Consider the following 70,017-nt stretch of genomic DNA (forward strand, 5'->3'; position numbering starts at 1 on the left):
CGGGCGGAGATGGCGGCAGCCGTGGCGAGGACGACCGCGGGCGGGGAAGGCGGCGGGAGCGGCGGCAGGCTGAGAGGGCGGCAGCCGGGGGCGAGGACGACAGCGGGGGGCCGCGGGCTGGGAAGGCGGCGGCGGCTGCACGCTTAAGGGGCGGTGGCGGGCTGAGATGGCGGGGCGGCAGCCGCGGCAAGGACGGCAGTGCCGGCGCGGGCTGCGAGGATGGAAGCGGCGGCCGCGGGTTGAGAAGGGGGCGGCCGGCACAGGCGCGACTCTCCGGCGAGGACAGCGGCGGGCTGGAATCGAGCAAACGAGAGAGATGGTTGAAAAACTTTTTATTATCTTGTGCGAAAATGTGAAAAGACATAAATGCCCTTTTCTAATACTCCGCATAGCCTTCCTGGAGTAACAGGTACGGGAGAATTTGCCTTTTTTCCAGGGGTGGGTTCTTTTTTTGAGAGAGAGAGACTCCTTTGCCTTTTTTTAAAAGCGGAGGGAGACTCCTTTGCCATAGTAGTAAGCAGGAAAATCGGCCTGGCCTAGTCTGCTTCTATGGGCCTTCCATATCCCGGCCCAGTTGGCAGGGACACGTGTGCTTCTCAAAATATTTCCAGTTCCTAACGTCTCTCTTCTCCCCCTTTACCCGTGGTGGCTCCAACGGTCGAATCAAATCGTCCAAATCACAGAAGGAGAGACAGAGATGAGAAGGGGAACGGCGGCGGCCGCGGCGGCCAACGGCAAGAAGAGGAGGTCACGCAAGGCCGCCCCTCCTGCAGCAGCGGCGGCGGCCGTGGCCGGCGACGGTAAAGATGGACCTGACAAAGCCGCCGCCGCCGGCGGGGGCGGGTTCTTCTGCTGCTACCTCCTCCGGTCCCTCTGCCCGCGCCGCAAGGGCCACACCTACATCGGGTATCCATCTCGTCTCTCGCGTCAAAACTGCCATTTTTCTAATTTCTTGCACCTCCACAGCACACCGCGATTGATTGATGGATTGAGCCGTCTGTTATCGCGTGATGCAGGTTCACGGTGAACCCGCGGCGGCGGATCCGGCAGCACAACGGCGAGCTCCGCTGCGGTGCGTGGCGGACCAAGCGCGGCCGCCCCTGGGAAATGGTGTTCTGCATCCACGGCTTCCCCTCCAACGTGGCCGCCCTCCAGGTAACCACCCATCTCCTTCTTGGATCTCATCATCTCGCTTCCAAGATTCGTTCAATTGGATGGATCGTCGTCATAGATAGGTTACGACTGCGCTGGTTCTTGCTAAACGTGCCCGCATCTGTTTCTTGGCGTGCAGTTCGAATGGGCATGGCAGCACCCGACGGAGTCGCTCGCCGTCCGCAAGGCCGCAGCCGGCTTCAAGTCGCTTGGCGGCGTCGGCAACAAGGTCAAGCTCGCCTACACCATGCTCAACCTCCCCTCATGGGAGAAGTAAGCCCCTCTCTCTCAGGCTCTCAGTTTCTTGTATCTGTGCAATCTTGCTGCTCGATCCAGCCATGGGTTATTGGGGATGTGAATGCGTGTTTTGATCTGTGTATGTTCCCAGCTTGAATCTCACGGTGAACTTCTTCACCTCCACGAACACCAAGTTCACTGCCGGCTGCCCAGCGCTGCCGAGCCACATGTCGACTGTTGTCTGCCCCATGGAGGATCTCCCGTGCTACGACGAGGGTTCCTCCGAGGAAGACAAGGAGCTTCCGGAGAATCAAGACATCGATGATGCTCCTGTTGGTGACAGTTCTTCTGGTCATGGTTTGCGGCCAGTGGAACTAGAAACCACACTTGATGCCTGTGAATCAAACTCGCCAATGGAATGGAAAGGAGTTTGTGGAGCAGAAGAAATTGTCGGATCAAGAATTTCAGAATCCTCTGAACCGCAACCAGTGGAAGAAGAAATCAGAATTGCAGGCTGTGATATTGAATACCACCCCATTGATGACTTCGGTTATATGGAATGGAGGGGGATGCACGAGACGTCAGAATTGCATAAATCTGGAACATCACCTCAATGTTCCTGGAGATCACGCCGCGATGATCTTATAGAAAGATCAGTAGATTGTGTGTCAGCACAAGCGTCCCTTGTGCTGAAGTCGGGTTCAGATGATGGTATCCATTTCTTCCATGACATTGATGTGGTAGACTTGGTTACACCAGTGAGCCGGTTAGCTAGAGAATGCAGCAAAGTTGCCAGCATTTGCCCCAAGATCATTGATCTCACAAACTCCCCGATTGTTATTGAGTTGTAATTTTTTTCTAGACTAATCTTGTATTAGCCAAATGATAGGCCTGTTGAGAGTGTACAATAGCGAAATGTATAAAGAACTATGTGTCGAGGCTTGTGAGACACCATGTTCTTAACACAAAATTGTTATCCCATTGTTTTATTTGGAATATAATGTATTGGGGTTGTAGAGTATCCATGAAAATATGCCATGGGTTTAACTGCTCATCACATTGATTGATGATTGCATTAGAATTATTTTTCTTTAACTAGGATCAGACTATGAAACTTTTTTTTCACATCGCATTATTCTTATTAGAGCCATGAAAACTTCGTTAAAATGGTCATGCCACGCCTGAGTACAACTGTTGACCGAAAGTTTGAAGTGCTGACAAGCTTATATAGAGCAGGAGCCATGCTCATTTTTGCAAATTCCAAATGTGACAAAAGTAAGCTTAGAACTGATGCAATTAGGTTTCCTTAATCTCCAGGGCGTGTCCAAAAGTCTTCGATTCTTGCATACTCCATGTCATCTAGGATCAACACTCAAGATATCATACGTAGTGAGTTGTTTCTTAAGTTGTTTGTACGTGAAGGGGTCAATGTTACGATGCTAGAAGGAGGCGTGGGCAGATAGAGGGCAGCCAGTGGGAGACAGAGGTTTCTGCTGAGAATGCCGACGAGTCATCTTATTGATACTCTCTCCGTTCCCTATTAATTGGTACGGATTTAAAGTTGTAGTAGTACCTGCGTAGAGGCAGTGGGCATATGTGGAGAGAGGTGGGAGCTGGAGAAGCTCGTAAAGCCTCTCTTTTGAGCCTTTTTTCTACCAACAGGAAATTTGAATCTTGGTAAAAAAACAGGAAATTTGAATGTGCTATGAAATTATGCCTATTTTAGGCATTTGGAATGGTTTATAGTTTATTTCAACAAACTGGCCCTTGACCCCTTGTTACTTCGGACCGCATAGACCAGCGCCTATACATTGTCTCACTAGCTAAGATTAGAATTTGGTTAGGTCGACTTCGGTCAACAGAATGAGCAGCTCAGAGAAATGTGCCAGGTTCAGAAGCATGCGAATACTTTTTTTTAGCTTTAGTAACTATATGTATAATTTAGTGACAAAATGATAACTCATACGCAAGATGATCCATTACTAAAAGAAAATCGGTTTACATTTGACGGCATAATAGTGACAGGACACACGTGAAGGAAGAAATATTACAGCAACACTGGTCTTACACAAAATCTATGCGTCCTGAAAATACAACAAGAGACCAGCTCACATGCGAGGAGCAGGAGCAGGAGCAGCACCAGCAGCCGGGACAGCACCACCAGGGCGTGGTGCGTGCGCCTTGCCCAGGCGTCGGACAGTCATCCCGGAGAAAATTGAGGGGAAAAGACTATTAGTTCAAGAAATACACCTGAAAAGAAAAATATAGAAACTTCATCTTTTTCTTATGCACAAGAACAATACAGGAACATTACAGCTTCAGCGAATGTATAAACAACAAGAGTGCTTAGGCCAGCATAACTAGAGAAGTGGATAATGGAAATGATCATCACATGTCAAGGACCAGTTCACCACGGAGAATCAACTAGACTAGAAAATCTCAATAAAAGACACAACCATGTCAAGACCACAGTATGTGTGTATATATCAATACTGTGATAAACTGAGCAAGGCGCCTGAGCCAGTAACAAAAAGTCACTTCGGTCTTAGAGATTAGATAAGAAATGTGAAGAAATAGTGAAGAAGCAAATTTTTATATCCAAATGGGCAGGTGCCTGGCACCTAAAGTTGTGGATGATTCCAAACTTACAACAAAATCACTTGGTATAGCCAATTATGATCTGAAATGTCTGCAAGTAAGACCTTATACATTGCCAATAGAAGATTCATTACTAAATTCAATACACCATGCAAAAAATGAGATGCCATTTTAACTTGATAATTACATCAAAGCCATCTGAAGTAATTTTCAGCAAACATAAAAAATGAATGCAATTAGGAAGTGATTACTAAACATGGTATCCGTCATCTCATATAAACCTGCAGTGGATAAACACATGTCATGTTCATCTACACTTTTGTTGACGAACCCATTGTGGCATGAGCATAATGAATGTAATGCCTATATATATGTGGGTTCTCAACAAAAGGTAGAAAGCGACAGAAGAAAAATGTGGGGAATAAAGAAAAATATGAAGTGAAATGCAAACATAAGAAGTTAGTGCAACCATGGAGTCAAAACTAATGACGGATGGCACCATTAAATTGCACACATGTTGATTTACGCTTTCGTTGATAGATCCACAAAGCAAATGCATAAGAAAAGGGCAGATAGTGGAGGAAAATATAAAGTGGAAAGCAGAATTTAACAAACAAGTTCAATGTCGAACTGATCACTAAATATGTCTGAAATGCAATGACACATGTTCATTGCCTGTGAAAGCACAATTAGTACAAAATAGGGTGAAAAGTGCAGGAAAAATATGAAGTGGAAAAATATGCTGGATCCGAAACATAAAGCGTCAGCCCACTCATCTGTGGAACAATGTTCAAAATGTTTCTCTATCCAACGAGCCAGATGCGATTTCTTGGAAGCTTGAACCATCAGGATCTTACTCAGCTGCATCTGCATATTATATCCAATTCCTTGGACGAACCCTCTCCATGGAGGCTGCCCTTATTTGGAAAATTCAAATCCCAGCTAAAGTGAAGTTTTTCTCTTGGACAGTTGCTCTTCAAAGATGTCTCGCTGCAGATCGCCTCATTTTAAAAGGTATCAATGCTAATCCTATATGCCAGATGTGCCGAACCTCGCCGGAGACTGCCACCCACATGTTTGCTACTTGCTCCTTCGCCGCTCAGTTCTGGACGATGCTCCTGCGGAAAGTCAATGTCCACGTTAACTCATGCCTCATCAGTCTTTTCTTCTTCTTTCTGAGTGGTGGTTTGATGAAGCTCAACGATGCACCTCCAATTTGCACCGAGACCGTCTTGGTGTCATGATCATGCTGGGATGGTGGCATATTTGGCTCGAGCGAAACCAGAGGGTGTTTCAATCACAGCATTCTTCCGTTGCCAAGCTCTGTGATCTTGCCTTTGACGAGCCCCTGACCTGGAAGCTTGCTGGTTGCAAGGTGGTTGCCTCCTTTAGATGATTGAGAGTTGTTGGTTTCACAGGGTTCGTCCTCCCGAAGCTCTTTCCTAGGCTGTTTTTTGTTTTCTGTTTTTGTTCTCCTTCTTGGAGTTGTAAATAACTCTTTTGTTCTATCTTAATCAATGAAATGCAACGCTGCTGCTGTTTCGTCAAAAAAAATGAAGTGGAGAAGGCATTGAACTACTGATAGCAAGCAGTTACTATGACTTCAAAATGGTTTTGAAGATACAATGGTTAAAATTAAGGAGTTGTTGCCTGGCCTACAGAATAAACATGATTATCAATGGCAGGCAAAAAATTGGCCTAGCATGTTAACAATCATGATAGACCAAAATGATGTCATGTAACCAATAAAACAATAATTCAATAAAGTAACCAACCAAGTGAACAGCTTGATATCATTTGCGCGCATTATCGATAAATTGACATCAGATAAAACATACGAAGTGGAGAAGGCATTGAACTACTGACAGCAAGCAGTTACTAAAGTAAGGTAGTATCTTCTGGGCCACCCCGACCCGACGCAGACGACGGGTCGGCGGCGGAGCGACACGCCAACACCAGAGTCAAACGATTTCTAGGGTGTTTCGCAACTCTCTTGTCGTGGGTTTTCATGGGCCACTTACTGGACCGAAAGTAAGGTATCTTCTGGGCCACCCTACGAAGCCTTGTCTCCGGCCCGACTCCGAAGAGCTATATAATTACCCCCTTCTCCCAGCCGTCACGAACCCCTGCCCTCCTCGCGAAAACCCTAACGCCGCCGCTCTCCAAGCCCTCAAGGTTGCAGCGCTATACTTATCGTTCTTCTTCTTCCTTGCATCTGCCTCGATTTATCGCTGCTAACATTTCGATTTGTTGCTCCAGGCTCCAGATCCCTTCGTCCCGTTAGTCTCTCTTAGGAGCACACGAGATGGCGTAAGTTTTCCCACCGATTGCTCTGCTCGTTTCCTTATTCTTCACTGGTTTAGTTGATTAGTTTTGAAATATTGTCAGCGCACTTTGAACTTATCTAGGTCGCTGATTGAGCTGTTAACAAGTCCAATCTTTGGATCTTGTATTATCTGTGTAGCGTGGAGATATTATTTTTACATAGATCTCTAGTCGTAATGTGTGCAACAAGTACTATCAGAGTCTTTCCACGACTTGTAGTCAGATAATCTATTGCTATAGTCAGATAGTATTGGAAAATGCGTAAATCTCTCCTATGATGTGTCGTCTTTTCTCCAATTACACCTTATTTTAAATAACTGCTGCTGAACGTTAGTCGTTACATTTAAGTTTTCATGTGACCGCGTATGTTTTAATTGTGTATTTCTTGCTCTCAAGTCCACAACAATAAAATCTTAACGATACTAGGGGATCATTGTAACGTTTTATTGTATACCTCTTATTATATCAAGATGTCTATGCAATCTTGTTTCAGTAACTAAATAGCTTCTAAGAATGAAGGAATTTAGCATCTCAAGTTGTACAAATCACAATTTTTTTACCATGCTCCTTTTTAGATGCTTAGCTATCTGTTCAACTCACTATAATTTCCTATTTTTGCAGTGAGGATGCCCCAGCTGCAGTAGTGCCTGCCCCTGTGGAGGCGCCTACCCCTGTTCTGGGAGAGCCAATGGACTTGATGACTGCTCTGCAGCTTGTGATGAAGAAGTCGAGTGCTCATGATGGGCTTGTGAAGGGTCTCCGTGAGGCTGCCAAGGCCATTGAGAAGCATGCCGCTCATCTATGTGTGCTGGCTGAGGATTGTGACCAGCCTGATTACGTGAAGTTGGTTAAGGCACTATGCTCTGAACACAATGTTCACCTTGTTACAGTGCCTAGTGCTAAAACTCTTGGCGAGTGGGCAGGGGTCAGTTTCAAATGCTCTTACGACTTAATTATACATAATGTTCATGTGTGCTCTGTTTTGTTTTGTGAAAGTATTGCTGTATTGATTGGATTTTGACAAGCTTCATTTATGTTTCTTTGCAGCTTTGCAAGATTGACTCTGAGGGCAAGGCAAGGAAGGTTGTAGGCTGCTCTTGCGTTGTTGTCAAGGTAACTTACCTTGTGGTCTAATAGCGAAAGAATATGCTTCTGTCATATTTGCCTTGTTGTCAAGGTAACAAACTTGTTTGATTTCGCAGGACTATGGTGAAGAATCCGAGGGCCTTAACATCGTGCAGGAGTATGTCAAATCGCACTAGACGAAATGAATGTTTCGCCATCCAGAACTTGTGTTAGGCATTTTGGTCCTGGGTTTAAATTTATGGTTTGTTTGTGGGCTCACTAAGATATCATTACAATTTTCGACTGTGAGCCTAGTAGATGTCAGCTGTTTGGACCTCTGAACCTTTGTTTATCAAGGCAGCTGCTTTTACTGTGTCAATCATCATGAGCTGAGAATCTATTTATCTTTGCATTATCATAAAGGCATTGCTGCTCTGTTGATTGGTTTCATGTTCTGTGACCTGACGTGTTATAATGTGGCGTTTGATGGTGTTCTGCATACAGTCATATTCAGGAGCTGGTGCTTTTGGTTAAGCAGCCGTTGCTCTCGTTTCAAATCAAAATAAATTCACATCTGTATTACTGTACAGTGGCTTTTTTTTAATGGCAAGTAACTATGTGGGCACTTAGTCCTGCATCTAAAAGTGTTACTCCGTACATTCAATGTCTTCTTTGATTAATGGTGTACAGTTTTTAATTAGTTATGGATCTGTTGGCAGCGTCTGCTCCCGCTCATCTTTTCTCGGGCCGATGCCTGTGCAGCCCTTCCGGCAGGAGGCACATTGCCGACTGTTTACCTGGCTTGAATTCGAAGAGCAATCCTATCTGTATCCTTAGGTTGGCGGTGGACAGGTTTTCTTTTCAATGCTTTTCCATAACACGAACATTGTTTGCTAGGTGATTTGAGCATACGTGAATCTTAGATAAATAAAGTCTCATTTCAATTTTGCTCTCAAAATATAGAACTCTAACTTCAGTTTGAAATACGATCATCAATTTGGTCAGACCGATACTGTTGCACAATGATATCCAGCATCCAATTGCTCATATGATGTGCGATCAATGACACAGAAAGTACTTGGATCATATAAGAATTGTTTCTCACCACTTAGATCATACATGTCCATCCTGACTAGAAAGTCTTGAAACAGACGAACTACAAGAGGCATCAGAATTGCAATACTCTTTTCGTCCAATAAAAAATATTTTAAGTTTGTCAAAATTTAAATGTATCTAGATATGACTTGGTGTATAAATGCATTCAAATTTAGTCGAAACATTTTTTGTTGGACGGAGGAAGTAGAAAATTCGACCAACATTTTTCCTTTTACCGCTCTGCTTCCTACCTTGGCTCGATGGAGATGATGTCATCGTTGGTCTACAATTTACTCTCATCTGCATACATGCCAACAATTCCAACTTTGTTAAGCACCAAACTTTCATGCACATATGCAGATGCAAAGCTTTATTAATTCTATTACCATTTTGGCCAAGCAATGTTTCTCCCGAGAGTTCGAGACAACACGTGCATGCAGCATTTTTTTTCATCAGTCGTGACAACCTCAACATATTTTTTCCAGAAGTCCTAAACCCTTGAAACTCCTCACGAGAAGCAACAGCAACATTCTCCTCATCCTTATCTTGATGCTGAAAAATACGGCGGTTTCTCTCATTCTACATGCTCCAGAAGGTATAGATGATTAAGCTGTCAAAATCTCGCTTCCTGGTTTCATTGAGCGTTGTCAAACTCCCACCATTCATCAATGGAGGAGGCAGTATTGATTCTGGATGGAGGATCCCTAGACTAGAGCCTAACCAAATCCCAAACCTTCCTAGTGAAATGGCAAGTTCTACAAAGATGGTCAGTGGTTTCAGGGTGTTGAAAGTGATCCGAATGCGTTACCAACTCTGATAGACGTAGCAGGATAGGTTTGGGTTTTGTGTTGGTATACGAGTTGAACTCGTTTTCCTTGTTCTATTAGAACTCATGTTTATTGTCCGTTATATATACCTCATGTAGTCACACCTAAAGACTGTAATATTCTAACATTCTCTCGTTTCTAGTTTAATCTCTATTTTCATAACAAGTGGTATCAGAGTCACCTTGCTGAGATTAAATCTAGGAGACACTTTGGCGACTCCGTGCGAGAGTTCCGTTCCGCCGATTCCGCCGAGCTCCAAGCCGACGGGAATTTTTTCCGTTCCGCTGCCGATCGCCGATTTGAAGACGCGTCCGCCGATTTCGTCTTCTACTCGGTCTCGTATACGCGGCGTCCGACAGAAGCAACCAGACCGAAGCCGAAGCAGTATCAGCAAGCGGAGTAATCAGACTGCACAAGAAGAGCAAGCAGGAGGCCAAAAGCAGTTCGCTCCAAGTTCCAAGGCCTCACAGCGACTTTTACTCTGCACTGCTTCTCACATGGGGCTGCTGATCAACAATTATTTGGTCTAGCAAAATTGCTAAGTGCACATCCGAATCCCACCAGGTGCTATCAATTCAAGTTTTTTTCTCCGCAATTAATTCAATCAAGGATTGTTTCCGGTTTGTAGTACTTTGTGCACACAGTTTAATCTACTCATGGCATCCATGAAGTATGATCTTCCACTGCTGGATCGTGACACAAGGTTTTCCCTATGGCAAGTCAAGATGCGGGTGTTATTGGCGCAAGCCGGTTATGATGATGCACTGGATGGTTTCGGGAAAAAGAAATCTGCTGACTGAACTGATGAGGAGAAGAGAAAGGATCGTAAGGCTATGGCCCAAATTCAACTTTATCTGCACAACAATATTTTGCAAGAAGTCTTGACTGAGAAGACAGCCGCCGCTCTATGGAAGCTGGAAGAGATTTGCATGTCAAAAGATCTCACCAGTAAAATGCATCTGAAGCAAAAGCTATTTCTCCACCGACTGCAAGAAGGAGGTAATGTATCAAATCACATCATTGAGTTTAAGAAGATTATATCTGACCTAGCGGTAATGGAAGTTAAGTATGATGAAGAAGATATGGATTTAATGCTCCTATGTTCACTGCCAAGTTCTTATACTAATTTTAGAGATACCATATTATACAGCCGTGATACTCTCACCCTTAACGAGGTTTATGAAGCTTTGCACTCCAAGGAGAAGATGAAGCATATGGTGTCTCATGTTGGTTCAAGTTCATCCCAGGGTAAGGGATTATCTGTTCGTGGCAGGACAAATGAGAGGAGCTCAAATAATAGAGATAGAGGCAAAAGTTCAAACGGCTACAGAGGCCGGTCAAAATCCAGAGGCAAGTACAATTCTTGCAAATATTGCAAGAAAGATGGGCATGAAATCTCCGAGTGTTACAAGTTGCAGAACAAGGAGAAAATGAATGGCAAATTCAAACAAAAGGATCAACAAGAGGATGATGTCCGAGCCACCGTTGTTAGCAAACAAGATTCTGATGGTGATGTTCTCGTTGTCTTTACTGGTGATTCCAAAATGAGAGATGTTTGGGTTCTTGATACGGCATCTACTTTCCATATGACTCCGCACCCGGGAGTGGTTTGCAACATATGAAGCTATGCCAAATGGTTCTGTGTTGATGGGTGATGACTCGCCGTGCAAGATTGCAGGCATTGGCACCGTTCAAATCAAGATGTTTGATGGCACTATCAGAACTTTATTGGATGTTCGCCACATTCCGAGTTTGAAGAAAAATCTTATCTCTTTGAGTACTCTTGATAATAAAGGGTACAAGTATTCAGGTGGAGATGGGATCGTCAAGGTCACAAAAGGTTCTCTTGTTGTGATGAAAGGTGATATGAAGGCTGCAAATCTTTACCACCTTCGAGGTACGACAATTATTGGTAATGCTACAGTTGTTTCGCCTAAATTATCCGATTCGCATGCTATTTGTCTCTGGCATATGCGTCTTGGTCATATGAGTGAAACTGGAATGATGGAGCCATGCAAAAGAGGCTTACTTGATGGTCAATGCATTGACAAGTTGAAATTTTGTGAACATTGTGTCTTCGGCAAGCAAACTAGGATGAAGTTTGGCACAGGAACTCACTCTACCAAAGACATATTGGAGTACGTTCACTCAGATTTGTGGGGAGAATCCCGCGTTCCTTCACTTGGAGGTGCTGGTTATATGTTGACCATCATTGATGACTACTTGAGAAGAGTTTGGGCATATTTCTTGAAGCACAAATCTGTTTTCAATGCATTTAAGGAGTGGAAGATTATGATTGAAAAACAGACTGGCAAGTATATCAAGAAGCTGCGTACCGATAATGGTTTGGAATTTTGTTCTGGAGAATTTGATGCTTTGTGCAAGTCAGAGGGAATTTTCAGACATTACGCTGTCCTAGGTACCCCTCAACAAAATGGTGTGGCCTCGTCAAGTTCTGGATTATCTAGAAGTTTTTGGGCAGAAGTCGCTTCCACTGCTTGTCACTTAATCAATCGATCACCTAACCTTGCTATTGGAAAGAAAACTCCCATTGAGTTATGGTCTGGTTCTCCAGCGGATTATTCAGATTTAAAAGTATTTGGTTGCCCTGCTTATGCTCATGTTAATAATGGTAAATTGGAGCCTAGAGCCGTCAAGTGTATTTTCCTTGGTTTTAAGCCTGGTGTGAAAGGCAAGCTGTGGAATCCTGAAACTAGAAAGGTAGTGGTTAGCAGAAGTGTTACTTTTGATGAGTCTGCTATGTTACCTGATAAGCCATATACTGATGTTCCTGTTATAAAGCCACACGATACAAGTGTGCAGGTGGAGCATGTTATTGATTCAGGGTCTACAAAAGAAATTGAAGAGGAAAATGTTCAGGAAGCTCCCAATGTTGTGCAGCCACCACAACGGTCCATTGCAGTTGATAGGACTAAAAGAAATATTGTTGACCCAGGAGGTTGATTGAAGAATGCAACGTTGTTGCATATGCTTTGAGCGTGGCGGAAGAAATTGAAGGTAATGCTAAACCTTCAACTTATTCAGAGGCTGTTACTTCTGTTGATTCAAATAAATGGATGACTGCCATGCATGATGAGATGGAATCTCTTGAGAAAAATGGCACTTGGGAGTTAGTCAAGTTGTCAAGTGAGAAGAACCCTATCCGTTGCAAGTGGATTTTCAACATAAAGGAGGGCGTTACCCCGACCGAAGAGGTCAGGTACAAAGCAAGGCTCGTTGCAAAAGGTTACAGCCAAATCCCTGGTATTGATTTTACAGATGTCTTTTCCCCTGTTGTCAAGCACAGTTCTATTCATACTTTACTCAGCATTGTGGCTATGCGTGATTATGAGCTTGAGCAAATGGATGTGAAAACTGCATTCTTACATGGGGAGCTCGAAGAAGACATTTATATGGAGCAACCGGAAGGTTTTGTCATTCCGGGAAAGGAGAATTTTGCTTGCAAGTTAAAGAAATCGCTTTATGGTTTGAAGCAATTACCAAGACAATGGTACAAGAGGTTTGACTCCTTTATGATCTCTCAGGGTTTCAGAAGATCAACTATGATAGTTGTGTTTATTTAAAGACAACTAATAGTTCTCCTATCTACTTGCTCCTATATGTTGATGATATGTTGATTGCTGCAAAAGACAAGACTGATATTGTGAAACTAAAGGCACAGTTAAATAGTGAATTTGAGATGAAGGATCTTGGTGCAGCAAAGAAGATTCTTGGTATGGAGATTTCCAGAGATAGACACTCTGGAAAATTATACCTAAGTCAGAAAGGGTATATCAATAAAGTATTGCATCATTTCAACATGCAGAATTCAAAACCAGTGAGTACTCCTTTAGCTACACATTTCAGACTTTCTTCAGATTCATGTCCACAGTCAGATGATGATATTGAGTACATGTCTAGAGTTCCATATTCCAGCGCAGTTGGTTCACTTATGTATGCCACGGTTTGTTCTCGCCTCGATTTATCTCATGTGTTGAGTGTTGTTAGTAGATACATGGCTAATCCTGATAAAGAATATTGGAAAGCAGTTCAGTGGATTTTCAGATACTTGCGGGGCACTGCAAATGCTTGTTTACAATTTGGAAAATCTAGAGATGGACTTGTTGGTTATGTGGATTCAGATTTTGCTGGTGATTTAGATAAGAGGAGATCTCTTGCCGGTTATGTGTTCACCATTGGAGGATGTGCCGTTAGTTAGAAAGCAAGTCTTCAAGCTACAGTTGCCTTGTCCACTACAGAACCCGAGTATATGGCTATTTCAGAAGCTTGTAAAGAAGTTGTTTGGCTAAGAGGTTTATTTACTGAGCTTTGTGGAAGTACGGCTTGCACTACAATTTTTTGTGATAGTCAAAGTGCTATTTACCTGACAAAGGATCAAATGTTCCATGAGAGAACAAAGCACATTGATGTGAGATATCACTTTATTCGAGGTGTCATTGCTGAAGGTGATGTTAAAGTCAACAAGATTAGTACACATGATAATCCAGCTGATATGATGACAAAGCCAGTTCCTGCCAATAAGTTTGAGATTTGCTCAGGCTTAGTTGGTATTACTCACTAGTCCTATGGACTTTGACGCACAAGGTGTTTATGCTCATTTGTTTGGAGGTGTTTACTTTCTTTGACTACTTGAGGGGATTCGGCTCAAGGTGGAGATTGTTGAAAAGTGATCCGAATCCGTTACCAACTTTGCTAGACGTAGCAGGATAGGTTTGGGCTTTGTGTTGGTATACGAGCTGAACTCGTTTTCCTTGTCCTATTAGGACTCATGTTTATTGCCCGTTATATATACCCCATGTAGTCACACCTAAAGACGCATGTCGTCTCGTGCTTGTAATACTCCAACATAGTGAAGTTGCGCCTTCGTGCGTCCATGGTTTTTTCCGCAAGGGTTTCCACGTTAAAATTATGTCTCTCGTTTCTAGTTTAATCTCTATTTTCGTAACACAGGGGCTTCATTACATAGCACACAAAGGTCCTCATGATCCGAGCCTCTTGCAGCAAGATTATCGGCCGTGAGGATTTTCCGGAGCATCATCCACACAAAGAATTTGCACTTTAACTCCGCACGTGCTTTTCAAATTTTGGAGGCCTCAAAGCCAGGGTAAAAACCCGTGAACTGCGCCTGGTAAGCCGCCGTATAGTCTCCATTGGCCGTCCATTTCCAGGAGATAAAGATGAATGGGATGGTTAGGAGGAACTAGCCAACCAGTTTAATATAGCAGGGGTGAGGAGTCAAACCCAGGTGGGCTAGCTCACCACCCGTGATGCTAGCCAGTAAACCCCAAGGGGTTCCTATAATTATTGCGCTAGATGAAGCATCTCAGGAATATGTGAGTTGGATGTGTTGTGGTGTCAACCATTATCAGAAGAATGACACACCAAATTCAATAGGTGTCGGCTGGGCGTTAAAACGCATCGATCGGCTGCCTGCCGACCTATCGGGTGTATTGAAAACATCAAATCTCATACATCCGATCTTCACAACATAAAACTCTCGCACACATCTTTCTGTACATTTCCGATATCATTGCCACATTGGTCTATACAAAACATCCCAAAAACATGCAACACTTTAGCCATGCACATGTAGCAGAAAACCAAATGCAACAAATCCCCATTCATTTTAGCTGAGCACCTAGAAAAAATATTGCGACATATACAACATAAGAACCAACATTTGCAACAACAGAAAAATACATTTGCACCACCTAAATCACAACACACATAGAATCGTTGGAGCATAATGACCTTGCGTCCGCAACAAATGATTAATATACGAGCGTGCAACATGTGAAAAGAACCTATTTAACATAAAAAAAACTCACAAATTGCATGACAAACTTCTCATCGTCCACGGCTGAGGCACAAGCCTCACTGATTCGAGCTCGTCGACAATGAATCTGTCTCGTCGGAGCCTGGTGAGCCTGAACTCGTTCCTACCGGCTTGCCATCTTCCTTGAGCTTGATGACATGCGGGATAGGTTTGAGCTTCGACTCAAATCCATCGCAACGAGCTTCGCCAAAGAAGTGGTTAGTAGATAGAGAGAAAAGATGGCATAGAAGAATAGTAGGGCGCTAAGACAAAGCAACAAGATCAGCCGGTGGTGGAGGAGCATCAACTGTCGAGTCAAGCGTGGCATTGCTTTTTTTCTCAAGGGAAGAAGAAGATAGAGAAACCCGAGAAGAGTTTTGCGGGAAGATAGTAGAAGTGGTTCCCACAACGACAACAATGGCGGTACGGACCGAAAAATTAAATCATTTACATTAACAAATTGAACTAAAAGTCCAGTCAATTAAGGAGAAAATGTCTAAGCGTTGCACTGACTGGGCAGAGAAATATCTTGACTTTCAAGTGGCAGCAAAGAAGTTTTGATCAAGTCTGTCTTGCAAGCCATCCCCACTTATACCATGAGCGTCTTTAAATTTTCTGCCAATCTTTGTGAGGAGCTGTCCCACATCTCGCGTGACTTCTTGTGGGGCGATGAAACGGACCGCCGAAAAACCCATTGGATGAGTTGGGATCGTCTCATTAAACCCAAATCTCAAGGGGGCATTGGTTTCAGAGACCTGAGATTATTTAATCAAGCACTGCTTGCGAAACAAGCTTGGCGGCTTCTAAATTCCCTGAGTCCCTCTGTGCCCATCCACTCAAATCTAAATACTACCCTAATGGTTTCTTGACAGACACGGCTTTCACCAAGAATTGTCCCCTTGGTGGAAGGGTATTACACATGGTCTTGATCTTCTTAAGAAAGGTATTATATGGCGTATCGGCTCAGGTTCTCAGGTGCAAATTTGGAGAGACAATTGGATCCCTAGAGGCAATCTTAAAGTTTCGGCCCCTCGAAACAATACTCGATTAAGGAGAGTTTCCAATCTAATCCTTCCTCAATCAAATGAATGGAATGAACCTTTGATCAAGAACATCTTTTACTCCTTTGATGCGGATGAAATCCTCAAGATCAGGCTGCCCCCTGCCGGCTCTGAAGATTTGCTGGCTTGGAATCCTGAAAAGAACGGAGCCTTCTCTGTTCGTAGTGCATACCGTCTTGCGTTGTCCCTGGAACATAACCTCTCAGAAAATGGTACGAGTGCTAATCCGGATGGTCATCGCCGCCTTTGGGATCTTATCGGGAAGGCAAATGTCCCTCCTAAAATTAAAGTTTTTGGTTGGAAACTTGCTTCTAATTGTGGCAGTCCAAGTGAATAGATGCCATCGTTCCATGGATATTATTGCTACCTGCCAGATTTGTGGCATGGAAGATGAAGATGAATATTATGCTGTTTTGAGGTGCACCAAAGCAAGGGCCCTGAGAACTGAATTAAAAGAGCACTGGGTGCTGCCCTCCAAAAAAATGCTTTCATACAGCGGCACTGATTGGGTCCTTGTTCTTTTCGACCAACTTAATGAGGACCAGCGTATGAGACTATTGATCTTTGGCAAGGAAGATGCTTCTGTTCATGATTCCACCATTTTCCTTATGAATTATGTTGAGACTTTCACTGGCATCAAAGCTCACTCGGGTCTGCCAATTTCAAAAGGTAAACAACCTACTGTCTACACACCTTCTGCTGCTTCCAATTCTCAGGTTCAGATTATTCGTTGGGAGCCGCCCGATGCATCGACAACTAAACTGAATGTCGATGCTAGCTTCCTCCACGCTGACAAATCTGCGGCGTGGGGTGCTGTCCTTAGATACTCCTCTAGCAAGGTTATTGCTGCTACTTGGGATACCATCGATAATTGCCCGAATGCTGAATCAGCTGAAGCTATTGCCTGTTTTCAAAGTATCCGGACCCTTCGTGACTTCACTGAGCTAGTGAGCTACCGATCATTGTGGAGAGCGACTCTGTAGTGACTGTCCAGGCAATTACCAACACTACTACACCCAGGTCTGCTATTTCTGGTACTATTGCCCACATCAATCAGCTCATCTTATTCGATCCTGGCTAAACTTTCTTCAGGAGCTGTAATGAAGTGGTGAATTGTATCACCCGCTGGTGTGGTAGTGCGTCGAGTGGTGGTGTTATGCGTGACCCAGAGATTGTAATCAAACCTTTGTTTAGTAACACGTAATCACCTTCAGAAAAAAGAAATTGAACTAAAAGATTACAGTAACCCAAGAAGACCCAAGGGTGTAGACTAGATCATTTATTACCCTAAAAATTTGAACTAAACTTACAGGAAGGAATACAATACGGCCGTACTACTCCCCACGGGTTGAAATTTGGAGGGAAAAGTCTCGTTCCGTTTCGCATTGATCGCCAAAGAAGCCGAGAAAAAGGCGGGAACGGATAAGATAGCAAAAGCACCTTCCGTTCTCCCCCCTTCCTTTCGTCTCTTCTCCATGACCGCCGCCGCCGCCACCTTCCTTCCCCTCACCCCAACCCCTGCTCCCCGCACTCGCCTCCCCATCTCTCGTCACCGACCCCCACCCATCTGCGCCAGTGCTGCTGACACGCCGCCCACAGATGCCGAGTCAGACGAGGAAGAGGCCCCGCGCAACGGCCGGAAGGACCGGCGCCGCGTGGTGCGTATTGCGTGGGAGAAGCTCGTCCGGTGGTCTCGCTCCTGGCGCCGCCGCAACCGCAGCGACGTTCTCCAGACCACGCGCAAGGTGATGGACAGATTGCTTTGTTTGAAGTAATCAATGTGGGCTGCAAGCTTTCCCTGCGGGATTTGACCGTCGGAGGGAATTGCAGGTGGTAGTTCTCGGAGGGGGCTCGTTCGGGACGGCGATGGCGGCGCAGGTGGCGGCCAAGAAGGCCGACCTCGAGGTGTCAATGCTGCTCCGGGACGACCTCGTCTGCCGCTCCATCAACCACCACCATGTCAACTGGTTGGTACCCTCTCATTGCTTTCCTTGATATCTCAATGAGGGAAATATTTTGTTCTGCTTGAGTTGTCTCTTGTTGTAGTGCTGGAAGGTTACATTTGTGACTGACATGTCATGGTTCCTTTTGACGATTGAGCAAATTAGTTGCCAACTTGCCATGTGTTTATATATTACCGTTATACTGATACCAATTTCTTCTCTGCATCCACACCTGTATTACTGCTGAAAGTTCAGAGCTGTGCGGTCGTACCAAATAAATTTGATGGGCATGGTTGTCAGTGTATAACATTGAGAATGGATTCAATCGTTCATGTAAATAACATATTTGGCTTGAAATATAACATGATTGATCCTGCACGAATTTGTTATATACTGAGAATTCTTAGGTGACTAGCTAAATGCACGTGCGTTGCTCCGGATTTAAAAATATACATATTAGATGTTTTAGTTTTTTAAAATATTATGCACTTGTATTTTTTCTATTTTTTGTCAAATAAGATTTTTTTTCATAATATTTATTTGAGAAAACAATCATATCAAAAGTATATGTCAAACCAATCAATTATAATCAAAATATCACCATACATATATGTACATATTGAACGAGTGGCAATCAAATGATTTTCTAACAAGTTAGGAAGTAGTTTTGGTAGGATGAATTGACGACCACCAACTTGAATCTTTATAAGTGCAAAGATCCTTCTTATATGCAACAAGTCTGGCAAATTCTGTAAGGAAAATATTACCAACCAAAGTCTGTAAAACTGTAAGTAACTTGCCGTTTCTTTTACTTCACTGCAGCAAATACTTATCACAGTACAGGCTGCCAGAAAATGTTGTTGCAACAACTAGTGCTAGTGATGCTTTAGCAGGAGCTGATTTCTGCTTCCATGCCGTCCCAGTTCAGGTATTTACAGTTCTTTATGGAGCACTCTAGTTTGCAACAGGGATTTATTTTCTTTTGAGTCTGATATTTTTCATGGCAGTTCAGTTCATCCTTTCTTGAAAGTATTTCAACACATGTTGATCCGAAGTTGCCATTCATATCACTTAGCAAAGGTCTGGAACTTAACACCCTTCGGACAATGTCTCAAATCATTCCTCGAGCATTGGGAAATCCTCGCCAACCATTTATTGTCCTGTCAGGGCCTTCTTTTGCAGTGGAAATGATGGACAAACTGCCAACAGGTTAGTTAAGATTATTTATCTTATTGTTATTTTCTTATGAAGATCCTGTTGTGCTTTCTTGTAACACTAAGTTATTTGGATGCTTGTTTATTTTGCTTACTTTTGAGAATGTTTGATTTTCCAGTTTCTGTACTTCTTATCAAGCATTCTGTAATCTGTTTATACATAGCAATTCATAGTTAAACTTAAAATTGCAGCTATGGTGGTGGCATCCAAAGACAAAAAGCTAGCAAGTGCTGTTCAGCAGCTGTTAGCCTCTTCAAATTTGAGGATAAGCACATCAAGGTAATTATGCCGAGTCATGAGGATAAGCACTTGTTTCTCATCTCAGTTCCTTCACTATCATCATTTTTTCACATATTAAATTGTAGGAGCTGCGCGATTTCATTCCGATAGTATATAGATACATATTTTAATTTTTGCAAAGTGAGACACCAGAATGCGACCTTCGGGGGGTCGAACCTTGGTGGGCAGCCAGCATACCTCGCTGGGCTAACCACCCAAGCTGTGCTTGGTTCTCAACATTGGGGCTAACATGGCTGGGGACTTCATTAATCCATTCTTGACCGCGTGAATAACTGCTTGAGCTATTCACGTAGGAAAGAGATGCCACATTAGCGAAGCTATAGTGATCCATTAATCAAATAAGTTAGATCATAAGATCGAATCAAGAATTTCATTATATCCATTTCACCGTGAGAGAGTGAATAGATCTTGTCTTAGTCATTCTCATACTTTTGGAAAGGGGGTTCGTGTCTGCATCCTCAGACACATACAATTGCGCGTAGGTATGTGGTCGAATGATCGATCGAACTGAGCTAGTAGTCTGCCTGACATTGGAATCCGCGCGTTACCTTCCTCATTATATTAGCTTGAAAAAAAAAAATCTCAACAGAGGGCTTTCGAGTCTATGGCTGATGGATGCCTTGGCCCTCCCTCGTCAAGATATGTTATCCAGATCGCCCATATCCTCATCCATCCTCTCCACCAGAGACTGAGGATTGTGAAGCTTGCATATCTGGCCACAACACAATCTCCTTACCTTGAACAGTTGCCATGCCCACTGGAGAACCAAAGGTCACAGAAATAGGCATTGGATCCAGCAACATCTCTCCCATTCATATAGAACGAGGGTAAATTCGACTAACTTGTGCCTGTGTAGCATTGAGAAATTTCTTTCTAAGTGTATTTGGCGAGATGAGTTTGCTTCATGTAGTTCGAGAATGTGCTTTCGTATTTTGAGGAGCAATTTCTTGTCTTTTCTTGCGAATGTGTTCAAGACTTTGTTATGTTTGTAGTCCCATTAAACGGTCTTTTTTCTTCTTCAAATGTAATGATGTGAAGATCCCCTTCATACTCGTTAGTAATGAAGATACTGTGGGTTGGAGGACAGTGTAGCTTTGCTGCAGATTTTCTGGATCCATCCATTAGCTACTACTACTATGCATTTTTGTTGCTAGCATGCAGGAGGACTGCATGTATATTAATTAAGAAGGAAAACTTCAAAGGAATTCAACGATTCTGAGAAAAAAAACAAAGCATGATCCTGAACAGAATAAAGAACCGAAAGAGAACACTCCCAAACAGGGACAGAGCCATGGGTGTGCAAGCAGGGGCCATGTCCCACCCCATAGTAAATTTTCTTGGCTTAAACACCTAAATAACACATGAAATTAAACTCTAATATCTATTGTCTGGCCATGTCACTCTTCCTATGTGGATTTTTTGTTTAGGTTGCCCCTTGTAACTTAAACTTTTCTGGCACTGTCCCTGCTTCCAAACACTGCGACCTAACGTTAGAGCGAGCTGAGATTCTATGAATTGGAGTGAGTTTTTTTAACAGTTGATTCAGCTGCTAGTGCTACAGTAGTAGCTTCAGCAGTTCAGCTGATACGTCTCTCTCTCTCTCTCTCTCTCCCTCTCCCTCTCTCTCTCTGCGCTGGGAGTCCTCTAAGAAACTCTTCTCACAATAAAGCTATCTTAGCTAAATTTACTATGCTGTATTTAGGACTTCAGACACGCAAAATGAGTTATAAGATAAATTAGTAGGGTTATTATGAATTGATTGTATTTTGGTGTTAGTATTACAAAAATAAATAATTCAATGTGACCTGTGATGCTTCAGTGACGTTACAGGTGTAGAAATTGCAGGCGCACTTAAAAATGTTCTTGCAATAGCAGCAGGTATAGTAGAAGGTATGCATCTCGGAAACAACTGTATGGCTGCCCTTGTTGCTCAAGGCTGTTCTGAAATTCGATGGTTGGCGACAAAGGTATGCTTGATTGTATTATTTGTGAATCTGGAACCTACTGGTTTAAAGGAAATTTACGAAATGCACTGTTCTTTTTGTTTCTTAATTGAAAGATGGGGGCGAAGCCAACAACCCTGGCTGGTTTATCTGGCTCAGGTGATATCATGCTTACATGTTTTGTCAATCTTTCACGGAATAGAAACGTGGGACTGCGGCTTGGTTCAGGCGAAAAACTTGATGAAATCTTGAATTCAATGAATCAGGTCTGTAGTATTCCTTCTATCGCATTGAGATATCACCTGTATGATTTAGTAAAGTTGGTATGGTTATCTCTCACTTTAGGTTGCTGAAGGTGTATCAACTGCTGGTGCTGTCATCGCATTGGCTCAGAAGTACAATGTCAAACTTCCAGTCTTGACAGCAGTAGCACGGATAATTGATAATGAATTAACTCCGAAGAGGGCTGTTATGGAGTTGATGAATCTTCCACAGGTCGTCCCAACTTCATGTTTAATGTAGTTCTTTCCCAGTGAACTGTTTTCTATTACAAAAGCACCTTTCAAAATCATTCTCGAAAAAGAATAACATCTTTCAGTACCAATTTAGAATTGTTCTCAAACTCGTCCTGGTGATTTGCACTCTCTGTTTTTGTCAAAACAGGGCATATAAGTTTTGTCCTAACTCCTAAGTCAAACCTTTTGAACTATGACCATGTTTATATTGATAAAAATATCAACATGTACAATACTAAATAAATACACTATGGAAAAATATTTCATGTTGGATCTACTGGTATTTATTTTGTATTGTAGATGATGATATTCTTTTCTATAAACTTGGTCAAGCCTAAAAGAGTTGAACTTAGGACAAAACTTATATGTCCTACATTGACAAAAGGAGGGAATATTTTAATATTGTGCATAATTTTTCAAATCTGGTTCCATATATCATTTCACTGGGTGATCATTGCCATTTTGTAAATAAGACTAAATGAAGTGTCTAGCATATTGTCCAACCATGAGAAGCAGATGTCTTGTGAGATGTCTTCTGTGTTACTCAAGGTTCTTTGTTACTATGGCCCATTAATGAGAGCTTGATAAATATGTTTTGAGCTTAGTAAGATTGGCATTCATGTTTACTAGTATTTAGTTATTTACTTTACATCACTCATCATTTGTTTGAACCATATTCAATACATAGTAGACTAATCCCTGGCTGATTGCTAGCCTTGATATTTTGGAACGATGCTTGTAATATAGTAAACACGATGAAGATTTTCCAGTAATTACACTGGCCATATTGCTGAACTGATTATGTTGGCAACTACTGCTGCATTTCCATCAGTATTACACCCATTACTTGTGAATGACAAACCGTGTAATTTTTGTTTACAGGTTGAGGAAGTCTAACAGGAATCCCAAGGAATGGAGCCACTGTCTCAGTTGCTCTAGCAGACTCAAATGTGTCTACCAAATCTGGTCATCTGTATTTTCGAGGGGAGCTCTCTTCAATCCATCCAGTCATGATGATTGCTTCCAGGGGCATCACTGATTTTGCACTTTGATGAAGAGTTTATGCTTTTCTGTGCGCTTATGTGCAAATGCAGAGTGAAGATATACAATTATACATTATAAGGGCTAGAAATTAAAGGAACAATGTCTCATGTTTCATTATCCAAAACAAGACTATGGCTGTAGGTTTCATAACTGGAGCAAGGAATCCACTGCATTTAGGTTTTATTCTTTTGATAAAAAGTTCCTCTTTGCATTTAGAAGGATATAGTAAAACAATAACTAGACGAGGACATTGTGTTACCTATTGAGCCATGGATGTGCCTCTCTACTCGGTGTGCACAATGTGTCGCAGGTAACTCATGAACCAAATTGTTGATTTGTCATTGTCCCGTTGAGGCTCAGCTGCTGTGATGTGCTTTCACATTCCTAAGGCCCATATGGATTTCCAAATTGCTGTCTTTGTTGTTGTTTGTAAACTGTGTCCCGGTTAGGCTCCTGCATGGAGCCCACTGACAAGATCTTGGCAATGACGAGATGAACAATGGGAGGGTGAGGGATAGACGAGCTCGGAGAGATCGCCAAACGAGTACCCGGGGCGCGTGGGGAAGGATGCGATGCAACATTGCTGGGCGGCAGAACCAGGTTGCCGCCCCTGACTTAGCGAGTCGAGGTGAAGAGCTAGTGGTGGATGGGATGGGGGAGGGGGTGCCTGCCGCAATGGTTTATATTTTCCTTTGAATTTTTTTATGACATGCACCGAAATGACCTAAATTTCGGTAATTTTGGAAACTATTTCGGATTTTAGGGCTTGAAATTTCATCAAACTTAAACAAATTTTATCAAAAAATCGAAGTTGTACAGAAATATAAATTTTGTGTTAACGAGCAAAATTGAAGGCATTTAAAGAGAATACATGCATGATGTAGTGGAGAAAACTATATTGAGTTGTCCAGCAAAATATAAGGCATGTTTTGTTTACCATTTAGAGCGAAACTTGCAAACCCGATAAGGATTAGCCCCCATCTCCATAGTCCTCACTAAATGGCCGGCGACGCTAGCGGGGACCTCCTCTCCTTTCTCCCCGATGATCTCCTCCATGAGATTCTCCTACGACTTGACTCCGTCGAAACCGCAGCACAGACCAGTCTTCTCTCTCGCAACTGGCGCTACTTCTGGGCCCAGATCCCAGATCTGAAATTTCCCCTACCAGGCAACCTTGACCATGTAAGATATGCCCTTACAGCCTATGATTCCACGAATCTCCGTGATCTACACATCACCACCTGCGTTGCATCCCCGGAATTAGTTGAAGCCATCCTCTTCCTTGCGGCGCCCCTCCTCACAGGTGAGCAGTGGCGGCGCCACATGCAGGCTGTGATGTCATCACAGCTTTGCGTAAAGCACCTTCATATTTTCAAATATTGTGTCACAGCTTCTATCCTCACAATTTCTAGGCATGTAAGATACACTGAAATCACAGGTTTTGGGTGCTGGTACTGCCATTGCAGGTGAGATCTTCATAGAAAAGGAGATGTTGTCTGATGATGAGACCGAGGGAGAGGAGGATGAGCTAGAGGGAGAGGAGGATGATCTAGAGGCAGAGGTGGAGGAGGAGTGGGTAGGGAGAGGTGATGCTTTTGAGCTGCCTTGCTTTCACAGGGCCACAAAGATCTATCTCAATCTGTACTTTCTTGGCCTCAAAATGCCAACATCAGGTGTGTTCATAAAGCTTGTTTCTTTGTACCTATACAACATGTGGCTCGATGGTTGTTGCGATCTTGGAGAGTTAGTCTCGTCAGCACGGTGCCCACTGTTGCAAGAACTAGGAATCGATAACATCCATGGGATCACTAATCTCGCCATTCGGTCGAAGTCCCTCCTCCAAATTCAACTTCATAGTCTCGAAGGATTGCAAAAAATCACAATTGTTGCACCGATGCTGGACATTCTAGATGTGCAGTATGACTTTGCTACGAGGCAACTGGTGGCAGACATATCCGCCCCTGCACTTAGGACTCTCTACTGGGATGATATGTTTGATCTGATCTCGGCAAAATTCAATGAGATGGTACACCTCATGAATCTGAGCACCAGCTTTATGGTGTATGGGATACCTGGCTCTTCATATAATTCAGCAGCACTGAAGCTATTGCAATACTCTCTGTCTCGGGACATCTCCATTTTGGAGCTCTTCCTCAACTATCCAGATGTAAGTGCACCTTTTTACTATTGTGGAATTGTTTCTTGTTCAGAAGAAAAAATAAGCGCGACCGTAAGCTAATAGAGTTCTGAATATATGTAGTTATTCGATATAACTCATGTTCTGCCTCGCTAATTGATGTAAACAGGGAAAATAGTATTTATGTTACAGTAGAACTCCAAGCATGATTCATATGTATTTTTATTGAGACAATCAATATTTTTTTTGAACAAACAGTACGAGAGGCTCCTACCGTGGTATATTAATTAATATATTATTTACATATTTACAATCAGGGACATGCCCCTTTTATTACAAAGTGTCTATCAAAACGGTAAAAGAGGGTTTAAGGGATTCAGGCACCCTAAAGCCAAGCAAAACTAAATCTGAGCGAAATTTCTCTAGCCAGAGTTGAAAGGTAGCCCTTTGACCCTCACAAATAAACTTATTCCTGAGCTTCCAAATATTCCAGGCAGCCAGGGAGAAAACTTCAAAGAAAAGAGGGTTGTTGAATCTTCGTTTGATATCTGGCAGGACTTCAAAGAAAAGAGGGTTGCCTGAGACAAGCAATATTGTTCATCATTGAAACAAATTTTCTGGTAGGACTTGAAATATTCGATTTGATAACAAACGATAGTGCAAATCATGGCCAGCCTGATGCATACACCCATTAAATCAATATATTAATTGCCTCTCATGAGGTTCTTTATTTAAAGCCTCATGATTGAGCATATGCTCTATGTGTACAAATTTGAAGTAACTATACACCTTGATAGAAAATGACATTACTATGGCTGCATTTCAGTTGGCACTAACAACTTTTTAAAAAAACTTCACCAAAGCTTAACAAAATGTAAAAAGCTGAAGCCTTCAAGCCTAAATTTGGGCATATACTGTTATCAATAAATTTATTCCGTTTCCCTAGATATATATGCTGTTAAGAGTACAGAAGACGTCTATTGCACAGCCAATGGTGTGGCATATATAGGCTTTCCAGCTGAGATCCATGATAACTATACAAAAAGATTTTTTTTCTGCCCTCTATATGTTAAATATATCACAAACTTGAATTTTAGAGTAAGCTAATGCTCTTTTATTTGATACTCTATATAGTTGTGTCTGATATTTTTTGTTTATTACTTTGTATGCTCCTGCAGATCATGGACAACTGCCAATACTTGATGGAGGCAATAAGCATCCTCCCGGATACTAAGACCTTGTCACTTGGGTTACTAACAAGTGGGCATGTCTTTGGGCCGTGTGTGTTCTATTTGCTCAGCTTGTCGACGGGGATTAGAAACCTTAAGCTGAAATTATGTTGGGACAGTCAGGTAAACACATAGATTAGGACAACCTAGTTTAGTGCTATATAGTACTTTGATTGTGGTACAAGTGATATAGGTAAAGTAGGTGTGTAGTATATATATTGATGATTCCCATGAGGGAACCAGGAGCTAGCAACATATGTTCTGTCACAACAGTGTGAATTGAGTAGATTTTCAAAGTTTGTGCTCCAGAAAATGGATTCGTGTGATTTTATATATATTGTTGTTACATACTTGAGTTTGGTCAGCTTTAACTCGTTGCCACATTCTTGTTTCTTCCTGTTGTGAAATTGACGCTCATAATGTGGAATTGTTTATTCTTGCTTCAGGAACAGACTACTTGCTCGTTAGGTTGCATTTGCTATCAGCCAGAAACTGATGATATATTGCTGAATTCTCTAATGGAAGTGGAAATCATTGGATTTTACGGAACAGAACATGAATTCGCATTTGTGGAACGACTATTAAGATGGGCAGCCAATCTTAATACAATTACTCTTTCTTTTCAATGTGGTATCAACACTGTTACTGAGGAGGTGTGTGAGAAACTACGTCGCCTTTGTCACCCCAAGACTTGCATGAAAATTAACTACTAAGCCAATGGGTACAAGGTGAGGTATGCACCAGTAGGCTAGGGAACTTGGTGGCCAATGGGTATGATAATGGGTGCACTGAAGGTTTTATCTGTCTGTAGCTGTGATACTAGGTATGCACCAGTAGGCTAGGGAACTTGTTTTTTGTGTTCAGCACTTCAGCTACATATGAATGTTAATCCAGACTTTTCTGTTGGAAATATGCCCTAGAGGCAATAATAAATTTGTTATTATCATATTTCATTGTTCTTGATAAATGTTTATTGCCCATGCTATAATTGTATTGATTGGAAACTCAAATACATGTGTGGATAAATAAACAAATACCGTGTCCCTAATACGCCTCTACTAGATTAGCTCGTTGATTAAAGATGGTTAAGGTTTCCTAACCATAGACATGTGTTGTCATTTAATAACGAGGTCATATCATTAGGAGAATGATGTGATGGACAGACCCAAACCTAAACATAGCTTTTGATCGTGTCACTTAAGTTTAAGTTGCTTATGTTTTATTATGTCAAGTATTATTTCTTTAGACCATGAGATCATGCCACTCCCTAGTACCGGAAGAATACTTTGTGGGCATCAACCGTCATCTCGTAACTGGGTGATCATAAAGGTGTTTTTCAAGTATCCCAGAAGGTGCTTGTTGGGTTGTATGGATCAAGACTGGGATTTGTCACTCCTTGTGACGGAGAGATATCTCTGGGCCCTCTCGGTAATATAACATCCTAATGAGCTTGCAAGCATGTGACTAATGTGTTTAGTTGCGGGGGTATTATATTACGGAACGAGTAAAGAGAACTTGCCGGTAACGAGATTAAACTAGGTATCGCGATACCGACGATCAAATCTCGGGCAAGTAATATATCGCGAGACAAAGAGAATTGGATACTGGATTAATTGAATCCTCGACATAGTGGTTCAACCGATGAGATCTTCGTGGAATATGTGGGAACTATTATGGACATCCAGGTCCCGCTATTGGTTATTGATATTTGATCATGTCCACATGTTCTCGAACCCGTAGGGTCACACACTTAACGTTTCATGTTGCTTGGGTTAGATGAGATAAATGATGATGATATCGAATTATGATTCGGAGTCTTGGATGGGATCCTAGACGCAACGAGGAGCTCCGGAATGTTCCGGAGATAAAGATTTATATATGGAAAGTTGTTTTCAGGGTTCTGGAAAGTTTGGAATATTTCCCGGTTTTGACCGGGAAGCTTCTAGAAGGTTCCGGAGGGATCCGGAGGGTTCCACCTTGAGGCCCACCTATCCCTGGGCTAAATGGGCCTGTGAGGGAGCACCCTGGCCTTAATGGGCCGAGGGGCTAGCCCACAGGGCCCATGCGGCCAGGAGGAGAGTCCTGGCCGCGGGAGAGTCCTGGCCGCATGAGAGTCCTGGCCGCCGGAGAGTCCTGGCCGCGGGATAGTCCTGGCCGGCCACGCCTCCTCTACCCCTATATAAATAGAAGGGGGGGCAAGGGAGAGAGACACCCCAAGCTTTCAGTTGGATCTCTCTCCCCTGAGCCCTCCTCTCCTCCTCTTCTCACGCGCACGGCGTAGCCCTGCCCGTGAGAATATTCACCATAGTCACCACGCCGTCGTGCTGCCGGGATCTCGTCTACCTCTCCCTCTCGCTTGCTGGATCGAGGAAGGAGGAGATAACGTGAAGCTGAACGTGTGGATACCAAGGAGGTGCTGTCCGTTCGGCACTGAGATTGATCTCATTGAAAGTTCCACTACACCAACAACGATCTCGTGATCGTAACGCTTAGCGGTCTACGAGGGTATGGTGTTCATGATCCCTCTCGTTACATACATCTAGTATATATATTCTTGGGTTTCTTCCGCACTTCTCGTAGGAAAATTTTTGTTTCCTATGCAACGAACCCAACATTTTCACCTTCTTTTTATATACCGTATACTATTCTTCAAGTGTATCAAGAGATCAATCTTTTCGTCATATGTTGAGGGCATATGTTTTCTTATAATATTTAACAACAGTTAGCATTTTCGTTTCGCTTGTTGACACATATCTTATGGTGGTAGACAGTGATTTTGTTAACTGCACAAATTCTGCGTGAATCTACTACTAAATAGTCAGGCCTTAAGATCAACTTCCATAAAAGTGAGATCTTTTGTTTTGGAAAAGCTAAAGACGAGGAAGCTGGTTATAAGCGGCTTTTTGGGTGTGAGACGGGCTCGTTACCATTTAGATAAGATCAACTTCCATAAAAGCGAGATCTTTTGTTTTGGAAAAGGTAAAGACAAGAAAGCTAGTTATAAGAGGCTATTTTGGGTGTAAGGCGGGTTCGTTGCCGTTCAGAAATCTTGGTATTACTATCCACCATCGAAAGCTGCTTAACAAGGAATGGAAATTGGTTGAGGGTTGCTTGGAGAAGAAGCTGGGGTGTTGGCAGGGTAAGCTGCTCTCTTACGGAGACTGTCTTACCCTTGTTAATTCTGTTCTCACGAGCATACCCATGTTTACATTATCCTTTCTTGAAATTCTCGTCAGCATACATAAGAGATTGAATTTCTACAGATCTCGTTTCTTTGGCAATTTCATGAGCAACAACGCAAATATAGATTGACCAATTTTTCCCTCAAAAAAATATAGATGGACCAAATGAAATATCATTTATCGCCCAAACGATCATGGTGGCTTACTTATTGGGGCAATCCATCTAGAGGTCTGGATGTGGCAAGAGTTGCTAAATAACAAATATCTATACTCTAGCACCCTTTCACAAACTATTGCTAAAACCCCACCAATTGTCATTTCTGAACAAGCCTCATGCGGGTTAAGGAGGATTTTGTTTAGTCGTGGTATGTTCATCCTTGGGGATGGGCCGGACTGCACTTGGTGCGGCACTTAATGATGGTTCAGTTTTTTTATGAACCTGACAGATTGTTTGGAGTCTCTCTTCCTCGGATATTTTTTCTGTGAAATCCTTGTATACAGGTTTCAAGGGAGGACAAACTGTTTTTCAGCATAAGTTTCTCTTGGTGACACCTTTAGGTACTCTATACAAGGACATCATATAAGATGGCACATTACTTAAACAAGAATTAAGTAACACCAATCTACCACCTAGAGATAACTTCTTTCCTTTCCACCCCCTGAGCTTTGTTTCCACCTTATCCTCAGTAGGTTTCCAATCAGAGTTTCTCAGTTTATTATAATGTAAAGGCACCCCTAAGTATCTAAAAGGGACTTGTCCAATCTGACAAGTGAAAATTTCAGCAAAACCAATCTGTCTACTAGTACAAGTACCAAAACAAATATTTCACTCTTATGAAAATTAATCTTAAGGCCTGTAAGGTGTTCAAAGAGACAAATCATAGGTTCCTGGCTCCCTCTATATCAACATTAAACATTAATATAGTATCATCCGTGTATTGAAGCATACATAAAACCCCTCTACCAAATGGGGCACTAGCCCATGAAGTAAACCACTATTTTGTAATCTTCTAACCAAAGTATTTAAAGAATCTACAATGATATTAAATAACATTGGTGAAAAAGGATCTCCTTGGGTTAGACCTTTTTTAGTTTTAAAAAAAGGACCAAGGACATCATTAACCATCACAGCCACCTTACTGCTAGTAACAAAATGTATAATCCAGTCTATGTACTTAGATGGAAAACCTTTCATATCTATACCTATCTAAAAAGTACGGACCCGCTCCCTTCACCACGCGTTTTAGTTGTCTGTCAAACACCCCTTCGTCTCCCCCGCGTCCAGTACCCCTTCATGAAAAAAATCCCCTATGTCCCTCCCTTGCCCCTTCTCTCTCTCTCTCTCTCTCTCTCTCTCTCCCCCTGTCCCTCTCACCTCGCCAGCGCCATCTGCTCGGCCACCTCCTCTAGCCGAGCTTCGCCGCAGTCCGGCCGCGCGCCGCCTTACCTGCTCGGTCTCTGCCGGCGCCTCGCCTTTCTCCTCTGTCGCTCTCTCGGTCTCTCCCCTATCCATCTCAGCTCGCCAGCACCAGCAGCCCGGCCACCTCCTCCAGACGAGCTCCACCAACGTCCGGCCGCGCGCCGCCTCGCCTGCCCGAGCTCTGCCGGTGCCTTCCCTTTTCTCGTATGTCGTTGTTCCTGCTCTGATGTCTTCAGCGGCGCCGCTGCACATACTCCGAAGGAGGCACGCCACTGCTCTGATGTCTCCAAAATCTTGAAGTAAACTGAGTACCTCTGTCAGAAACGATCTCTTTAGGAACTCCATGTAGGCACACAATTCTAGACATGTAGCATTTGGCCAACTGAGCACTTGTATAAGTGGTCTTCATAGGTATGAAATGAGCAACCTTGGTCAAATGATCAACTACTACCCATATCGAATCATAACCAGACCTTGTTCTCGGCAAGCCGGCGATAAAATCCATGCCTACTTTATCCCATTTTCAGTCTGGCACCAGCAATGGTCGTAGTAGTCCAGCTGGTTTCTGATGTTCCACCTTGACTCTGTTACATACATCACACAGAGCAATATAATCTGCGATGTCCCGCTTCAATCCTGTCCACCAAAATCTTTCTTTCAAGTCCATGTACATCTTTGTGTTCTCGGGGTGAATAGAGTATGGTGAGTCGTGAGCCTCTTGAAGTATTAGCTTTCTAATCTCAGGGTTCTGTGGCACACAAATATGTTTCTCCAACCATATGGTTCCTTGGTCATCCTCAATGAATCCTTTCGCTTTTCCGGCAACCATATTATCCCTTATCTCTTTAATTTCTTAGTCGCCTTTCTGGGCTTCTCTAATTCTGTCCACTAAGGTGGGTTGTACTTCCAAGTTGGCTAGATAACCTTCCGAGACTATCTCTAATCTGAGGTCTTTGAATTGCTCACACAATTTAGAGGGTAAATCTCCAGCTGTAAGTCCATTGACATAGCCCTTGCGACTTAAAGCGTCGGCTACTACGTTAGCCTTGCCTGGGTGGTATTGCAGATTCAAATTATAATCCTTGATTAACTCTAACCATCTCCTTTGTCTCAAGTTCAACTCCTTCTGCGTGAATATATATTTCAAGCTCTTGTGATCGGTGAATAATTCACAATGCTTTCCCATGAGATAGTGCCTCCAAGTCTTGAGCGCGTGCACTACAGATGCCAATTCCAAATCATGAGTGGGGTAATTTCCTTCGTGACTCTTAAGTTGTCGTGAGGGGTATGCTACAACTCTTCCTTCTTGCATTAAAACGCAGTCCAATCCTAGACGCGAGGCGTCACAATACACTTGAAAATCTTCTAGCAAGTTGGGTAAAACAAGGATGGGGGCAGATACTAATGTCTTCTTCAATTCTTGGAAACTTTCTTCACACTTATCGGTTCATTCAAATTTCTTCTCTTTCTTCAAAAGTTCAGTCATGGGTTTTGCTATCTTGGAGAAATTTTTAATGAACCTCCTGTAGTATCCAGCAAGTCCTAAGAAACTGCGAACATCACCGACGTTCTTAGGGGCTTCCCATTCTGTTACCGCTGCTACTTTAGCGGGGTCAACAGCAACTCCATCTCCTGACACTATGTGTCCCAAGAAACCTACTTCGGACAACCAAAATTCACACTTGCTGAATTTGGCATAAAGCTTGTGTTCTCTAAGCTTTTCCATAATCAGACGCAAATGTTCTTCATGTTCTTCTTTGCTCTTCGAGTAGATCAGAATGTCGTCGATGAACACTATGACAAATTTGTCCAAATATTCCATGAACACTTTATTCATCATATTCATAAAGTATGCCGGTGCGTTGGTCAATCCAAAAGGCATCACAGTATACTCATACATGCCATATCTAGTGGTAAGGCTGTCTTGGGTATATCCGCTTCTCGGATCTTTAACTGAAAATAACCCGATCGAAGATCGATCTTTGAGAATACACAGGCTCCTTTCAATTGATCGAATAGATCATTGATTATAGGTAAGGGGTATTTGTTCTTGATCGTCACCTCATTTAGTGAACGATAATCTATGCACATCCGTTGGCTCTTGTCCTTCTTTTCCACAAAAAGAACAGGTGCTCCCCAAGGTGATGAACTAGGGCAAATAAAGCCTTTAACCAACTGCTCTGCGAGTTGCTTCTTCAATTCCTTTAACTTATCCATAGCCATCTTATACGGTCTCTTGGCTATAGGTCCACTTCCAGGCAATAACTCAATAAGGAATTCCACATCACGGTTAGGTGGCATGCCTGGTAATTCCTCCGGAAACACATCCGGATATTCTTTCACTATCGGCACATCCTCTAGGCTAACCCCCTTAAGAAAATTTACCTTGGGTCTCTTAAGTTCATAGGTTGACTTGAAGCGAATTCGCTTCTTTTCTGGGCTGGTGAGTGTAATTGTCCTCCTGACACAATTTATGAGTCCTTCATACTTGGCTAATCAATCCATCCCTAGGATTACATCCAAGCCTTTCGATCCTAACACTATCAGGTTTGTGGGGAGCCTGTGTTTTCCAATTCCTAGTGTCAGTAGTCGGCATTCATAAACAGCCAACATCTCTCCCCCTGGTGACTTCACCTTCATGGGGTTCGCTAGTGTACTAGTCAGTAACTCATTTCTATCCACGAATCTCCTTGATATGAAGGAATGCGATGCACCAGTATCAAACAATACGAGTGCTTCAAATGAATTAACGTGAAAGGTGCCGATTACGATACCTTTCTCCTCAGTGATCTCCTCCACGTCGACATGGTTCACGTTGCTCTTCTGGAACGGGTTGGGTTTAACACCACTCCGTTCGAACCTTTCTGGGCATTCGTTGGAGTAGTGTCCCATCTTGTGACACTTGAAACATTCCACCTGGCTCAGGTCCTTGTTGGCGTTGCGGTTTTGTCCTGGGTTGCCTCCATTGCTTCGGCCATTGCCATTTTCATTGTTGTTCCTTGGACGTGAGTGTTGGTGCTGGTGATGATGGTGGTGTCTATTGCCATTGTTTCCCTGGTGGTTGTGTCCTTGTCCCCCATGGCGATGGTGATGTCCACTTCCTCCAGGGTGATTCTGGTTGTGGTTCCCATGCTTGACCATCGATGAGCTGCCACTACCCTCATAAGAGGTGTGCGGCTTCTGGTGTGAACCAGCGTGGTTGCTTCCATGGTGAGGCCTCTTCCTGCGGTTCTCCATCTAGTTCTGCTTATTCTCTAGGATGATAGCCTTGTCCATCAGAGACTGGTAAGTAGGTATCTAGACAACAGACAACTGAACGGCCAGCTCGTTGTTCAATCCATCCAAAAACCTCTCACGACGCTTGGCGTCAGTGTTGACGTCATTAGGAGCGTAGCGAGACAGCTTGTTGAATGTCTCGATGTATCCAGACACCGTGCGGTTCCCTTGCCTCAGCTTGTGGAACTCTCTCTTCTTCAGGCTCAGCACGCCCGCAGAGATGTGGGCGGTGCGGAAAGCATCCTGAAACATCTCCCATGTGACCTCTTCCATGGGAGTGGTGATCTGATAAGTCTCCCACCAAGCTGCGGCGGGTCCTTCGAGTAAGTGAGCGGCAAACCTCACTTTTTCTGCCTCAGTGCAACCCACAGTTACTAGGCACTTGCTCACAGAGCGAAGCCAATCATCAGCCACTATTGGTTCAGAAGAGCTGGTGAAGGTAGGTGGGTGCAACCTCAAAAAATGGGTCAACATGCCAACTTGAGGTGGTGGGTTGTGGTGCTGATTGTTGTTGTTGTTGTTGTTGTTGTTGTTGTTGTTGTTCTGATTGTTGTTCATCTGCTGGGTGAGTGCTTGTAGTATCTGGGTCTGGGCTGCTAACAGTTGTTGCATAGTGGCGGCATTGTTGTCTTGCCCCTTATTGTTGTCAGCAGCATTACTGCGAGGTTCATGTCTTGGCGGCATTTGTTTTGGGACAGCATATATGAGGATAACAGATAGACAGGGTTTAAGGGAAAACTAAACCCCACAACACAAGCATATAAATAACAATTATATAAAGCAAGCATAGCAATTTAAACACAAACGAGTAACACAACCACTAAGCATTAATATCCAAAAGCAAATAGTTCACGAGGCATACAAGCCTAAAATGTAAGCAAATAGTTGCAAGCAAACAAACACACGAATTTCTACATTGCCATACCACAAAGACGGCATGGTCAATGACTATCACGAATAACGAATATAATAAGATAGATAGTTTGGCAGGCTCCGAACTGAGTCTAAGGAAGGGCGACGAAGTTGGTGGCTCCGGCGGTCCTCGCCCTAGAACGGGTGTTGGTGGCGGGAGTGTCCATTCCTGCGCCTCCTAAGGCTCCTCCTCCTGTGGCTCCATCTCCTCATCCTAAGGGGGTGGCGGAGCCTGTGCTGGTGCCGGTGCAGGTGCAGGGGCTGCGGCGTCGACTTGAGCTTGGATCTGATCGAAGTTGAGCTGCAGAAGGTCCTTCTCGTACAGGATGTGCTCCATGAATTCGTGCATGTTCACGATGGCGGTCCCCCTACGAGTCAACTCAGTCACCTGCTGCACCAGCTGTCCCTTGAGTACTCCTTCCTGTTCCTCAGCGATATCCGCTCGGGGTCATCTTATTATAGAGGCACTTTCCCATATCCACCGTGTTCTGCTCCAATGCCTCAAACTGGACATCCTCCATGTGTGGGTTTTCTCCTAGGCCGTCCGGACCCACGGAATCCCCGCCAACAACTTGCCTCCCGAAGCTACGGAAGACGGAGTCCTGTGGCAGGTCGTCGTGGTATGCCTCGCACACACGCGCTATCGCGTGCTGCATAGCGAACTGCAGTCCCAGCATGAAGTCAGGGTAGCGCACGGAGTAGATGATGTCGGGCGTCATTGGAACAATCGCCCGTCCCTTGATCTCGGTCTCAATCTCCTAGTGGGGTGCTCCTCCCTAAGATCCCGCTGGCTCGGCGCGTCCTCGGAAGCAAGGTGCTGCCAGGTGCAGCGTCGTGCACAACACCGCCAACTGCCTTCCGAAGGGGATGTCGTCCTCGGTCGTTGGGTAGTGGACGTGAGTGAAGGGAGGTTCGTCGCCAAAGTTTGGTGGGTTGTTCATGTACAAGATTTTTTTGTGGAAGGAGAGAATCAGTCATATGCTCAAGTAGATAAATGCATAAAGGTAACAATGACAAGGTCGTGTGTATGTTATGCAAACTTGACGAATAAATGCAACCGTGGAAAACATGACAGTGTAGTATGAGATTGATATAAATGCATAGAAAACCTGAAAATGCATATGAAGGGATAATATTGCAAGTGTAGTATGAAGTAAAACACATGTAGTATGCATGTACTAAACAATGATATGATCTGCAAGTGTAGATGAATATGAATGAAATTCAATATGCAAACTCAAAGGGGTATGAAATGCATAGAAGAATCCTAAGGCCTCTTTTGGTCTAGTCCATGCTAGGGTCACGCTCCTACAGGTCGGGGTGGGCATTCGGTTATACCCAAAATTTCGGTTCGGTTCTTCGGGTTTTCATGAAATTCGGTTCTTCAAATATGAGGACCAAAGTTATCTTAAAAATTTTGAGAACCGAAAGTTCGGTTCACCGAAAATACGGTTCGGAACCGAACTAACCGAACATTGTGTTTATGGCAAAAAAAATATAATGAAAACAAATTTAGTTCAATCTTCTACTTACAACAGAAAATAGATTTAAGTTACACGCAAAAATAAACACATAATCTTATGTGACACAGACACACGCAATGAGTAAATATCATCTAACATGCAATGATAACATTAAATTTTAAAGATGCAGCAATGAACTTCAGTTCTTCGGGTTTTTTCCGTTAACCGAGGCAAGAGACCGAATTAACCGAACAAACTTCGGTTCTTTGAGTTTGCTGACCGAAGTTTTAAATGGTTCTTTGGTTTCGGTCCAATCGGGTTTGGTTTCCGATTCTTCGGTGATCGGTTTTGGTTTCTCGGTTTTTATGCCCACCCCTACCTACAGGCAACACAATGCACTGATACCATCTGAAGCGACCGCCCCCGTACAAGGGTTCGATCTCTGTGCTTTTAGTGCTAGTCCCTGGATCGACTCTGTCGCACCAGTGGCAACCGGGGTACCACCGTTGCACGACGCGTGGGTCGCATTGCTGAGTTCCTGGGAGGATCTCACCCGGGCGGCAACGTACAGGCTGCCCGGCAAGCTACCAGCCTGGAAGGGCTAGCGGGGCTTCAGGGAATATTCCCGCCTGGGCATCTTCGGGAAAGTCACTTGCTAGGAGGAGAGGTTCCCGGGCGCAGGTTCCCGCCTGGGCACCTCCCGGGAAGCCACTTGCCGGGAGGAGGGGTTCCCGGACGCGGGCTCCCGCCGTGAGGGCGGGGCCGAGCGAGCAGAGCCGTGACGCCATGTGGGCACGCGTCGGGCGCCCAGTGCGCAGTTTCACCAGGGCAAGGAGCGGAGCGCATGACGCATTTAATGAGCCGACAGGAGGGGCGTTATCCGTCTTGTCGGGCGAACAGTGGCTGTCCAGTCCTATTTCTTAGGTCCTAGATCCCTAGCAGCAGGGCTGGCGCTCATGCATGCATGCTAGCACACCGAGGAGGAGTTGCCCAAGCTCCTTGCTCGCCACTTGTAAACCATGCACCGTGACACCTGTGGTATCTTCTTGGCTATAAAAGGAGGACCCCCGCCAATGGTCAGTTCCGGTTCTAATTCAGTCTAGGGTTGATTTCAGTGGTAGCCCAAAATAGAAAAAAACACTTAGCCAAAAGGGGATCGTCCCCGGGGGCTTTCCCCGACAACTTGTAATCAGCTGTTTGCTCAGTAATACAAGCTCAGACAAGCAGGACGTAGGGTTTTACACCTCCAGGTGGCCCGAACCTGGGTAAAAACGTGCGTGCATGTTCTTTTGTACTCCACAGGTCACGTACGCCATCGGCCATGCCGGCGTTCGCCGGAGCAACCCCCGCCGCCCCTGTCAAACCTAAAAAGGGGGTCCCCGCAGACCCCCGGTGTCGGAGCCCCGTGCGACGACATCTGGCGCGCCAAGTAGGGGGCGCGAGAGGAGAGCTCGCCGGTGACTGCCAGCAGCAGTGTCTACATCGACGTCGGCCTCATCTTCTTCGCTGACAGAGCCGGCCACCATGCCCCCCAAGCGGGCTGGTGACCCTCGGATTGACCCGCGTGAGGCCCCAGCGGCACACACGCGGTCGCATGACGTGCAACCCGCGTCGCGGGTTTAGGAGAACCCTGAAACCTTGTGAGTGCAGCAGTCGCAGCTGCCTCTTCCAGCTCCTCGGTCGTCGGCAGACAATCAGTTGAGGGGGCCGGCAGCCCCCAGCGCCGGGGCCAGCCGTGCGCGTGGGCATGGTGCCACCCGCACCGGCCAGCGAGTCGAGGACGCGCAGCGCCAGCTACGCCATGAGCATACCGCGTCGCGAGCGACGCCCGGGGGGGTCACACCCCGCGCACCCGGGTGCGTCCGGGGGTAGAGCGGAGAGCAGCCGCTCGGGAAACCAGCTACCTCCCACGCGAACCCCGGCGGAAGCCATCATCGCCGCGCGGGTCATGGTGCGGTACGAACCGCAGCAGGGCACGCTGGCGCATGAGACGTGGGGCGAGGAGTTGGACGCGCTCCTCGCGCTCGCCTCCCAACAGCTGCAGGGCAAGGGCGTCCCGGCAGGCTCCAGCCGCGGGCAGAAACCGGAGCGCGGAGACGCGCCCCGCGCCTCACGACAGGGGGAAAACCCTCCCCCGCAGGGGGGCCAGGGAGTTGGGGGCCCGGAGGGGTCCTCGGACTCGTCACCCACCGTCACGCGAGGTGATGCGCGCGGCATCCTAAATGCCTGCCAGCAGGAGGATCGGCGTCAGCGCCTGTAGTGCCGGCGCCGGCGCGAGGTAGAGCGCTAGCGCCCACTGGAGCAGGAGGATGCTCCTATGGGCCCTGAGGACGGCTACACCGCGTTCACGCGCGAGTTGCGGCGGGTGACATGGCCCCGCAAGTTCTGGGCGCCGGCGCTCAGCACGTACGACGGGACTGTGAATCCCAAGGATTTCCTCCTGACCTACACGTTGGGGTTGCATGCCATCAGCGCCGACGACAAGGTCAGAGCCAACTGGTTCCTGATGGTCCTGAAAGGATCAGCGAGAACCTGGCTTCTCAACCTGCCCACCGAGTCCATTGCCACTTGGGCGGACCTGCGCGAGCAGTTTGTGAGCGCGTTCCAGGGCAGCTACAAGTGCCCGGGAACCATGGCAGAGCTGCACACTGTCGCGCAGAAGTCGGGAGAGACGTTGCGGAGCTTCGTCAACTACTTCTCCAACCTCTCCTACTCCATCCCAGAGGCGGAGGCAACCGCCATCGTCAACACCTTCGCCATCAACGTCCGTGACCCCAAAATGCGTGAGAAGCTGAGCAGGCATCGGATCCGGACGACGCAGGACCTGTACGCCCTGGCGGACAAGTGTGCCATGGCCGAGGAAGGGCGCCTAGCGCCTGAACTAGCAGCCAAGGCTGCCACGAGCTCTGGGGAGGGTTCGCACAAGAAGGGTTCCCGCAAGCGCAGCGGGAAGCAGGTTCTCACTGCGGAGTCGGGAGCTGTTGCCGCGAGGTGTGCGCGCTGTTGCCGGACGTGAAGCGCCTCACCCGCGATGTGTGCGCGCTGTTGCCGGACGCGGAGCCGCAGCAGCCGCCGAGGTGGTCGCACGTGCCGATCACCTTCAGCGCCGACGATCACCCAGCGCGGCAGCTGGGTTATGAGGTCATACCCTTCGTGGTCTCTCCGATCATCATCAACATGACGGTGACCAAGGTATTAGTGGACAACGGAGCGGGACTCAACCTCCTGTCCGCCAAGCTGGTGGAGAAGCTCCAGGTGCCGGTAGAGCAGCTGAAGCCCACCGAGCCATTCCGGGGAGTAAACCCCAGGATTGTGCGCCCACTGGGGCACATCACGCTGCCGGTGACCTTCGGGTCCCGGGAAGCGTTTCAGACCGAGCACGTAGTGTTCGACGTGTTGCCCTACAACGGGATTCTTGTTCGGCCGGCGCGGATCAAGTTCATGGCGGCTACGCATTGCGCCTACGGCGTGATGAAGATGCCGTCCGTGGACGGAGTCCTCTCCATCAGGTGCGACCTCAAGGACGCGGCCTGGTGCGTTGGCGAGGTCGTCAGGGCCGCCGCCGCCGCCGATGCCGGTGACGAAGACGTTGCCGGAGACGAAGGCTCACCGGGCGACAGCCCGGCAACGAAGAAGGCCCGGGCTGCCCCGCAAGGGCTTGCCGGGGGAAGCGCAGGCTTGAACTCGTGCCCCGGCAAGGGCCAGAAGCTCCGGGAGGAGGCCGCCAAGGTGAAGAAGCTGCCACTCCAAGCCGGCAACAAGGAACGCAGCATCACCGTCGGTGCAAACCTTACCGCCGAATAGGAAAGCGCCCTCATCAATTTCCTCCGGGAGAATGCCGACGTGTTCGCTTGGGAGCCGTCGGATCTTCCCGGAGTCCCCAGGGAAGTGATTGAGCATCGACTCGCGGTGCGCCCGGACGCCCGCCCCGTCAAGCAGAAGATCCGTCGGCACGCGCAGGAGCGGAAGGATTTCATCAAGCAAGAGGTGGACAAGGTCAAGGCTGCCGGGGCTATCAGGGAAGTTCTGTACCCCACTTGGTTAGCTAACCCTGTAGTAGTACCCAAGGCGGGAAATAAGCTTCGCATGTGCGTAGATTTTACTGATCTAAATCGTGCATGTCCTAAGGATCCTTTTCCTGTACCCCACATCGATCAAATAGTTGATTCCACTGCTAGTTGCGAACTGCTGAGCTTTTTGGACGCTTTTTCCGGCTACCATCAAATCAAGATGGCAATAGAAGATGAGGAGAAAACAACGTTCATCATCTCGGTTGGCTGCTACTGTTATACGTGCATGGCTTTCGGGTTGAAGAACGCGTGCTCAACATTTCAGCGCGCGTTGCGCGAGTGTTTGGGACCCCAGCTAGGTCGGAATGTGGAGGCATACATGGACGACATCGTCATCAAATCGAAGCGTGGGGACTCACTGATTGATGACCTGCGGGAGACGTTTGACAATCTCCGCAGGATCAAACTCAAGCTGAACCCTGAGAAGTGCACCTTTGGTGTAGACTCGGGCCAGCTTCTGGGTTTCTTGGTTTCACACGGGAGGGTACAGGCCAACCCATGCAAGATAGAAGCTATCGAGAAGATGGAGGCTCCCCGCAAGGTGAAGGATGTCCAGTGCCTCAACGGCTGCGTTGCCGCGCTGGGCCGATTCATCTCAAGGCGGGGCGAACACGCCCTGCCTTTCTTCAAGGTGATGATGAAGAAGAAGGGCCCGATTGAGTGGACCCCCGAGGCTGAGGTGGCATTCCAGGATCTCAAGCACTACCTGAAATCGCCACCCGTCCTCGTCACCCCCAAGCTGGGTGAGCCGCTGCTACTCTACCTAGCAGCGACTGACCAGGTGGTCAGCTCGGTGTTGGTTGCTGAGAGGGAGGAAGATGTTCCGCGGACCGGGGCTGCGGGGCAGGGGGTTGAACGGCCCCCGGCAACCGCCTCGGAACCGGGGACCACCCCCGAGCCGGCAACTCCAGCACCGCGCAAGTGGCTCGTGCAGCACCCAGTGTACTTCGTCAGCACAGTGCTCCGCGACGCCCGTACGAGGTACCCGCAGGTGCAGAAGCTCCTTCTGGGGATTCTGCTCGTGTCCCGCAAGCTGCGCCACTACTTCCAGGCGCACCGCGTCACGGTGGTGTCGGGGTTCTGCCTTGATCGGGCCCTCACCAACCGCGAAGCCACTGGGAGGGTGGCCGAGTGGAGGATGGAGTTGTCAGAGTTTGACCTGCACTTTACCAACTCCAAGAGCATCAAGAGTGCGGCCCTGGCAGACTTCGTCGCCGAGTGGATGTCGACAAGCATGGAAGAGGAGGAGCCGGAGACCAGCCTACCCAGCAAGCTGGACGAAGGCCACTGGGTCCTCTACTTTGACGGTGTGTTCAATCTCCAAGGAGCTGGCGTCGGGGTCATCATCGAGTCACCAACGGGGGACCAGCTGATGTTCGCTGTCCAACTCGATTTCCCGAACACCACCAAACGCGGAGGAATTGGAGTGGAGTTCGTGCACGTGGAGGACTCGGACTGCGCGGGGTCTTCGCGCCGGCAGTTGGAGGTTGAAGGCGATACTGACGGGTGGGGCCCGCCCGTCAGTGGCTCGGGCGCGCGCGCTGGGCTGCGGCCTGGCTCGGTGCTGTAACATCCCAAAATTTTTAAACCTTTTCATATGCATTGCACTCATGAGCATCATGCCACAATTGCATTTTGAATCTTGTTTTGAATTCCAAAAAGGCTTTGAAAAGATGTTATGTCATTTTAAACCTTGGCCTTTTACCCAATTGAGTTTTTGATTTTAAACCAATAGGGTGTTGTTCATAAAAGGGATTTATTGCATAAATGAGCTACCCCATATTTTTGTTACTTAATTTGGAGTTGAATAACTATTTTATTTAATTAGTTATGAAGCCCTAAAGGCATTTATAGGGCAAAGCTATTTTTAAATATTTTATTTTGAAGGGAAATTGGTCCCAAAAGTTGAATCATATTATAATATGATTTAACAATTTTTCTGGGATTTATTTGAATTGATTTGGAGTTCAAAATCAAAAGTTATAAAGGAAAAACAGAAAAAGAAAAAGGGAAAAAAAGGAAAAAAGAGTAAACGGACCGGCCTAGCCAACATGAGCTTCACCCCGCGCCCGAGCAGCCAAGCCACAGCCCAGCCCGAACGCGCGCACCCGAGGCTGACAGGCGGAACCCACCTATCAGGTCCTTCGTCCCCGAAGGAAACCCCGCCGCGAATCTCGCCGCGCGCCGTTGCTGGCGCCATCACCGCGCCGCTGATTCCATGTTTCCCGAAGCTTGTCCAGTGCGTCCCTATAAAGCCCGCGCCCTCCCCTCTCTTTTCCCCCTACTCTCTCTCTCGATTGCACCTCCAGGCTGCCCTAATTGCTCGCCGGAGAAGCCCACGGCCGCCGCCTTCGCTTGGTCGTCGCCGGTGAACCGAGAGGTTCGTGCTCCCATCTTCTGCCCTCTCTTCTTCTACTTCTCGTTGCGCACATTTTGACGCGCGCCACTTCGCGATTCGTCCACCACAGGCCACCGCCGTCGCCCGACCGGAGCAAGCCCGAGCCGCCGTCGCCATTGTCGTCCTAGGCGTCATCTCCGGCCACCCCGAAGCGTACCGCGACCACCGGAAGGACCGTCTTGTCACGCCGCATCTTCCCCGCCGTTTCCCGAGCCCGAGGACCACCGGAATCAACCTCGCGGCCGCGTACCCGATCCGCCGCCGAGCCTCGCCGGAACCCTAGCCGCCACCGGTAAGCCTCGAGCTCTCTCATCCGTCCGATCTAGATCAACGGCCGCGATTAGATCTCCTTTTAAACCGAACCGGTACGCAGATCTGACCGTCGGATCTCACTTAAGTTAGAACCAACGGCCCGTGTTTTATTTTAACCCCGAATCGGTACCGGCCAATCACAGCATGCCATGTGTCACGGGTTTTAAATAAAAACTTAATGCCCGGTTAGATTAAATGGCTATTTAACAGAAAAGCCCCTTGAACTTCAAAACATCATATCTTTCAGATCCTTCGGCCAAAATTGATGAACTTTACCTTTCTGGAAACCTTAGAACGTGTAGAATCTTTTGACACTGTTTAATTTTAAACTTGATTATTGGAATCTGGACATATTTACAGAATGGTGTTTAATGTCATTTAATTCATATCTTTTGTTTTAAATTTTTTTTTGACTTGAAACCAGTGCCCAAAAATTTGGTTTAATGTTGGGACAGAGAAATAAAATATTTGATTTAATTAGTTGGCTGTGGTCAATAAAACCTTGTTTTAGGGTTTTAATCTTTTGTAATTTGTATCTTGCAATTAACCTAGTGTAATAAATCTTTACGCTAATGTTTTGGACCAGAAATGTAACCTTGTTATTTGTCCAAATAAAACCAACCAAATCATGCCACATGTTTGCATTGCATCATGGCATGTTTTCTTTTGCTTGTGTTGTATATTTATGTGTGCATTGTTTGCTTGTTTATTTTAGTTTACTCGGAGAGCGAACCGTGCGATTGTGACGAGTGTTTGAACTCCAACTGCTATCAAGCCAAGTTCACTTTGACCATGATCCTATCATTTTATTATGCACTAGACTTTATTAGTTGCATTGTTAGGATTATTATTGTACTTATGCTAGCTATGATTCTCCTAGTAGTATAGGATACCCTTGCCATGCCCTTACCACCAATTGCCATCGTAGGTAGTCCAATGCTATGCTATGTTAGTATTCGAGAGTGGTATTATTACAATGTGATATTATTGTCATTATGGAGTAAAGTTATGATTTTCTAGTGTATGGCAAAACAAGTAATTCAATGAACCATCCTGGGTGGGCTGCTAGTATTTGAGATGTATGCGACGTCAAGTCCATTTCTATGAGTCGTCTCGCCATGTCTATGGGAGCGCCTGCGTCGCAAATGTGGGATGCCACCCGGGGTAACCAGAGACTGGACTAGTTTCCTGTTTAGTAGCTTCCAGTACAACCACATGCTAATATGGGCTCTGGCTTGATGGAGTAAGACATATGATCCTGGATCTGAGGGATTGTGCAAATGTAGCCGTGTAGGTGGGAACGTAGGTCCCTCAGGTGGTCTGGGTGATTATGGTCTGAAAATTCTCGTAATCGACGTCGTTGCTACTCTACCCTGAGGACAGCAAGGGATTAACCCGTCGATTTCTTGTGGGGAATGTGTACAACCTCTCGAGAGTGTCAAACTAAGTACTTAGCCGTGTCCCCTGTTACGGACAATTATGAGCGACTAGATTTGGGAGCTGTAAGGAAAGTCTCACTCATTCTAATTTCTTAATAAATTGAATGGTTTGAACCTGGGTAAGAGCATTGATGTGTCTACTCAATGTCCACTAGTTTAATAGGAGCATTGGTGTGTCTATCCCATGTCCAATAGTGATAAAACTATTTGTTTAAAAATGATAGGATGAAACATTGATGCTTTTATGCAAATAGCCAAATCCCATCAATCCAAAATATGCATGTACTTGGTAGGTCCATTTATAACCTCTGGTGAACTTGCCAATACATTCAATGTATTGACCACGTAGTGGCTGCAATTAACAATGCAGGTGGATCAGACGACGAGTGAGGTTCGTCGTTGTTTATTTGGGTTACGAGCCTGCATTCCAACATGCTCTCGCCTTGGAGTAGTTGTGGCCCATTTGCTTCTACCTTTTCGCTGCTTAGTTTTTGAAACTCTATTTTGATATGCTGACCCAAGAGGTCATGCAGATCTATAAGTACTCTTAAATTCTGGATGAATGCGACGTAATAAAGTACTTTGGCCTTTGTATCTCGATATTACATCATGAAACTGTGTGTGCTAGTGAGTCGATCCAGGGACTAGCACTATAAGCACAGAGATCGAACCTTGTACGGGGGCGGTTGCTTTAGGTGCGCTGAGGTAAGTGGGCCGGCCTGGTTGGGTCGGTCCGGTTACCCTTTTTTTTATTTTCCTTTTTTTCCATTTTACTATCTTTTGAATACAACTTTTGATTTAAAGCTCCAATTTGAGTCAAATAAAATGCAACAAAATTTGTAAAATCATATTTTCATATGATTCAACTTTTGGGACAAGAATTCCCTCAAAATAAAATATTTTAAAAAATACTTTTGCCTAAAATCTTGCCTTTAGGGCTTTATAGCTAATAAAATATTTTAGCGATTCAAATCCAAACCGAAAACCAAATTATGGGGTAGCACCTTTACTACATTAAACCCCTTTTCATGCCAACACCCTCATGGGTTAAAATGCAATTAACAAAAGAAGGGTAAAAAGGCCAAATTCAAATAAACACCTTTGTTAATGAGTTTCTCTGAGTTAAACTTCATGGTTTTAAATGTGATTAAATGCAAAGGTTATATGATGCTTATGAAATGCAATGCATATGTAGGGTTTTGAAAATCGTGATGTTACACGTTGCCTCCCCCACCCCTCCGCAATCCGCATCGCAGACTCATCTCCCCTCCGCACATCCCTCATAACCCTCTCTGGTTGCTGCCCACACGACCCAAAATGGACACGAAAGGCGGTCGTTTTGGTCCGTTTGGATCACGACCAGGACAGAAGAGAGGACTTTGTCTGTTTCCATCTGGGTCTGTCAGTGCCCCAACGTGGCCACTAATTTGTCCGCTTTACTTGTCATTGATATGCGGGTTAGGGGAGGACAAATGCAGTGCAAAGATGCTGCTTTTGTCCGTTTGGGTCCAAACGGACCAAATGGGCCTTCGCGCTCAAGATGCCCTATTAGAAACTTTATAAATGTCGTTACCTACATGTATTATTGTTGTTAGGTAGCAACATACGCATACTATCTCTTTAAAAATTAGATATGTCTTATTGTTGTGTGTAGCCTATATATGTTTATTGTCCGATGTGGACAATTGACGCAAATACGACTACCAGAGCTGAGCAGAGCGAAACAGGCTGTGGCAGCGCACGGGCATTTCGGCTAGTTTAAAATATTAAACAAGAAGGACCAACTAACTTTATCATAAGCCTTCTCAAAATCTATTTTAAAAAGAACAGCATTTGATTTATTCCTATGAATACCATGCATAGTCTCATGGAGTAAGACCAAGACCACATCATCAAGGATAAACCTACCTTTGATAAAGGCAGATTGCACTTTATCAACTACCTTATCTGCTACAAGCATGGTTCTGTTATTGACCACATTCGTAAAGACTTTTAACAGGGTATTACACAAGCAAATAGGTCTATAAAGTTGAAGCTTATCAGCCCCCTGACCTTTAGGTAACAGAGTAAGCATGCCAAAGTTAATCCTAGCTATATCAATCCTACCCGCATGGAATTCTTGAAAGAGCTTAAATAGATCAGCACGAATTAAACCCCAGAATTTTTTGTGACATCCCAAAATTTCAAAACCTTTCATATGCATTGCACTCATGAGCATCATGCCCCAATTGCATTTTTGAATTCAAATTTGAATCTCAAAAGGCTTTAAAAAGGTTTTATTTCATCTTAAACCCTAGGGTTTTCACCCATTTGAGCTCTGGATCTTCAAACCAATAGGGTTTATCTATAAATGGGGTTTATTGCATAAATAAGCTATCCCATAATTTTTTGATATTTATTTGGAGTTGAAAAAACTATTTTATTTAAATAGTTATATAGCCCTAAAGGCATTTATAGGGCAAATGCATTTTTGTATAATTTATTTTGAAGGGAATTTTGTCCCAAAAGTTGAATCATGATAAAACATGATTTTACAAATTTTCTGGAATTTATTTGGATCAATTTGGAGTTCAAAATCAAAAGATATCAAAGAAATCAGAAAAAGGGAAAAAGAAAAGAAAAAAAAAAGGGAAAACCAGACCGGCCCGGCCAAATGGGCCGAACCAGCCCAACACACCGCGCGCGCCCGAACCGGACCGAGCCGGCCCCGCCCGCCGCGCGCGCCCGAGCCACTGACGCGTGGGACCCACGCGTCTGGGTCGTCCCCTACCTTGGGCAAGCGCCCGAATCCGCGCAGCCGATTCCGCGCCGCGCCGTCGCCGCCGCCATCACCGCGCCCGCCGATTCCGGCCTTCCCGAAACTCGCCGCGCGCGTTAGTATAAAGCCCCGCCTCCCCTCTCTCTTTCCCCTCTGTTTGCCCGCACCCGCATGCGCCCACGCCGCCCCGATTTCTCGCCGGAAAAGCTCGCCCGCCGCCGCGTGTTTTGGTCACCGCCGACAACCCTAAGGGTAAGCTCCGCCATCTTCTACCCCTCTCTTCTCCTCTCTCTCTCGCGCATCCCCTGACGCACTTCTTTTTCTCTTTTGCCTGCCGCAGCACCTCGCCCGAAGCCGCCCGGAGCTCCGCCGCCGCCTGCCGCCTCGTCTTCGTCCTAGACAACAGCTCCGTCCACCCCGGGCCTCGCCGACCCCGTCTTCGTCCTCGTCGCGATGAGCCGCACCCGACGCCCGCTTCCCCGAGCCGCCAGCTTCACCAAAACGCACCGCCGCCGCCAACGAACCTCGTCGGAACCCTAGGGTTCCCGGAGGTGAGCCCGAACATCCTCAGCCGTCCGATCTAGATCAACGGCTGAGATTAGATCTCGCGCTTTCTTTTAAACGAACCGGTACGCACCAATAAAATCACACCACGTGGCACTGCTTAAATAAAAACGAGAATAAAATTTTAATCCCGGAATTGATTTAAATGGCACTTTTGCAAAAACACCCCTGTAACTTCAAATGCTTATAACTTTTAAACCCTTTGGCCAAATTTGACAAATTTTACCTTTCTGGAAAGCTCTTTACCTATAGAATCTTTTAAATTTGAATATTTGAATCACAGTCAATTTACAGAAAGGCCTTTTATGCCATTTAATTCATAACTAATTATTTAGAAATCCTTTTAAATTGAAACCAGTGCCCAAAATTTTGTTTTATTATCCTCTGTCCATTGGGACAGAGAAATAAATGTTTTGAATTAAATTATTTGGCTGATGCCAATGAAACTATAATTTAGGGTTTTAATCAATTGTTTTTGCCTTTTTGTTTAAAACCCTAATGCATTTGTTTTAATTACTAATGCTTAGGATCAGTTGATCACCCAAATAAAATAAACCCAATCATGTCACATGTTGCATTGCATCATAGCATATCTTATTTTGTCGTGATTTGAATTGTGTGTTTATGTGTGTGTGTATTGTTTGTTTCGTATAGTTTTCTCGGAGAGCGAACCTTGTGATTGTGACGAGTGTTTGAACTACAACTGCTACCAAGGCAAGTTCACTTTCAGCATATCCCATTACTGTTGTTTTTAAAATACTTATGCATTAGAGTTGTTTGTAGAAATGCATTGATAGGACTATTGCTAGTACTTATGCTAGCTATGATTGACCTACTACCTATAGGGTTATCTTTGCCATGAATCCTCCACCAATAGCCATCGTGATTAGTATTGCTTAGCCATGCTATGTTAGTAAACGTGGGAGGGAATTTCAATCACTGTGAAATGATGAAGTGGAGTGATTTTGGAAACTTGGCAAAACAACCCTAATGAACCATCCTGGGTGGACTGCTTTCAGATTTTGAGATGTTATGCGACGTCAGGTCCATTTCTATGGGTCCCTCTGAGTCGAGTCTCCGTGGATTCGGAGATGGATCGTCCATGGACGTCTCTTCCGTGGATTCGGGGAGCGCTTGCGTCGCAAATGTGGAATGCCACCTAGGGTAGCTTCCAGTACAACCACAAGCTAAATGGGCTCTGGCTGGATGGAGTAAGAAATATGAACTCAGATCCGAGGGATTGTAATGAGGTAGCTGTGTAGGTGGGAGCGCGGGTCCCTCAGGTGGTCTGGGGGATTATGTTCTAAAAATTCTTGAAGTCGATGCCGTTGCTACTCTACCCTGAGGACAGCAAGGGATTAACAAGTCGATTTCTTGTGGGGAATGTGTACAACCTCTCGAGAGCGTCAAACTAAGTACTTAGCCGTGTCCCCGATTATGGACAATTTTGAGCAACTAGATTTGGGGGCTGTAAAGAAGGTCTCACTCATTCCAATTTCTAAATAAAATGAATGGATTGAACTTGGGATAGGAGCATTGATGTGTCTACTCAATGTCCTTAGATTAATAGGAGCATCGGTGTTTCTACCTGGTGTCCAATAGTTAACAATACTGTATCATTCAATTGTAGTAAGATAAACTATGTTCTGCTACCACGCCAAAAAGCCTGAACCCCACTATGCCATAAACTGCATGTAATTGTTAGTACTGTTATAACTTCCAGGTGAACTTGCCAATACATTCAATGTATTGACCACGTAGTGGCTGCAATTAATAATGCAGGTGAATCTGACGAAGAGTGAGGTTCGTCGATGTTTGTTTGGGTCATGTGCTTACATTCCAACATGCTCTCTCCTTGGGAGTAGATGTGGCCCTTTTTGCTCTACCTTTCCGCTGCCGATTTTGAAACTTTCTTTTGATATGCTGAAACACTATTTTGTTATGCTGACCCAAGGGGTCATGCAAGGTTGTAAGTACTATTAAATTCTGGATGATGCGATGTAATAAAGTACTTTGATCTTTGTATCTTGATATTGCATTTTGAAACTGCGTGTGCTAGTGAGTTGATCCAGGGACTACCACTATAAGCATAGAGATCGAACCTGTACGTGGGCGGTCGCTTCAACTATCGAGAGGCTGGCCACGCCAGTCGCTGCATACGCCAACCCGGAGCAGCTCCAAGCAGAGCTGGAAGAGCAACGCCAACGCATACTTCAGGAAACTGTCGACGTATCTCGCGCCCGCGGGACCTCGAAATCTCCCTCCGTGAGTATAACAAAGCCCCTGGTCTTAATTCTGCTGCTGCACGTGAGCCTAGTCGCATAGGTGAAGTACGTAACCGGGGTAGAAACTTGAATGCCGAGATAGCTAGAGTTGGTAGAGTAGCATATGTTATGTCGGGTAGCTATATGTCGGCAGAGAAGCCGAAATACAGTACTCCGGCCAAGAATCTCAGGGCTGCCCAGGCGGCAGCAGATGAACTGTCTAATTTGACAGGTGAAGCACTGCGCGGGTAGCAAGAACGGTAAGAGAACTGCTTTACATTGCCAACCGGCAGAATGAAGCGTATCTGAAGGCAAACCCAAAGCTGGGTGCATCCCAAGTTGTTCATTCGGCTAGAGGTGCCGGCAGCCGATCTGACAAACAAGATCTGCCCCGTGTCGGCGGGAGACGTGACAAGAGTATCAACTCAGGCCGTGTCGGAGCACGGGTCTCCGGCACCAGGGATGCTGAGCACCCCCTTTTTGGTTCGGTGGAGGGCGAGGCGATTGCTCCGGCGATCGTCGGCGTAACGAAAGACACGAAGTGTCGACGCGTGATTTTACCCAGGTTCGGGCCACCCGGAGGTGTAACACCCTACGTCCTGCTTGGAGTTGTCTTCACGAATATGTGTGTGTTTTACAGGGTGCCCCGGGGGGGTTCCCGGGGAGCTACTTGCTCTCCTTGGAGAGTTTGCTGCCTATAGGAGTCATACTCCTTGCTGCTACTGACTATGACTCCAACTGGGATTGGAACAGAACCCTTTGACCGGTGGCATTGGTCATCCTTTTATAGACAAGGGGATACCACAGGTGCCGATGAATGCAAAAAAAATGTATTATAGGATACACGCCCTAGCCTTGCTGAGCAAGACTAGCCCTGTCGATGTGACTCCTGTCGGTGCATTAAATGCACTACGTCTGCTGTCTCGTCCTGTCTTCACTGTTCTGTGGGCCCCGCCTGCATGCTCGAGCGTGGGCTGCTGGGGAGCCCCTTCCTGGCTAGCGTACCCGGCCAGTTGCAGGGGCAGCATTCCTTCCACTTCCCGGGACCAGAGTTCCCGGGTACCCTCCGAAGCGGGTGTTTCTCCTGTTCCGGTCCTTGGCTTTGTCCTCACCAACAACCGTCTCCTTTGGGCGAGCTTCCCGGGCCTATCGTTCCCGGGAGGCCAACCTGGCGAGGCTTTGTCACTCGCGACCCACGCGTCCTGTATCAGTGGGACCCTGTGGGCCACTCGTACTACAGGCGTGACAAACGGCCGGAACCATATGATCCGGTATTTGTCGAGAAGCAGATTGCCGGGTAGGCCGACGATGGCCAAAGCACCCAGCATGTCTGCAACAACCGACGGGACCAGCGAGGCCGTCACTCGGCTGGACACGATTACCGTCCTCGGGGTTCGACACCCAATACTGCTGGGAATCAGCAGGGTGTTGGGCACAACCCCCTGTATCAAGGCGGTGATCAGAGGCTTGACCGTTACAATGATGGGTACTCGGCCATGGGAGATGCTGGATATCTCAGACGAGAGCACGATAACATTGGTCCACTCGGAGCACGAGTGGGAAACCGGCAGGTGTCGCCACTTGACGTCCGCCACAGGCTCGACAGAATCTATCCGTCAGAAATTTTGGAAGAACCAGGTCCTCCGGGTCCTCGTTGCTTTGCTTACCGAATCATGAGAGAGCCACCAGTGCCGGGTTTCCAGCTACCCAGGGGCACAAAAACTTATGACGGCAGCATGAAGCCGGAAGATTGGTTGGAAGATTATGTCACTGCAGTACATGTCGCAGGGGCAATCGCAGATGGGCGGTACGATACGTACTGCAAATGTTAGAAGGGCCAGCCAGAATCTGGTTAAGCAATATACCAGAGAGCAGCATCAACTACTGGTTAGATTTTGAAGAAGCTTTTGTCAGCAACTTCACCAGCACTTACAAGAGGCCAAACCGACCTCAGCAGTTGTCAATGTGCAAGCAGAGGGACAACGTGACTGACCGAGAGTACTTGACGAGGTGGAACAACCTCCGCAATTCCTGCGAAGGAGTTGTGGAATCGCAGGCCATAGCATGGTTTGCCCAAGGATGCCGACATGGCAGCATGCTTTGGCAGAAACTGCAGAGAGAAATGTCGGCCACTTTGGCCGAGACGATCAAGATTGCCGACATGTATGCGCTGGGAGACCTGACCCAGCCATCACTGATGCCGGCTGAGCCGCACCGAGAACACCCAGCAAACAAAAATGCTGGAGCATTCAGAAAGAACGATCATCAAGATCATCGCAACAAGAGAAGAGATGACATGCCAGATTACCAATATGGGAGGGCTCATGTGGCCGCCATTCAAGATCAGCCTGATGCTGGCAACAGCCAGCGTCAGAAGACCGAAAATCAGCAGTGGGCCAGGAAAGGAGATCAGAAGAAGCCATGGCACGATAAGCAGAAGTACACGTTCGAGATGATGCTCGATCAGCCTTGTCGTTTCCATACGACGAATCCGAGCAAGCCGGCGAATCACACAACTCGGCAAATGCAGCTGGATGCAGCGTGCGGAGAAGGGTGAAGCAAGCCGACTTCCTCCACCACCACTCACCGGTGCCAATTCGCAAGTCCAAGGCCCGTAACCAGAAAACAATGCTGTCAACGAAGTGGAAAACCAGGCTAATCCGGAGTATGGAGGCAGGAACGAATACAAAGAGCATCACCAGAGCTATGTAGTCTTTGTGACAGAGCCAACTGACAAGCAGAGCCAGCATGGGCGCAAGATGGAAGTCAATGCAGTTATGCCGGCAGTATCAAAATTCATGTACTGGTCAGAGCAAGAGATCAGCTGGAGCCGGACTAACCATCCTAGGGTTATGCCGAATCCTAGGGGCTATGCTCTAGTGGTGGACCCAACATTCATCGGACCCGACATCAATGTCAAGTTCACCCGAGTCCTCATTGATGGTGGGAGTAGCATCAACATCATGTATCGGGACACAATGCTCGAGTTGGGCATTACTGAGAACATGCTCGAGCCGAGTCGAACTACCTTCCACGGTATTGTGCCGGGTGTGTCATGCGCACCCTTGGGCAGAATCCGAGTTGATGTCCTATTCGGCACAACGGAGAACCGTCGAACTGAGAATCTGATGTTCGAGATAGTCGACCTCAGCAGTCCGTATCACACTCTGCTTGGCAGGCCGGCACTGGCCAAGTTTATAGCGACTACCCACATTGGTTATCTCAAGATGAAGATGCCGGGACCGAATGGTGCCATAACCATTTCCGGCAACTACAAGCGTTCGATGGAGTGTGCAGCGGCGGGTTCAGCTTTGGCCGAGTCATTGGTTATTGCCGAGGAGAAGAAGAAGATGCAGAATGCTGTAGCTTTCGCTCAGTCGGCACAGATCAATCTGCCGGCTATGACCAACCCCCATGGGAGTGTGGCTTTCCAGGCGGCCAAGGAGACAAAGAAGATACCGGTCGACAGCGAGTTCCCAGACCGAACTGTCATCATTGGTGCCGACCTGGCCAACAAATAGGAAGGCGAGCTCATCCACTTCCTCTGTGAGAATCAGGACATCTTTGCATGGTCAAGTCAGGACCTGCCTGGTGTGCCGAGGGAGTTGGCTGAGCACTCATTGCATGTCAGGCCAGATGCAAGACCGGTGAAGCAAACCCTTCGCCGCTTCGCAGAAGACAGAAGGAAAGTCATCTCGGAGGAGATATCCCAGCTTTTAGCTGCCGGCTTCATCATGGAAGTATTACACCCTGACTGGTTAGCTAATCCAGTCATGGTTAAGAAGAAGAAAGATGACCCAACCGCGGCCAAGATCTGGCGCATGTGTATTGACTACACCAGCCTAAACAAGGCATGTCTGTAATATCCCAAAATTTCAAACCTTTACATGAGCATTGCATCCATGAGCATCATGCCACAATTGCATGTTTGAATTCAAATTTGAATCTCAAAAAGTCTTCAAAAGTGTTTATTTCAACTTGAACCCTAGGGTTTACACCCATTTAAGTTTTGGATTTTCAAACCAATAAGTTTTATGTATAAAAGGGGTTTAGTGCATATATAAGCTATCCCATAATTTTTGGATAATTATTTGGAGTTGAAAAAAAATATTTATATTTAAATAGATATATGGCCCTAAAGGCATTTATAGGGCAAATGTATATTTATATATTTTATTTTGAAGAGAAACTACTTCCAAAAGTTGTATCATGGTAGAACATGATTTTATGAATTTTCTGGGATTTATTTGGACCAATTTGGAGTTCAAAATCAAAAGATATCAAAGGAATAAGAAAAAACAGAAAAAGAAAAGGGTAAAAGAAAAAAAAAGGAGCAAACAGACCGGCCCGGCCGAATTGGGCTGAACCGGCCCAACATCTCGCGCGTGCCCGCAGCCCAGCCAGCCCAGCACCCTCGCCCGCGCGCCCGCACCCGCTGACAAGTGGGGCCCACCTGTCAGGGCTTTCGTTCCCGAAGGAAAGCGCCCGCGCCGCCGCCGCGATTCCCGGCCGTCGTCCCCGCGCGCTCGCTGCCGCAATCTCCTCCTCCGCCCTTCCTTTTGTACGCCCGAGCGCGTCCTTTTAAGCCCCGCGACCCCCTCTCTTCTTCCCCTCTGCTCCCCCTCGCTATCACGCCGCCAGGCCGCCCCGATTTCTCGCCGGAGTCCGACCGCCCGCGCCGCCGTTTTCTCTCTCGCCGACGAAGCCCCGTGAGCCTTCCTCGAAGCCGTCCCTCTCCCTCTTCTTCTCTCTCCCTCGCGGTCAAGATGACGCGCTTCTTTTTCCTTTCCGTGCGCTGCAGCTCCCCGCCAACGAACGCCCGAGGCCGCGCCGCCCGCGCATCTTCGTCCTAGGCGCCGACCCCGCCGTCCCCGAGCGCCACCGACCGCGCCCCCGTCTCCGCCGTGCCGCGGCGTGCCGTCCCTGGCCACCCCCGTGACGTGAGCCCCGCCGGAGCACCCCACGCCGCTGCGCCCGTGCCCGCGCCGCCATCCCCTCCGTCTCCGGTGACCGTCGCCGCCGCCCGGTAAAACCCTAGCCCCTCGTCCGTCCGATCTTTGATCAACGGTGTAGATTAGATCGTTCTTATCCACTTAAACCGAACCGGTACGCACCAATGAGAACGCGCCACGTGGCCCCTAGTTTATAAAATGAAAATCTAAATTTTAATCCCCCGGAATAATTAAATGGTCCTTTTGCAGATAGGCCCCTGTTATTTCAAATGATCATAACTTTAAATCTGTTTGGCCAAATTTAATGATCCACACCTTTTTGGAATCCTTAGGAAGTGTAGAATCTTTTGGCACTTTCCAAATTCAAATTTGAATATTTGAATCACATTCAAATTACAGATTAGGGTTTTATGTCATTTAAATCATAACTAATTAACTAGAAGTCCTTTTTGAATGAAACCAGTGCCCAAAATTTTGTTTTATTGTCCTCTGTCCAATTGGATAGATAAATAAATATTTTGAATTAAATTGCTTTGCAGATGCAAATAAAACCTCATTTTAGGGTTTAAGCCCTAACTTTTGCTTTTGTTTAAAACCCTAATTACATGTGTTTAACTCTCAAGGCATTGGATCAGTAGATCACCCAAATAAAATAAACCAAACACATGTCACATGTTTTGCATTGCATCATGACATACATATTCTTTTGCTTGTATGGTGTGTTTATATATGTGTATGTTTGCTTGATTGTATAGTTTTCTCGGAGAGCGAACTGTGTGACTGTGAAGAGTGTCTGAATACCAACTACTATCAAGGCAAGTTCACTTTGACCATCATCCCAATTATTTTATTATGCACTAGATTTTATGAGTTGCATTGTTAGGATTATTATTGTATCTATGCTAGCTATGATCTGTCCTAGTAGTATAGAATACCTTTGCCATGACTTCACCACCAATTGCCATCGTAGTAGTAAAATGCTATGCTATGATAATATACGAGGGTGGTATTATTACAATGTGATACTATTGAATTACAATATGATTTTCCTAGTGTATGGCAAAACAAGTAATTCAATAAACCGTCCTGGGTGGGCTGCTTTGAGTTTTCGGATGTCGTGACGTTAGGTCCATTTCTATGGGGCCTGCTGAGTCGTCTCTCCGTGTGATTCGGGAGCATCCATGGTCGTCTCCTCGTGCGATTCAGGGAGCGCCTGCGTCACAATGTGGGATGCCACCCGGGATAACCAGAGACTGGACTAGTTTTCTGTTTAGTAGCTTCCAGTACAACCACATGGTATTATGGGCTCTGCCAGGATGGACGTAAGAAATATGAACCTGGATCCGAGGTGACATCGGTATGTAGCAGTGTAGGTTGGAACGCGTTCCTCAGGTGGTTTGGGGGAATATGTTCTGAAAATTCCTGTAATCGATGCGGTTGCTACTCTACCCTGAGGACAGCAAGGGATTAACACGTCGATTTCTTGTGGGTAAAGTGTACCACCTCTCGAGAGTGTCAAACTAAGTACTTAGCCGTGTCCCCGGTTACGGACAATTATGAGCAACTAGATATTGGGGCTGTAAGGAAGGTCTCACTCATTCCAATTTCAAATAAAATGAATGGTTTGAACTGGGTAGGAGAATTGATGTTTCTACTCAATGTGCCTAGGTTAATAGGAGCATGGGTGTTTTTTCCTTGTGTCCAATAGAATTCAAAACTATTTGTCTAAAAATGATAGGATTTGAATAATGAGGCTTTTATGCAAAATAGCCAAACCCCACCTAGCCAAACTATGCATGTACTTGGTAGGTCCTGTAGATCTCTAGTGAGCTTGCCAATACATTCAAATGTATTAACCACGTAGTGGCTGCAATTAACAATGCAGGTGGATCCGACGATGAGTGAGGTTTGTCGTTTTGTCATTGGTCATGTGCTTACAATCCAACATGCTCTCACCTTGGAGTAGTGTGGCCCTTATGTTCTACCCTTTTCCGCTGCAGTATTTTGAAACATTGTTTTACGATGTTGAAACAGTATTGGTTTTATGCTGGCCCCAGAGGTCATGCGAGGTTGTAAGTACTATTTGAATTCTGGATGATGCGATGTAATAAAGTACTTTTGACCTTTGTTTTTGTATAATTCATCATGAAACTGTCTGTGCTAGTGAGTCGATCCAGGGACTAGCACAGTAAGCACAGAGATCGGTCCCTAGTGAGGGGGAGGATCGCTTCAATGTCCCAAAGATCCATTTCCACTACCTCGGATCGATCAAGTGATCGATTCCACGGCCGGTGTGAGTTGTTGTCTTTTATAGATGCGTATTCTGGTTTCCACCAGATACCACTGAATCCGAATGATCAAATAAAGACATCTTTTATTACCCCGTTCGGGGCTTATTGTTATCGCACCATGCCGTTTGGTTTGAGAAATGCAGGAGCTACATATCAGAGAGGTATGCAAAAAATGTTTGCATGATCAATTAGGTAAAAATGTCCAGGTATATATTGATGATGTCGTCATAAAAACCAAAGTAAGCAGTACGCTGCTAGATGATATCCGAGAAGCATTCGCGAATCTGAGTAGGTTCCAAATGAAATTGAACCCGGCCAAGTGCACATTCGGTGTGCCGGCAGGAATATTACTCGGATTTCTCGTATCAAGCCGAGGCATAGAGACAAATCATGTGAAGATTGCAGCTATAGAGAGAATGAAGCTACCAAAATGTCTGAAAGATGTGCAGAAATTCACCGGGTGCTTGGCATCACTAAGCCGCTTTGTTAGTCGGCTGGGAGAAAAGGCAATGCCCTTATACCAGCTGATGAAGAAAACCGATAAGTTTGTATGGACTCAACAGGCAGAGGTGGCATTCCAAGAGTTGAAGAAGATGATAGCTTCGGCACCGATACTGGCATCGCCAGTACCTAGGGAACCAATTTTGCTATATGTGGCGGCAACAAACCGAGTCGTCAGTGCCGTCATAGTGGTGGAAAGAGAAGAAGAAGGCAAGTCGGTGCAAAGACCAGTGTATTATTTGAGTGAGGTGATGTCATCATCAAAACAGAATTACCCTCATTATCAGAAAATGGCGTACGACGTTTATATGGTGGCAAAGAAATTGAAGCACTACTTTGCAGAGCACCAGATCAGAGTGGTATGCGAAGCTCCGATCTCAAAGATATTAGCAATAAAGATGCAAGTGGCCGAATAACCAAGTGGGCCATTGAGCTAGTGCCCTACGCGCTGCAGTTTGACAGAAGAGATGCAGTAAAATCTCAGGCATTGGCAGATTTCCTAGTCGACTGGGCCGAGATGCAATATGAGCCACCACCGCCTAAGACAAATTACTGGAGAATGCATTTCGACCGATCCAAAATGAAGAGTGGGCTTGGTGCCAGCATAGTCCTCACTTCGCCCAAACGAGATCAATTGAAGTATGTGTTGCAGATTCACTTTGCAGCGTCCAACAATGTCGCCGAGTATGAGGCACTTGTCCATGGGCTCAAAATAGCCAAGGAGATTGGTGTCCGCCGAATTCAATATTTTGGTGATTCCGATCTAGTGGTCCAACAAGCCTCCGGCAATTGGGATGCACTGGATGCCAAATGGCATTATATCGGTTTCACGTGCAAAAAATCAGCGGTCATTTTGAGGGTTGTGGATTTCATCACATACCACGGCCAAAAAATGAGGCAGCCGATACTTTATCTAAACTGGGGTCAATGCGACAGGCCATCCCAGTCGGCATAGCACTAGAGCATCTGCGCAAGCCATCAATCAAGCCATCACCAGATCCGAGTCAATATTCATCCCAGCAAACCCGGAACACGAGGTCATCCCAATGGACATTGATGTCGGCAGTGGTTCAAGTAATGCGGGGACTGAACGGTTTATCACGGATGAAGCAATGGCGGTCGAACCAATGGAGATTGACGAACCGGTTTTCACAACTCGTCCGGTGTCGACTTGGGCACAGTTAATCATGTCGTACATGGTAGATGGAAGCTTGCCAGATGATGAAATATCGGCAGGGCAGGTGCAGAGAAGAGCAAAAGCGTATACCATCATCAACAGCGAGCTATACAAGAGAAGTGTCACCAATGTGCTACAACGTTGTGTCGAACCAGAAGAGGGACAGGAGATCCTTCGAGACATTCACCAAGGCGAATGTGGTCATCATGCCTCATCAAGAGCATTAGTGGCCAAACCATTTCGGCACGGGTTTTACTGGCCGAGTGCACTACAAGAAGCAGAACACATGGTTAGAAAGTGCAATGGTTGCCAGAGATATGCCATCAGAATCCATATGCCGGCGTCAGAGCTCAAGACCATTCCAATCACTTGGCCGTTCGTTGTCTGGTGCTTGGACATGGTGGGACCTTTCAAGCGGGCACGCGGAAATATGAGGCATATCCTAGTCATGGTGGATAAATTCACCAAGTGGATCGAAGTAAAGCCGATACAAAAGTGCGATGGAAAAACGGCGGTGTCATTCCTAAAAGACATCATTTTGAGATAAGGTTACCTGCATAGCATCATCACGGATAACGGCACAAACTTTGCCAAAGGAGCCTTTGCACGATTCTGCATAGAGAAAAAGATCTGACTTGATGTTGCCTCAGTGGCACATCCTCAATCCAATGGACAGGTCGAAAGAGCGAACGGGATGGTACTGTCCGGCATAAAACCTTGGCTAATTGAGCCACTTGAGCGCACTCCCGTGTGCTGGTTGGATGAGCTCCCAGCTGTATTGTGGAGTCTCAGGACAACCTCGAATCACTCCACATGCTATACGCCATTCTTCCTCGTATATGGGGCAGAAGCTGTCCTACCAGCCGACATCCAACATGACTCGCCAAGAGTAACCATGTATACGGAAACAGAGGCAAAAGAAGCCCGAGAAAATGATGTTGACTTGCTCTAAGAAGCATGAGAATTGGCCTTGTCCAAGTCAGGCATATATCAACAAAATCTCAGACGCTATCATAGCCGAAAGATAAATCCTCGCGTATTCTGAGAAGGAGACTTGGTGCTCCGGCTTGTGCAGCGCACTGCCGGCAAGCACAAATAGTCGCCTCCAAGGGAGGGACCCTTCATCGTGAGCAAAGCGCTGCACTATGATTCCTACTATCTTATAGATGCATAGGACCCTATGGCAAATAGGATGGACAGATCCGGCGAGGAAACCAAGAGGCCGTGGAATGTAGCTCTGCTTCATCCTTTCTATACTTGAGAGATAAGTGTTTGTATCACTGTACTCTTTTTGCATGTCGGCTATTTTAAATTAATGAATGGAGTATTGGGTTCTCGAAAGAAACTCGGGGACTCCCCGCTCTAAATTCGTTGTGCGTATTTTCGCTTCTCTGTGTCGGCTGGCTTCAGTTGTGTAATCTTATGTCGGCTTAGCAATGTGTCGATACCGAAAGCTCACTCTTCGACTTAGCTGCTATCCGCAACCCGGCTTCATGGCAAGCAAGAGCAAGAGCTAGAAGTTGTCGTACACATGAAGAACGAATAGGGAAACAAGTAAACGGGCAAGCCGAGATATGCCTTTTTAGTCTAACCCAGTATCATTTCTTCATCTGTTATGCCGGATGGCTCCAGGATAATTTCAAAGTTTTAAGTATTGAACGCTCTATTTTATGACCTTGCAATTCATACGTCGAACACCAAATAGGTAGACAAGAGCCGAGGTCATGGAATTGAGCCGATAAGAAAATAGACTTAGCCGAAAGCAAATTGGCACTTCAATTAGCCAATTAGAGCATTGTGCATCATACGAAAATATTTAAACGTATATTTACATTTGCACCCGGCATCCCGGGGCTTTGACGATTTGAGTTTTTTGGCAAAGGAAAAAGATACATCAGGCTGCAGGATTGTCGGTGCCGGCACTCGGACCACTAGTCCCGGCAGGAGGCGTGTCGGCGTTGATATCCTCGTCGACATCTTCCTCATCATCCTCGCCTTCTTCATCTTCGCCGTCTTCCTCTCCTTCTTCATCGGATTTCGGGCCCTCCACGAAGGAGTGGATGTCGGCGTGTTGGACGAAGGAGTAGGCCCACTCCTGGCGCTTCTTGACGAGTTCCGGGTCAGTCAAGAATGGCGACCCGACACGCATCGTCTGCAGCGCGTCGAGGTTGATGCCTTCCTACCAGGAAAGTATGAAGGACAGGGCCTCATCGGCGCCGACGCGAGCAGCAGATTCCCGCCATTCACTCAGCCGATCTTCGACCTCCATTAGGCGCTTCGCCAGAGGAGGCCGGGGCAGCTTCTTTCGGCCAAAGAGCGTGGAAGACGCGAATGCTGGCATCAAGCATGTCAACTCCATAAGCCTTCAGCGGCTTGATCCGAGCCACCAGACTAACTAGATAATCTTCTATGTCGTAGTCTTGCGGCAGGGCCGAGGTCTGGTCTCTCTTTCCTCGGGCCTTGATCACTGCGGCCTGAGCACCTTCAGTGGAGTGAGGAAAGATCTCTGCAAGAAGATAGTAAACTTAGGTCGGATAAATCTCGACATATGATTTATGCTGGTTGAAAATTGAAGAGCAAGAACAACTTACTGCTTAGAAGCGTGTCAATCTTGCCGAGATCTTGCAGGCAGGCACGACTTGTGATCTTGTGCTCGTCCAGCTCCTTCTGCACCGAGGAGGCATGGGTCTCGGCACTCGCGAGAAGACCCTTCAAGCGAGTCTTTTCCTCGGCGTGTGTAGAGACAGCAGAGGAGAGTTGCTCTATCTCGGCTTTGTGCGCTTGGCCTTGTTCGTCAAGCTTCGCCTTCAACCGAGACACCTCATCCTGATGCTATTCCTCTAACTTGGTTTTTTCGCCTGTACCAAAGGAGCGGATTGAATATGTTTAAAATGAAACAAGTGCAAATTGAAGCACAGAAGATACCATACCTTGCAGCTCCGAGATCCGATTCAGCAGCTCGTCAACTTGGTTATCTGCCCCGGCTATTGGTGTCGGCACATATCAGTATCGGCAAAACACAGGAGTAGCAATTCAAGGTAACCCTGGCATAATAAATGTGTCAGCAAGAAAGAACTTACCCTTGTTCAGCAGCTCGGTCTGCAACGCCTTGTACTGGTCCGCAAGCCGCCGATGATCCGAAAGAAGTGCACTATAGTACTTAGTGCGGGTATTCATGCAGACCTGCAGAGAAGCACTAAAGAGTTAGCCATATATAGGTGGCGGAATTAAACTTCTCGTTCTAAGCTTTAGGCCGAGTTATCTTAACTCGACCCGAATCTCGGGGAACAATAATTGAAGTTCTTGAAAAAGCTTCAGACCAAGTTATCTTAACTCGACCCGAATCTCGGGGAATAGTAATTGAAGTTCTTGAACAAGCTTCAGGCCGACTATTTCTTACTCGTCCTGAACCTCGGGGACTAGGGACACTATGTTTATATTAAAGGGAGTGTAAGGAATTCGGGGAAGATTGTTACCTCAGCAGCTTTGCTCTCTTCGAACATGGCGACCCTCGCCTGAAGCATCCTGGCTGAGACAGTGGTAGGATTTGCCCCCAACAGTGCCGGTCCTACCAACGATGACTGATGCGCCGGCTGAGAGGTGTCGGAGTTCACCTCATAGGAGTCGGCGTTGTTCCAGTCCATGGCGCAATGCCCAAGGGAGCCCCAGCTCCGCCCACTCACCGTCTTCTGGGCAACTCCTTCGGTACCCCTGAGTGGTCCCGAAGCCAGCATACGAACCAATGGCACCCGTGCGTCCAGAGTCTTGCCTGATGCAGAAGATGTCGGTGGCTGCTGTCCCGAAGGGATAGCGGAGCTCCTGGTCCTCTTTTGTACCGGCAGCAGTGGCGGCGACGTGTCGGCTGAGCTTGCTGTTGCTGTTGCTGCGATGGTTGTCTCAGCTGTGATTGTTGCTGCTGTTGTTGCGATGGTTGTGGCCGCGGTGGTTGCTGCTGCTCCGGCCTCTCCGGAGACGCTGTCTTCTCGGCCTCGGAGGCCTCAACCTCGGCGCCCGGAATGCCGGTGCTAGGATCATCTACCCGGATTGGGGACACGGGATCCTCGGCGATCTCGGCCCCATCCGTTGGTTGGTCTCGCGTCTCGACCGGAGAAGATGGAGCAGCCAGAATCTCCGACGCGATACAGGACTTACTCTGTGTCGCAGTCAAAGCGTCCCTACGAAAAGAAGATTAAGCTAAGTCATGGCATACAAGGAAAGCTAGAACAGATATGGACAGTTCGTCAAAGGATATACTCGGCAAAAATAGCTTACCCGGTAGACGTGGGCCTCAAATTTGGAACTCGAGAAGTGGTCTTCTTGAGTCTCTTCTTCTTCTCCGGAAGAGCCGTAGAAGTGGCGCGTTTCCCGCCCACCGACATAGGAACTGCGTCGATCACAGGGGCCCCCGGGTTAGCTGAAGCCGGATGAAATAAAGACATAAGTACAAGAGGAGATGATTGGCGGGCTGTATGCCCCTAAAGCAGTAGTGTGGACTTCGATAGATCTTGAGCAGAAGTTTTTACTTGCAGTTTGTTTGGGGCCGACATAGGGAATCGGCATATGATCTTCGGAATCCGGATCCTCTAGATCCGAATCCTCACGATCCGGACACCATTGGGTATCCGAATCGTCTCTATCCTCGGAGAGCTGCCAGGAAAATTTCTGAACGAAGGACAAAGTAGGGCCGAAATGAGAGCATATAAATTAAAAGCCGGCATTAAAAGTATGTCGAAGTAAAAGAGTTGTAGGCATGAGTTGTCTTGAACTTACGTTGGGCGCGGGGTGCTCCCTGTCGTAGGGCGGCATGCCAATTCCCACTTATCTTCCAGCGTTGTCTTCGCAATTGCCTTGACCCGGCGCCGAATCTCAGCTTTGGTCAACTCGAACGTGGAAGTTCGGTTCGGGTCATACCGGCAACTCATGTGGTAGATCTTGTGCGTCCGCTGCTGCAGTGGAGATATGCGTCGGTTAACGAATGCCGCCAGCAGGTCGTCAGCCGTCATCCCTTGCTCCTTGAGCTCAATGATGCCAAGGTGGATCTCGTTAACCGCCACGAAGAGATCCTTCGGATCATACTTCCAGTTCTTCTTGGCTTCCGGCGGGCCGACTACAAATGTCGGCAGGTTGATCATGTCGGCGGTTGTTGTGTTCTTCACATAAAAGAAGGTCTTGAGCCATTTCTTGCAAGACTCAAGACCTTGGATGCGGGAAAAGATAAAGCCCTGCCGAGGAATCATGGTGGCGGCCCCACACCGGGTCATCTGTTTCGGTGCGTCGGGGTTCTCTGGGTCCGGGATGACCTGAGGTCGGAAAGTGAAGTACTTGCACCAAAGGTTGACGGAGGGCCACAGGCCGTGATAGCCTTCGCAGCAGGTGACGAAGGCCGACAAAGTGAGAATGGCGTTGGCCGGAAGGTGGTGAGGCCGGAGTTCGAATTTCTCTAAGAATGGGCTCACGAACTCGCTCGCTGGGAGGCCAAAACGACGCTCGAAGTGGGAGATGAAAACTACGAACTCACCAACTTCGGGTGCCGGCACTAGCTCGTTGTCAGGAATTCGGCACTCCACCTCCTCCGGGATGCGACGGGTCTGGCGAAGCCACTCGATGTCAGCGGCGGTGACATCAGAGCCCTCCCATCCGGCTCGCTCTGACCCCGACTCCTCTTCAGCGTGCTGGGTGGCGGAGTACACGACGGCGATATCATGAGAAGACGAAGCCATCCCGTAGCGATAGATCTGGAGATCTTCGGTGAGAAAGCGGCGATGGCGTTGGTGGAGTCGTCGGCGGAAGCGCGCGTGAGCGAGCGCGTGGAGATGGCGGTGAGCAAGGAATTGGCCGCGAGCAAAGAACGGGCGGCGCGATGAGCTTGGGCGTCGGAGGTGCGGTGGCGAAGGAGCTCAGTGCGCAGCAAGGCAGCGAGGAGGCTAGGGCTCGGGGAAGAAGTGAAAAGGGGTTTCACCCTTTCTCCTCTATTTATAGCCCGAAGGAGGTCGTGGGTCGCGGATTTTATGCGCCCACGATCTCCGCGGCCAACGGCATAATGGCGCAGTAATCGTGGGAGCGTTTCCTCTATTCGCGGCACGCGCGGTTGTTACGCGAACATGGCGCATTGGATCCCTCCAGGATATGAAGAGACGTGGCAACGGACGGATTTCGAAAGAGGGCTCTTAATGGCCTGACCGACAAGACAATACGCACGCCTCAAAAGGCGTGCCAACAGTGCGGCGTGCCTTATCTTCGCACAGTTAGCGAGGCGACGCGCAGCGCAAGCTTGACATGTGGCATAGATGTCGTCGAAGTCATAACTTCTTGCGTAGCCCGAAGTTGGCAAGAAAGAGTTTCAATCCGAGTTAAAGATGCTTTGCCGACTAGCAGATGTCGGCGGTTGGGAAACTGTCTCTGCGCCGGGTTATTGTTTGTTTGGGAAACTGTCGTGGTCCAACATCCAATTGTGCCGGACCGCAACAGCTTCGGGGACTACTGTCGGGGGAATGACCCCGGGTAGGGTCAAGATGAGATACAACTGCCAGATTGGCAAAGGCTGCGCCGGCATATAAAAATAGGGCAGCACTCATAAGCCAACTCCTAATAAGCCGACATACAAAAGGTATGTCGGCATCACCATTTTGTCTTATGTGTGCAGGCCTGGCAGAAGCTGGTTTATCCCGGCTGGAGCGACATATGCCAACGGTCATATCCCGATCGTCCGGTCAAAAGTAAAGTTGCATGCCTGCAATCACAGAAAAGCAACTGGAGCACATGTCATCATGCCGGACTGGCGCACAGTAGCGTACCGTAGTATTGTACAACGACCAAGCCAGAGCATGGCTACAGTGCGCGACGCGTCACTGTTCCTAAAGTACAAGGCTGCACTGTCCCCTCCCGGACCGTGCGGAGGGGACCACGGGTAGTACCCGGCGGTCCCGGGAACGTGGCTACAGTGGCGAGCTGGCCCACCTGCCAGGGAGACGCCTACGCACTATAAATAGAGGTCCAGGACCTCCATGGAAAAATGTTGAACTCTTGGTTGAGCTCTCACTATTGCTAGTTCTACTTCCCCTCTTCTTCCTCCCAACACAGCTCAAGGAGCGTCATTGTAATCTTTGTAGATCTCAAGCAATACAACACAAAGCAGGAGTGGAAGCTTTACCTCATCTAGAGGGTTCCGAACCTGGGTAAATCGTTGTGTGTTCATTTGTTTCGTGCGTAGTTTACATTGCGCCATCCCTCCTCCGGATCCTCCTTCGTCCATCGGCCCCAACTCAAGCCATCCTATGGCATCTGCCGTGACACCACCACGACACCGAGGTGTCACCGAGTAACACCACAAGGAGAGACTGAGTCCAAAGACCATCGAGTAGGCCTCCATCAGAGGAGGTTGATATGGACGCCACCGGCCCCTCAAAAACCTGTTGACTAGTCGAAACTTCTCTCGCAACGATGTAGATGGAGAAGAAACAAAAAAAAATATCATCATGATGAGTAAAGGAAATTGGGACCAAATTGAAGAAATGGAAGCATGTGCCAAATCGTGAGAGGATTCCAGCCGCTGGGAAACCAAAATGGAAGCTCCATATCGATGGGTTACGGTGATAGGAATCGACATCAGCGACCATAACCTGCTGTAACGCAAGGAAGACAAAGAGAGAAACCATAAAAGGAAATCAGATGCCTATACCCAAGGATGCTCATCATCTCCATCTCCTGTAACCGCAAACCATGGCGACCAGAAAAACGAGGGTAGGAAGAAACCAAGGGAGGATTCAGAGGAGCTTATTGGGGGAGAGTTTTTACAGTACCCTTGTACTCCATATGGATGGTTTGGAGTACCAATTAAATATGACCACCGATGTGAAAGGGTATTTTGGACATTAACCTAATGGTCAATCAATTTCTGACTATCATCTCTGCGCGGACATGCAATCAATTCGGCCGCACGCATGGCAAGTTGGCAATCGCTGGCACCAAAGCATGAACCTGGTGACACTGTCCCCGATCCATGCTCTCAAAATATGATGGTGTGAAGTAGGAGTACTAGTGTAGATCTATCTAATAGGGGATGGGGGGCAGGGGTAGTTCTGGCGCATCTGCATGATCCAGATGTTCTTCGACGGCATGGTGGTGGCGGGTTTGAAGGAGGAGGAGGAGCCGGCGGCGGCGCGAGGAAATCACTGGATCAGGTCCTCAATCCTTCGACAGGATCAGCAGATGCATAGGTTTCAGTTCTGTGATTTCGATTCTCTCTCGAGCATCCAATCCTAGAACACACCAATAGACTCGAACTCAGATCGATTGAATCGTGTGTTGTTTGCCGGTAATTTCAACTAAAACGGACTGAAATCCAATCGAAGTATTCGCATCGTGTGGATTAATCAAACTGGAACCAATCGAAGTATTCGCATCGTGTTGGGTCAACTTGAAATTGACTAGATTACAATTTGCCCTTGGAATCGTGGTACTCCCCAGTTTTTGGTGACAGTACTCTTTGGTAATGAAGTTGGAGTACCAGATAATCTTATCCATTGGATTTCAAGTAATGGATGGCTCATATTAATTTAGGGATACCGTAAAAGAGCTCTATTGGGACAATCCTTCTGGAGGTCTAATTGAGAAGATCATTGCCAGCATCTCCGGCGAAAACCTCTCAACATCTTGACCCATTGACACATTCGCTAATGCTCCAGATCAGGGACCATCAGATGACAAACGACGTCATACTAATACAAGGATCTAGAAAGAGTGAGGAGAGCGGAAGCCCCTCTCTCCTGTTCTCCAAACGTCGGCGCCAGCACCAAAGAGAGGGAGAGAAGACGACAAGGAACGGCTGGGAGGAGGAAACAACACGGAGGGAAGAGAGACATTAATGGACGGGTATGACCTAACATAACATAAAGATCTATCTTTTTTCGGACCTCCGACAGCTAACGACAAAAGTCGATTCACACACGTTAATAGCGAATAATTATTGTTTTGTTCTTGGCGGTGGATTTATTTTCTAATTATTTATTAAAGCAAGATATTGATGGATCGATGCACAAGTAGAACCAATGGCAAAAAAAAACACTATATAAGGAGTTTGAAAAAAAAAGCTTTCCTAGTAGTTAACTTGCCTACTAAATCATCTTTGGGGGTAACCAAACCACGTTCCATTAGGATGATTGGTCGAGCTCGTCCGACCCACAACCAGGGCATATTCCCTCTCATAACATAAAAAGGTCCAAAAACAATGTACGCAAGTACATTCTAGAATTCAAGTAGAAACGGCTACCCACAAAATAAATAAATAAAAGACAGTAGAAACGGCTGGCTCAGTGGGCTGGCAAAAATTTAACACGAAGCCCGCTTTGTATTTTGAACCGTAGACAATATGCTATAGGAGAGTAGCGTCATTTGGAGCCTTCTTCCCTCCCCGCGGAGAGGTGAATGCGCTCGGCTGGCGATGAGCGTACGTACCAGCTGGACGTCCATTCCATTTCAGTTACGAGGGCGGATTACCCAAATCACCCCCGCCGCGCTGCTTATATATCCACCATCCGCCCCTGCCCTTCTCCTCCCCACACAACACACACCCAATTCTCCCCTCCTCTTCCCGCTGCTAGCTTTCCAAAGCGAGTCGCAAATTCGCTTCTTTTTTTTCTCCGCCGCCGGCTGCTTGCTAAGGGCGAGGTCCAAACCCTAACCCTAGCTAGCTAGCTAGTCTTACATGGCGGCGCTCGGGGGCTGAGATTTTGGGGACGTACGTTACGTGTATGCTGGGGGGCTGAGGATATCGGTGACATAGTCGGGGTCGCGAGTTGGCTGTCGGCTGGGATTTGGGTTTGGGAAAGGCGGCGGCGGCCATGGATGGGGATCAGGTAGTGGCGGCGGGGGGAAAGGGGAAGAAGGTGGCGGCGGATCAGGGCCAGGGGGAGGGGAAGAAGAGGAAAGCAGGGAGATGGGGAAAGAAGGTAGGAGGTCAGCCTAGGTACAGCAAAGTGCGTATCTTCCAGGGCGAGCGTGACCCCGATGCCACCGACTCCTCCTCCGACCAGGCGGAGCGGGAGGCGTGTCGCGCGCGGAACGAGCCGCTGCCGGCTAAGCTCCTGGGAACCGTGAAACGAGTGCTCCGCCCCCCGGTCGTGGAGAAAGAGTCGAAGCCGCTGGTCCGCCCGCGCCCGGTCCCGGCGGCGGAGAAAGGGAAACGGAAGCAAAAGTCGTGCCAGTATAAGGGCGTGCGTCGCCGCTCGTCCGGCGACGGCGCCGGTTGGGTGGCGGAGATCCGCGACCCGTCGTCCTTGCCCGGCCGCAGGTGGCTCGGGACCTTCGCCACCCCCGAGCAGGCCGCCGCCGCGTACAACCAGGCCCGCCAAGAGATAGATGCTCGCAAGCATCTCGCTTCGCCACCATCCCCGCGCCTCTTCCTCTTGCGCCCGCGCCCGCGCCCCAGACGGCTCTTCCGGTTGTTGCGCCGCCAACGCCACTCCTGCTTCTCCTGCCTCCTCCTGGTCTCGCGCCGCCACCGGTGCCCATTAACTTT

At 46.8% G+C, this 70,017-nt stretch overlaps 5 protein-coding genes and 1 long non-coding RNA gene across 7 annotated transcripts; 4 read left to right on the plus strand and 2 right to left on the minus strand.

Moving 5' to 3' along the window:
• The first annotated feature begins 168 nt into the window (after positions 1-168).
• LOC100832723 lies at positions 169-2,414 on the plus strand. Its single transcript, XM_003561235.4, has 4 exons — positions 169-906; positions 1,017-1,155; positions 1,292-1,425; positions 1,541-2,414. Exons 1-4 carry the CDS (start codon positions 698-700, stop codon positions 2,238-2,240), a joined length of 1,182 nt encoding a protein of 393 aa, XP_003561283.1. The 5' UTR covers positions 169-697; the 3' UTR covers positions 2,241-2,414.
• A 3,640-nt stretch (positions 2,415-6,054) lies between these two features.
• LOC100823604 (40S ribosomal protein S12) lies at positions 6,055-7,795 on the plus strand. The gene is made up of 5 exons (XM_003557316.3): positions 6,055-6,162; positions 6,247-6,297; positions 6,934-7,237; positions 7,360-7,425; positions 7,515-7,795. Exons 2-5 carry the CDS (start codon positions 6,293-6,295, stop codon positions 7,572-7,574), a joined length of 435 nt encoding a protein of 144 aa, XP_003557364.1. The 5' UTR covers positions 6,055-6,162; positions 6,247-6,292; the 3' UTR covers positions 7,575-7,795.
• LOC112270148 lies at positions 7,674-9,744 on the minus strand. Its single transcript, XR_002962519.1, has 2 exons — positions 8,859-9,744; positions 7,674-8,772 (listed from the first exon to the last, which is right to left on the minus strand). It is a non-coding gene; the product is annotated as an uncharacterized LOC112270148 (long non-coding RNA).
• A 7,861-nt stretch (positions 9,745-17,605) lies between these two features.
• Positions 17,606-23,537, plus strand: LOC100833649 (glycerol-3-phosphate dehydrogenase [NAD(+)], chloroplastic). Of its 2 annotated transcripts, XM_010229914.3 has the most exons (10): positions 17,606-17,941; positions 18,027-18,163; positions 18,962-19,067; positions 19,147-19,219; positions 19,307-19,348; positions 19,546-19,633; positions 21,474-21,621; positions 21,714-21,863; positions 21,943-22,092; positions 22,995-23,537. In XM_010229914.3, the coding sequence occupies exons 1-10, from the start codon at positions 17,672-17,674 to the stop codon at positions 23,007-23,009; spliced, it is 1,179 nt and encodes a 392-aa protein (XP_010228216.1). In that variant the 5' UTR covers positions 17,606-17,671; the 3' UTR covers positions 23,010-23,537. The 2 variants fall into 2 exon arrangements, with proteins under 2 accessions (XP_010228216.1, XP_003561285.2); XM_003561237.4 differs by having other exon boundaries at positions 19,147-19,348.
• A 618-nt stretch (positions 23,538-24,155) lies between these two features.
• Positions 24,156-27,339, plus strand: LOC112270600. Its single transcript, XM_024458381.1, has 5 exons — positions 24,156-24,459; positions 24,623-25,323; positions 26,472-26,645; positions 26,969-27,175; positions 27,334-27,339. The coding sequence occupies exons 1-5, from the start codon at positions 24,156-24,158 to the stop codon at positions 27,337-27,339; spliced, it is 1,392 nt and encodes a 463-aa protein (XP_024314149.1).
• Positions 27,340-34,421: 7,082 nt separating this feature from the next.
• On the minus strand, positions 34,422-35,084 carry LOC104582274 (biogenesis of lysosome-related organelles complex 1 subunit 2-like). The gene has a single exon (XM_010231704.1). It carries the CDS (start codon positions 35,082-35,084, stop codon positions 34,422-34,424), a length of 663 nt encoding a protein of 220 aa, XP_010230006.1.
• Between the last annotated feature and the right edge of the window lie 34,933 nt (positions 35,085-70,017).

Source organism: Brachypodium distachyon, chromosome 1 (assembly GCF_000005505.3).
Source record: "Brachypodium distachyon strain Bd21 chromosome 1, Brachypodium_distachyon_v3.0, whole genome shotgun sequence".
NCBI classification, from domain to species: Eukaryota; Viridiplantae; Streptophyta; class Magnoliopsida; order Poales; family Poaceae; genus Brachypodium; species Brachypodium distachyon.

What these genes read in the sequence shown, in the direction of transcription:
- LOC100832723 (XM_003561235.4), top strand. Translation starts at nt 698, where the DNA reads ATGAGAAGGGGAACGGCGGCGGCCGCGGCGGCCAACGGCAAGAAGAGG. An exon ending in AAGGGCCACACCTACATCGG is followed by an intron (nt 907 to 1,016) that starts GTATCCATCTCG and finishes CGCGTGATGCAG; the next exon opens with GTTCACGGTGAACCCGCGGC. An exon ending in CCAACGTGGCCGCCCTCCAG is followed by an intron (nt 1,156 to 1,291) that starts GTAACCACCCAT and finishes CTTGGCGTGCAG; the next exon opens with TTCGAATGGGCATGGCAGCA.
- LOC100823604 (XM_003557316.3), top strand. An exon ending in CTCTTGGCGAGTGGGCAGGG is followed by an intron (nt 7,238 to 7,359) that starts GTCAGTTTCAAA and finishes GTTTCTTTGCAG; the next exon opens with CTTTGCAAGATTGACTCTGA. An exon ending in GCTCTTGCGTTGTTGTCAAG is followed by an intron (nt 7,426 to 7,514) that starts GTAACTTACCTT and finishes TTGATTTCGCAG; the next exon opens with GACTATGGTGAAGAATCCGA.
- LOC100833649 (XM_003561237.4), top strand. Translation starts at nt 17,672, where the DNA reads ATGACCGCCGCCGCCGCCACCTTCCTTCCCCTCACCCCAACCCCTGCT. An exon ending in TTCTCCAGACCACGCGCAAG is followed by an intron (nt 17,942 to 18,026) that starts GTGATGGACAGA and finishes AGGGAATTGCAG; the next exon opens with GTGGTAGTTCTCGGAGGGGG. An exon ending in AACCACCACCATGTCAACTG is followed by an intron (nt 18,164 to 18,961) that starts GTTGGTACCCTC and finishes ACTTCACTGCAG; the next exon opens with CAAATACTTATCACAGTACA.
- LOC112270600 (XM_024458381.1), top strand. Translation starts at nt 24,156, where the DNA reads ATGGCCGGCGACGCTAGCGGGGACCTCCTCTCCTTTCTCCCCGATGAT. An exon ending in TGCGGCGCCCCTCCTCACAG is followed by an intron (nt 24,460 to 24,622) that starts GTGAGCAGTGGC and finishes CTGCCATTGCAG; the next exon opens with GTGAGATCTTCATAGAAAAG. An exon ending in AATTATGTTGGGACAGTCAG is followed by an intron (nt 26,646 to 26,968) that starts GTAAACACATAG and finishes TTCTTGCTTCAG; the next exon opens with GAACAGACTACTTGCTCGTT.
- LOC104582274 (XM_010231704.1), bottom strand. Translation starts at nt 35,084, where the DNA reads ATGCCGCCAAGACATGAACCTCGCAGTAATGCTGCTGACAACAATAAG.